The 72,089-nt window shown below is 42.1% G+C and overlaps 2 protein-coding genes and 1 pseudogene across 3 annotated transcripts; all 3 read left to right on the forward strand.

Annotated features, from left to right (window-relative positions):
- The first annotated feature begins 1,339 nt into the window (after nt 1-1,339).
- LOC100584083 (glutathione S-transferase A5) lies at nt 1,340-15,679 on the forward strand. Its single transcript, XM_003254149.1, has 7 exons — nt 1,340-1,379; nt 6,605-6,721; nt 9,835-9,886; nt 11,084-11,216; nt 13,139-13,280; nt 14,430-14,561; nt 15,451-15,679. The coding sequence occupies exons 2-7, from the start codon at nt 6,635-6,637 to the stop codon at nt 15,571-15,573; spliced, it is 669 nt and encodes a 222-aa protein (XP_003254197.1). The 5' UTR covers nt 1,340-1,379; nt 6,605-6,634; the 3' UTR covers nt 15,574-15,679.
- A 12,872-nt stretch (nt 15,680-28,551) lies between these two features.
- Nucleotides 28,552-36,928, forward strand: LOC100586535 (annotated as a pseudogene).
- Nucleotides 36,929-38,632: 1,704 nt separating this feature from the next.
- Nucleotides 38,633-51,059, forward strand: LOC100584415 (glutathione S-transferase A1). 2 transcript variants are annotated; one of them, XM_003254150.4, is made up of 7 exons: nt 38,633-38,754; nt 43,207-43,323; nt 44,871-44,922; nt 46,103-46,235; nt 48,152-48,293; nt 49,437-49,568; nt 50,447-51,059. In XM_003254150.4, exons 2-7 carry the CDS (start codon nt 43,237-43,239, stop codon nt 50,567-50,569), a joined length of 669 nt encoding a protein of 222 aa, XP_003254198.1. In that variant the 5' UTR covers nt 38,633-38,754; nt 43,207-43,236; the 3' UTR covers nt 50,570-51,059. The 2 variants fall into 2 exon arrangements, with proteins under 2 accessions (XP_003254198.1, XP_030658196.1); XM_030802336.1 differs by lacking the exon at nt 46,103-46,235 and having other exon boundaries at nt 38,723-38,754; nt 50,447-51,056.
- The last annotated feature ends 21,030 nt before the right edge of the window (nt 51,060-72,089 follow it).

The raw sequence follows: 72,089 nt of genomic DNA on the forward strand, positions 1-72,089 counted from the left end.
TCCATTTGCAAGACAACCATTCTTTCTGCTGTGGATTCCTCAGTTTTCTAGGAGGTGAGGAAATATTGAAGAGCAAACAGACCCACCCTCTGCTCTCAGGCCACCCTGCTTTCCCTTACAGTGCGTGTGCTCCTGGCTCATCCTCACTCTGCTCCTTAAGGCTCTGTGGGGCCCCGGGCATGAGCCTTCCCTCAGTTCCTTCAGTGCCACTCAGGCCTGGGCTGCCAAGATACAGATGGTATATGTGAATTACATATAAGTAACTATATGTAAAATTATTTTTCCCTGGTGTGTCGTTGTGCCAGCGTGCTTGAATTAGGAGTGATTTCCAGGAATCCTTCCCTGCGTCTTCTAGCTTCTGGGGGCTCTTGGCCTTTCTGGACTTTCATGGATCGTGACCACATCACTCTAATTTCTGCCTCTGTCTTCCTGCACCTCACCCTCTGTGTGTTGTGTCTTCTCTTCTCTCTGCAGTGAGGACAATTGTCACTGGATTCAGGGCCTTTCCAGATATACCAAGATGATCTCATCTCAAATTCTTTTACTTCATTACATCTGCAAAGAGCCTTTTTCCAAATAAGATCACGTTCATAGGATCTAGGGATTTCTGTACGCACCTATCTTTCTAGGGGGCCAACATAACCCCCTATATGGTATAGATGAAGAAAGATTATTTGCAATTGATGAATCCAGGTGATGGATACTTTCAGATTTGTTATATTATGGGCAATTTGAGTGATGCAAAGAGGAAAGCATATGCAAATAGGGTTCCCAGATTTGACAGAGAAAATACAGGATACCCACCTAAATGTGAATTTCAGATAAATGGGAAATAATATTTCAGTATAATCTGATTTCATACCATGTTTGGAACATAGCTATAACAAAAATTATTGATCGTTTGCCTGAAATTCACATTTACATGGATGTCTTATACTTTGTTTGGCAACCCAGTAAGAAAAGGGTGGCATCAGCTTGCCCTTCACGGACATCCCCTCCCAGCTATGCTCACAATAGAGATTTTTCAGTTGCCCTAGTCCTTGCGTCCAACTCACGAAAAAAAGCATCTTTAAAAAGCCAGTTTCTGCTGACTTAAAAAGAGAGCAAAATCTAGGTGAAATGTATTGTTTAAACTAATTGCCAACCTTGAAAAGGAACATATTAACCAGTTTCTTCTGATGAGCAGATCACTTGCCTCATGTCTTAGAATCCAGTAGGTGGCCCCTTGGCCATGAAATGTGTGGGAGTGGCTTTTCCCTAACTTGACCTTTCTCCTTTCAGTGGGAGGGAACTATTGAAAGGAACAAAGAGCTTATAAATACATTAAGACCTGGAATTCAGTTGCCGAGCAAGGACGGTGACAGCGTTTAACAAAGTAAGTACTGATCTTATAAATCTCTCTACGTTGCCTCACACGCTCCTGTTTAGCCTCCTAGAAAAATATGCTAATATGTGTCCTTAACACAAGGAAAAGTCTGTTTTTACTCATATCGTGCCATCTTGGTGTGTTTGGGTGACAGTTCAGGAATTGTTTATTTCTTTTCTGTTGGATACATCTTTACAGAAATGTAAAAATGAAGAATTTAGAAAACCAGGGCCTCAGAATTTAATGGTATGGGAAACAATGACATGAGGAGAAAAAAGAAATGGTAGCATTTTTAACAATCTGAGAATAATCAGTGCTGGAAGAAGTGGCAATGTATGCAAAAATTTCTTTCTCTATATAAGTAGTCAAAACACAATTGTTGTAAGTTGTGATGCTGTAATACTATATTGGCTGTGAAAATTCAAAACTAAGGTTTATTATAATTAGAATAAATTAGTTTGAATGTCAGGAGGACTAGATTCTAGTTGAGCCTCTGCCACTAATTAGCTTGACGACAAGTCATATTCTGTCTCTGGAGTACTAACAACTCATGGCCAATCTAGAGGATAGCTAAGAAAGAGGCTCTGACTGTTGATGCCCTTTGAACTGTGTAATTCTTTGAATGGAGATCTGTCCTGCCCACTCTAGGAGGTTTCTAAGCGTCCCTGCCCTCTACCTATCTGACTTGTAGCCCCCTCTCCCTCCCGGCAGATGTGACAACCCAAAATGTCTCTAGACCTTGCTCAATGTCCTCTGGAGCAGAGGAGCAAAATCCCCCTGGTTGAGAACCATGAGACTACATGACTTCATGGGGCTAAGCAAGGCTGTGTTACTGATGTGCCCCATTGCTTGGACATTCACTGAAAACTTCCTGTTAATCCAGGTGGACTGATTAGTGAATATCATTAACCTCTGTACAGGAGCTAAAAAGGAAAGAGAGAGAGAAGCAGACAGCCACCATATGACAGATTTGATACGTCTGGATTCATATAAAATCTTATTCCTACTAGAGTTCTATGGACAAAATATAGAGATCTAGAGATATGGATATATAGATAATAGATGATGAAGAGACAGACAGATTACAGACAGATAGATGCATAGAACGATGGATAGATAAAATAATACATACATGGATGGGTAGACAGATAAGGATTATAAATAGATACATATACATAGATCGTTGATAGGTAAAATAACCGATGGATAGATAGATCAAAGAAAGAGGATCCATAGGCTACTCAATGTGTCCACAGACTCATCCATCTTCCAAGCACTGGGACAAGAACAAACACCCATTGCTGAGTTCCTACTATGAATTTTTTGTACATTATCTCATTTAACTTTCTCAACAACCCTCAAAAGTAGAAATAACTACCTCTACTCTAAGAAGAGAAAATTGAGGATCAGAGACTAAACAACCTACAGCTTTTAGGAACCCTACAATGGGAGGAGTCATGGTTTATCTCATTCCCCCTTCTCTCTGATAAGAAACAGTGTCATTCGGACCACCTCAGAGACGTAACTCTTTTAATTTACTCCTGGAATTACGATAGCTTATATTCCTTTCAAATTAAGCCCATTTTTAATTGATGTAAATACAGTTATACTAGTCTTCAACTCAGTCTGGATTTTAGGTTGTCAAAGTAGAGAAAGACACACTTTTATTACTTTTTTCTTCCAAGCAAGCCCCTGAAAAGTTGCTAAGAGTAAGAACTCATGAATTAGATGTTCCCCTCTCACCCTCTCCTTCCAACATTTAGTTGGCTAATATACTCTGAATAGAAAAATATAAAACAACTTCTCACACAGGAGCAGAGAGCCAGATTATGGGGTGGAATGGAAAAGCTCTGGACCTACAATCAGAAGGAGTTCAGGCTGACCCAACACTCACCAAGTGTGCAGCATGAGACAAGTGCTTTAGCTTTCTGAAACTCAATGTGCCCATTGAATGGCTATTAGGAGCCATTTCCCAGGGTTGTTGCAGAAGGTAGACACACTCCCTAGATATTGACCATGAATGAGGAGCATGTGTGTGTGACCCATGGCAAATCCTTGAGCTCTCTGGTTCTCATTTTCTGTTGACCCAACAAAGCTCAATGGTAACCTCTGCCCCAGTCTTAGCCTGACCCTTGAAAACCTCATATTGAGAGGTGATATGTTAGTTATCAGCAGGAGTGTTGTGATAAAATGTTATGTAAGATAAAAATTCATTTCCTGTTGAAACATGATCCTCAATCAATGGCTAAGGGAGCTTAGTGTGGGGATTGGAATCATGACACTGTGAACTCTGGTCCATAACAATTAAACAAGCACACCCCACACTTTTGTGTGAACTTCACTCTCCCTTTCTTTCTGCTGAATAATGCTACTTCCATTTCCCAGGTTAGGGAAGTGCAATGTCAAAATATCTAATTACAGAACAGGTGAGTTGATCCAGTATGATTTCAAATAATTCTTTACTTTCCAAAGGCTAAAATATTGACTCCCACATTTTGAAATGTAGACATTTAAAAGATTTTGATGTCTATTTATGCAGCCAACAAACATATTAAAAAAGCTCATCACCACTGGTCATTAGAGAAATGCAAATCAAAATCACAGTGAGATACCATCTCATGCCAGTTAGAATGGCGATCATTAAAAAGTCAGGAAACAACAGATACTGGAGAGGATGTGGAGAAATAGCAACACTTTTACACTGTTGGTGGGAGTGTAAATTAGTTCAACCGTTGTGGAAGACAGTGTGGCGATTCCTCAAGGATCTAGAACTAGAAATACCATTTGACCCAGCAATCCCATTACTGGGTATATACCCAAAGGATTATAAATCATTCTACTACAGAGACACATGCACATGTATGTTTCCTGCGGCCCTGTTCACAATTGCAAAGACTTGGAACCAACCCAAATGCCCACCAATGATAGACTGGATAAAGAAAATGTGGCACATATACACCATGGAATACTATGCAGCCATAAAAAAGGATGAGTTCATGTCCTTTGCAGGGACATGGATGATGCTGGAAACCATCATTCTCAGTAAGCTATCACAAGAACAGAAAATGAAACACTTCATGTTCTCACTCATAAGTGGAAGTTGACCAAGGAGAACACATAGTCACAGGGAGGGTAACATCACACACTGGGACCTATAGTGGGGTGGGGGGCTAGGGAAGGGATAGCATTAGGAGAAATACCTAATGTAGATGACGGGTTGAAGGGTGCAGCAAACCAGCATGGCATGTGCATACCTATGTAACAAACCTGCACGTTCTGCACATGTACCCCAGAATTTAAAGTATAAAAAAAGATTTTGATGTCTAAATTTAAGTCATACATACTTTTGTAGAAGTACATTAGTTGACGGCGGGTGCAGTGGCTCACGCCTGTAATTCCAGCACTTTGGAAGGCTGAGGCAAGTGGATTTCCTGAGGTCAGGTGTTTGAGACCAGCCTGGCCAACATGCTGAAGCCCTGTCTCTACAAAATTACAAAATTAGCCAAGTGTGGTGGCATGTGCTGGTAATCCAAGCTACTTGGGAGGCTGAGGCAGGAGAATCACTTGAAACCGGGAGGCTGAGGTTGCGTGAGCTGAGATTGCGCCATAGCACTCCAGCCAGGGAACAAAACAGTGAAACCCCATCTCAAAAAAAAAAAAAAAAGGAAATACATTAGTTGTTAAAGGCAAGTATATTTTTCTTCTAAACTCAACAACCACAAAACTTTGCAAGAAGAATCTTAATGTTTAATAACAGAGCTGGGGGTTTGGAGAGAAAATGCAACTGTTCCTAAGTCCTGACACTGGAACTCCTGCTTTCAATGAGTCCTGTGTCCTTCCATTTACATTCATGATACAATTAGTTGCATCTGTCCCTGCAGCCATTGGTTTTCATTCTCTGATACCCTGCTATGTTCCACCTCCCAAACAGCCTGGGATAGAGCAAGGGCTATCAAACTTCACTGATGAGCCCAGTCAATTTATCTCTAACCATTTACAACGAGCAGGCGAGCGTGCACACATGCAAACATCCATACACACAATATACAAATAACTGAAACTAACATCTCATGAAACATTACTCACCCTTCAACATGTCATGCTCGCTGATATTTTTATTCTTTTCTATTTTATTTTTAAAAGTAGTGGGATTTCACAATCTACTGAAAGATTACCATGCATATTTGAGAAACACTAACATAGAAAATAAGACTCTGTCTTTAGTTTTTAATAGCAGTGAGTCTGCATCCCAGATCCACCACTTAATCTGGGTAAGTTACTTTAAAAACCTCAGTATCCTCAACTGTAAAATGAGAATAGCAACAGCCTTTCACCTTAGGTGATTTTTGTGGGACAAATGAGAGAAGTTTAGAAGAATGGCCAGTGTGTGACTGACGTTGAACAAATGCTAGCTCCTTCCATATCCTGCAAAGTTAATGCAGCAACATCTCTTTTGCCAGGTTATAAAACAAAATGCCCCCCACAGAGTTAGAATATAGAATGCCAAAAGAAGCAAGGGATTAGCATTCTCTGTTGAAAGAATTTGGATCTTCTAGCTACAGTAAAACAAGTCTGAAGCCTAATTTCTGGTTTTGATCAAATGCAGTCTCACAGCCAGAGAGCTGAAGAGTGACTTAGCTCCCTGCCAGTCCTCCCTGTCAGTGACATCCTTTGGTTTCACGGCCAGTTCATGGGTTCCCAGGGCCTTCACCCAGCTGGCTTCCAGGCGTGACTTCATTTTAGTCCTCGGTGTAGATATTCATGTCCATCACCAACCGGAGTGTGACTGTGAACATTGTATTTCTCTGATGTTCCATTTCATTAACTAAAAAATGGAGAAAACAACCATTTCATGGGACTATAAGGAGGGTTAAAGATATAAAATATTGAAAGGGACTAGCACTGAGGAAGGATCACTAGGAAGTTTTCAATAAATATTAGTTCTTGAATTCTTCCTCTTCCCATTAACTCCTATACATGTATTATTACCACATACTCTCACCTCTTAGGCTGCCAAGAAAAGTCACAGTTAGCCAATGAAGACTTGAGACTGGTTTGCTGGAATCTGAGGGTGGCCACTGCTGGGTAACAATTTGAGCCAAGAAAACATTCCAGGAACTCCTTGAACCCAGTCATGAAGAAGGCAGGTTCTTCTTTAGCATTGTTGGTGGTTTTCAACCACACATCCTAAAGTACATGTTTGATTCTATGGTTTCAATTATTCATTCATTCATTCAGGCTTAGAGAAACCTCCAGGAGACTGCTATCATGGCAGAGAAGCCCAAGCTCCACTACTCCAATGCACGGGGCAGAATGGAGTGCATCCGGTGGCTCCTGGCTGCAGCTGGAGTAGAGGTAGGTTCAGAGTTAGGTCATCTTAAGTTGGATTTAAAATTGCGTTATCACATACTTTTCCCACAGAAACTATGCAATGATTACTTACTGAAGCATTAGGCCTTAAATAAACATGGACTGTAATTAAGAAAGAGATGAATAGATTTAACCCAAAAATTGTTAAAATTTCTTCTCATCTAAGAGCATACATATTAAAATACAATTAAGAAACTAATCAAAAAGTGTAGAACTTAAGTGGATTAGAATTTAAACAAACTGTAAAAAATAATTTACGGCATTAGAGACATGAATATTGACTGAATATTTGATGACATGAAAGAATTATTGTTAATATTTCATGTGTGATAATGTACTATGGTTATCTTTAGAGTAGTTTCTGTGTTTTAGGAAAACACATTGAAGTATTTAAGGATTAATCATATGGATCTGGGATTTCTTTGGAATTATTACAAGAGGAGAAGTAGGTGGGCATAAATATAACATCACATTGGTTTTGGTTGATAATTATTGATTCTAGGTGAGAAGTATAAGGAGAATTTTTATGCTTTTCTGTTTATTTTTATTCATGTTCATAATTTCCACAATAAAAAAATAAAAATACATAATATTTAAAAAATGGCTGTAGTTAGAGGTAAAATGCAAACTATAAATGAGAGGTGTAAGGGAGTGGATTGTAACAAACTACCTATTAAAGATTGACTACATTCACAGCAATTATTTGCTTGAGCACTTATTAATTCCAGGTTCTGTACTTGGTCATGGAGATAGTGAACAAGACAGACACAGTCCCTGCCCTGGGGCGGCCTACATGTCTATGAGGATGCAGACAAGTAAACACATGGTTAAAATGAGGGGTGAAGGCCTCTAGAACACCCAAGCATTCCCCAGTGTCACCAGGCCATCCTCCCAGTGTTTGAGCAGGAAATGCTGGGAGGTGTCTGTGGGACTCCGCTAAGTGCTGCCCTCTAGAGGTGTCACTGAGAAAAACACTTCCCAGTCCAGACCAGAGTCCTTCAGCGACTGCCTGAGGGTTTTCCTGGGAAGTGAGTCACGGACAAACTCAGGAGATCTTGTCCCTCAGGTGGCAGCAAAAAAGGAGGGTTTCAGGTCAGGTGGCGTCCTGTGAAGGGAACTTCTAGCGCGCCCCTTCAGCCTCACAGCGCCGTGTGGACCTGAACCTTGGAACGGTACTTTGTGCATTGCTTCACGAAGGCTTGGGACTTTAGCCTCACCCCTTCTCTGTTCTATGAAGAAATAAGCACATAAGAAATCCAAACACTATCATTCTAGGTTGTTTCCTTTGTACAAATGAATACCCTGTTTCACTGTCACCCAGACATCAGCTCTGCAGCTCAAGGGTGTGTTCAGAGCCCAGGTAGGAAGAGTTCAGCAGGAGGGAGGGCGGGGCAAGGCTGGGAGGAACCCAGGTTCCCAGGTCTCCATCCAGCCTGACTGAAGGCAGGGGCAGGGCTGACTGCAGACCTTGCTAGGCTTCTGGGGTCTCAGTGCCCTAAGGCTGATGATCACAACCGAGTCCTCACATCCCACTTGCCAACCCCACCCCACCTCGGCTAACCTCCTGCCTGGACCACCCACTGTTCCTTAGGTTTGTCCTGAACTGGATGCCTTATTAATTGCTGGCACACACCCCCCATGACCTCTAGATCCTGGTCCTGTGTGATCATAGATCCACAACAAATTCTGTTCCATGGAGCAAGCCAGAAACGCCCAAATTCCTGATCTTTCACCATAAAGAACTCCATTAAAGTATAATTAGCCACTACAAACAGCACTACCATTTATTACTTGATGTATGTGGGTCAGGCCCTGTATCATGCATTTTGAAACATTACAAAATTCCATTTAAGAAAATATTATATTCCCATTTTGCAGATTAAGAATCTAAGGCTTGAAGATTTTAAGCAATAATTCCTAGATCACACAGCTATTTTGAGGCAGAGTCAAGATTGGAACCAGATCATAACAACATTGAAATCCAGAAAACCTTAATAACTTTTGCTTAGACTTTTGGTTTGATAGATTCTGCCTATTTAAGTCAACTGCATTATTATGTAATAACTGAATTTCATATCTGTATTGAATACCTGCATCCACTCATAGCTTCTGGTCAGATTGAGACGGCCTTGTTGCTGGCTGCCATTTCCACCAAAGTGACTTGTCTCAGGACAAAGTGGAATTTACTCCAAAATTTAAGTTACTGGATGTAGATCAAGAACTAAGTATAGTTTCAAAATTCTAAACATAACTATATTTAACAAGCAGTTACTATACACCTGCTACTTTTCTAAGTGCTTTGCATGACCTTGTAATTTAATCTTGATATCAACCTATGCCATAGGTACCGTAAGTATACCCATTTCGTAGTTTAGCATACTCAGACACAGAGAGTTTCGGTAACACGTCCAAAGTCAAGAAGCCAGTACATGAAAATGGTGATATTGAACCCACAAAACCACATCAGAAACCAGAGGTTTTCATGAAAAATAAGTTAGTGTGGGACTCTAATTCCTTTATTAAATTGAGAATTTTACCCTATTGGGTCCCATGTACTTCAGAAGAGAAAAGTATAGTTGCAAGTGTTAAAGCTGTGCAATAGCGGCAACCTATTTCACCCTTAGCAGGGTTCCTGAAAAGTAGGGTGATATAAATTATAGCAGAGGCTCCTTGGTGGCAGAACATTTGATGGCCATTAGCCCGTGGCATACCCCACACTGGGGACACACAAGGTTGTGGTCTGATCTCACCTGGAGATACAGGCTTTCCTAAGATATGACAACACCATAACTAGGAGAACTGCTCAGTGCCATCTCTCCAGTGATGTCCCCTCTCAAAACATGACCTCATCATAGACATTCATGAAATCAGGGTGGAGGTGAACTAAAAGATTGAGGAGCTATGTGCTGTGACCCATGCACTGTTCTCAATGAATTAGGTCTAAACTTCCAAATGGCCATGAACAGCCCCCTCTGTGTATCCTGCGAAACTCAGAAATCTTATATTCTCCAAATCATGTACCAGATAGGGGCCATTCAAGGTCACAAGTCTGTAATAGAATTAACTAAGAAGAACCCATTTACTGTTTCTGCTTCCAGTTTGAAGAGAAATTTATAGAATCTGCAGAAGATTTGGACAAGTTAAGAAATGGTAAGATCAATCTCTAAGTAATTCTGATGAGGGTATCTAGTAGAAGGTACAGAGGAACATTGAGCAGCTGGGAATGCCTGTGTGTGGGGGGGGTGATATTTGGTCATGGTGGAGAGGGAGAAAGTGGTTAAAATGGAAGGGATGTGGCTCCTTGATCAGGTCTGGCAACTCTCTCCAAGCTAAAAGGACCAGACGTCTCAGAGTATTTGTTAATGATATCCTGCCCCCGGGGAAAGCCCTTTCTTTGTTTTCATGCTTGGGGCACCGTCAGTGAGCTGTGATTATCAGCACAGGATCCCATACAGCCCTCCCCATCCAAGCACACGCAAGAACAGGCGCTAGATGAAAGGAGGAGAAATCGATGTGGCCACTGCCTTGAGGTTTTTCTTTCATTGTGGGGGGGGCGGGGGTGTGTGACAAAGTAACACTGCAGCACCATTGCAGGCTTTGAAGAGCAGAAAAAGGGACTCTTACATTAAAAACCTCTCAGAACCCGCCTTAAATGTCACAAACACAATGAGACTTACCCTGCGAACTTCCCATTTTAAATGGCACCCTGTTGCCAGTCCTATTGTAACTTGTCCCAACCTCTTCCTAAAATATCCATGAAGATAAATCAACACAAAAAATACAACAGTCCTACTATGTATCTGGAGGGGAAATAAAAACAAAAATGAAGTAACAGGACAAAAAGTAAAAGGAAGCTGCTTAAGAAAAAGAAGAACTACAGGAAACTTTTTAAAAATGTTGTTTGGGCCAGGTGTGGTGGCTCACACCTGTAATCCCAGCTCTTTGGGAGGCTGAGGTGGGTGGATCATTTGAGGTCAGGAGTTCGAGACCAGTTTGGCCAACATGATGAGATCACATCTCTACTAAAAATACAAAAATTAGCCGGGTATGTTGGCGCACGCCTGTAATCCCAGCTACTCAGGAGGCTGAGGCAGGAGAATTGCTTGAACCCAGGAGGCGGAGATTACAGTGAGCCGAGATCATCTCACTGCTCTCCAGCCTGGGCGACAGAGTGAGACTCTGTCTCAAAAAACAAAACAAGGAAAAAAGTTGTTTCAAGTGAAATCTTACCAGGCAATAATTTCTTTTTAATTTCACAAATTTAGTCATTTCCATAACCATTTTTTTCATCCTGAAAGGGTGGGTTTCATAGACATTTCATGCTCCTTTTTTTTCCTTCTTTCTAAGATGGGAGTTTGCTGTTCCAGCAAGTACCAATGGTTGAGATTGATGGGATGAAGCTGGTGCAGACCAGAGCCATTCTTAACTACATTGCCAGCAAATACAACCTTTATGGGAAAGACATGAAGGAGAGAGCCCTGTACGGTATATTTTCTGTTCTTCCATCCACAGAGAACACAGAGTGATTTAGGTCCTTCCTTGAGTGAGTGGGACCATGGCAGGGCATCATGACCAGCAGCAGGCTGGGTCTTGGGCGTGTACGCTGAGGTCCAGTATTGCAAAGTCCCATGGAGATGAAGGAACAGTGAACATGGGGAGGGTTCAGGCGAGGGTGATTCTAGAAGAGGATGCAGTCCATGGATCCTGCAACCTGACAGAGGTTTCCAAACACTCATAAACCCTATGAACTGAGGACGATGGGGAATCATGATTCAGGTACTCAGAGCTTCAGAGGCTAGACTCCAGCCAACAGCGTAGGGCAAGGTGTAGAATGTCTGAGAGTCTGTAGATGAAGGCCTGGGGAGGGAAGGCTGCAAATAAGCTGAATCTCAGGTCTCAGTAATTCCAAGAATCATGACCAGGAACCTAAATTACCAACCAATTATACGGACTAGAACACTTGAGCAGGGCTGGTAGAGGCTGGTGCCCAGGATGCTGGGGTTACCTTGACACATGGATAGAAGGCTGAAACAGCCAGATTGATTCAATACCAACAAAGCCCTGGGATCTCCTCTCTGTTATGATGAGACCACATAATTCCAAATAAATCCTGAATGGAACTGTTGGCAGCTCCACAAAAACTTTAACATAGTATTACCAGTGACCCAGCAGTTGCTCTAGTAGGCATATCCCCAAACAATCAAAAATACATCCACACTAAATCTTTTACATAAATGAACAATGCAAATAACAGTATTCATAGTATTCAAAAAGTGGAAACAATCCAAATATCCATCAATCAATCAATGGAGGAGAAAAAATACCTTAGCCATGCAATGGAAAGTTATTTGGTCATGAAAAGGAATGAAGTACCAATGCATGCTACAAGATGGTTAAACCATAAAGACATGTTACATAAAAGAAATGAGACACAGAAGGCCACGTGTTATAAGATTCTTTTTGTATGAAATGTCCAGATATTCAAATCCATAGAGGTAGAAAGCAGATTAGTGGTTGCCTGGAGGTAAAGGAGTGGGGCTTGGAGATAAATGAAGAATACCACTAATGGTACAGATGTCCTTATCAGGGTGATAAGAATAATTCTGGAATTAGACTGTAATGATTATTACAGAATTCTGTGAATCCACCAAAAACCACTCAATAGTGTAATTTAACAGGTTGCAATTACAGTATGTGAACATACGTCAATAAAGGTCTTGTTTTAAAAAGTATTGTGAAACTCTAGTTTGACACAAAAGAAGAAAAGTTTGCACTGGTTGTAACTATACAGAGAATTTCACCAGGGAAGGGGATTCTTAGGTGGGGTCTCAGGAAAGGCACACATGGCTAGAGTTAGGCAACAGCACATGGAGAGGGCTGTGGAAACGTGTTTCATGGGTGTAATTGGAAGAACAGCTAATATGGGGCACAGGAGCCCTGGGAGCTGAAAAATGATGAGAGAGGACAAGAAATATGGCTGAGATGGCTGTGCCACGGATTCTTTTAGGATTACTTAGGGGGCAGGTCTTTGGCCATTTGACTCACACTAAGTTCATGCACAGAACAAGCCACAATTGAGATGATAAATCTTGGCACAGCATCAGTGGTTACTGGCAGTGATTCCACCAATTTCTCTCATGACTATGACTACCAATGCTCTTTTTCCTGTATTAGGTCATGTGTGTACCAAAATTTAGAGATGTATCTACCTTGATAGGTTGTTTTAAGAAACAAATGTTAATATACCTGTAAAAATCAGAACATAATGACTAGAGTATAAAAGGCGCTAACTGCAGGTGAATTACTTTGCCACCATCTGACCGTCTATTCTCTTAGGTTTTTATAAGCCGATAAAATCTAAGGCAAAAGGCATTTGATGGTTTGGTTGTTTTTGTCTTTCAGGATTGATATGTACACAGAAGGTATAGTAGATTTGACTGAAATGATCCTTCCTGTGTTCATATGTCAACCTGAGGAAAGAGATGCCAAGACTGCCTTGGTCAAAGAGAAAATAAAAAATCGCTATTTCCCTGCCTTTGAAAAAGTAAGTGAAGCTGTTCAGTGTTTAGGAGAACTGAGTTTAGACACCAGTAGAACAATAGTGGCTGGGAATTCCTGGGGCCACTGACCTTTGCTTTCAGTGAGACTTCCTGAACACCAAGGCAGCACTCTGACTCTCAAGGCATCTTATGCAAATAGACTTGGAGGAACAATTGTACCACTTATACCCAAGCTATGATTTTACAGTAAAATTTTAATTTACATACCCCAGCATTAAATTCTCTGTTCAACAAAATTTCATATTCATAAGTAGAACGTGGGCTGTGGAAGGCTCTGGACCACACTGGAGGTTGCTGTTGAGTCTATGGAACCCATGGACTTTTATTGAAGATGAATATGATGAAAGTGATCCATCAGAAAATATTCTAGCACCCTGTGTAGGAAGACAGGAAACCAATTGCCCAACCAGAGAATATTGCAGTGTTTCAGGGATCAGTATTTTTTAAAAGGAGAGTGATTGTGGGATGCAGAGGAAGATTCTGTAAAATGCATTTTATAGTAAGTTGCAGACATCAGTGCAGTTCACCTCTAAACGCTTCAGCTTGCAAATTATAACAGAGTGCCGGTTAGGAACCAGAGTCGATGCTATAAGAAATATGATGAATTCAGGTTCACCCAGGTTTACTTCAGAACCCAGGGAGATAGAGCAGGGAATGAGGAGAGCAGAGAAGGAGAAATGAGGACTCTGAAATAGTCTCCTTCTGCGGGAAGAGTGTTGTCATGAAGGTGGAGTCACTGCCCAAGGGAGATTGGAGAAGGAAGGAGCAGAATGTAGAGCCATGTCCTGAATGTGAGGGCTCCACGCTGTAGGACCTGGGGCAGACAGAACATGTGGCAGCAGGTGCTAAGCCCCTGGCCCATGTGGAAGAAGCAAGCTGCGTGGGTCGTGTAGACGCCACAGTGATGTGGATGAGAAGAGAAAATGGTAGCCTGGGCTCCAACCAAGCAGTGAGTAGAGTTATAGTTCTTACTCTCTCATTCATTCAGATAATGTGGAGAAAGCTCTGGATTTCTGCACCCATGCAGTAAGGCAACAGAGGTGGGGAAAGTCAGGGTGGAGAGGCTCTGAAAGAAGCAGGGGTCCCAGCCTGGGTGGGCATGTGTTCCTGATCTCATTCCTCCCATTCTCCAGGTCTTAAAGAGCCACGGACAAGACTACCTTGTTGGCAACAAGCTGAGCCGGGCTGACATTCACCTGGTGGAACTTCTCTACTACGTGGAAGAGCTTGACTCCAGCCTTATCTCCAGCTTCCCTCTGCTGAAGGTGACCCATTTCACAGCCCTCAGAGAGGCAGCCCCACATCTCTTATATTGGGATCTCATATCTGGGCCCTGGGACTGACCATGTTTTGACCCCACCCTTCTCCAGCTCTTCAGTGCCCCCAAGGTCTCCAACATCAGCTTCCAGGCTCCAATTTTGAGGAATGAAAACATTTTTGTTCTGGAAAGGAAATTTGTGGTGCATGCTACCCCATGAAGAGTATTTTGCCTTTTATCATGGAAAGGACCCAGGGCCCAGCATCTCTCCCCATCCCTCTATTTCAATGTGGTTTCTGTTCCTGAGTTCTCTGTGATGTCCTTTATCCCACATGTGCCCTCGTCCTCCCACACTGAGTCGGTCTGAGCAGAGCCCTTTCCATCTGGTTTCCTCCCTGGGCTCTGGCTCCTTTTGTCAGACATTGTGTTCCTCTCTGCCCAGCTCACCAGCACTCTGCCCCCGACACTGTCTCTCACTGAGAAAAGGTGGTCCCATGGTTTGTGTTTAATGTTTTCGATAACATTTTCCTTTCCAACCCATTTCCCCATAGTTTTACTTCTGCTTAGAGACTGATCTATGTTAGCATCTCACAGGCACATTGATTTTTCTTGTCTTATACATGAGCCACAAATCTACAGGATTAATATGTAAGAAGAAAGATAGGGATGACTGAACTGATTAAAACTTCAAGACATCTTTGGGGAAAATAAAGTGAGCTACATGTTATTCCTCTTATCTTCATTTCTCACTGGGTGTCTGTTTCTGCCTCCATGCTGGTACTCACGGAGGGGACTCGCTTGGTCTTTGGCAGGAGGGGCTCAGATTCCCTGGGTTGTCTTAAGGGTGGTGGCAGGCCTTGGCTTCACTCTTTGAGGCTGTGCTTTGTGGATTACAGGCCCTGAAAACCAGAATCAGCAACCTGCCCACGGTGAAGAAGTTTCTGCAGCCTGGCAGCCAGAGAAAGCCTCCCATGGATGTGAAATCTTTAGAAGCAGCAAGGAAGATTTTCAAGTTTTAATAAAGCAGCCATGGAGGCCAAGAACATGCCAGACCAATATTCTAAAGTTTGCAACAATGAAGTGCTTTACCTAAGTGTGGATTGTGCCTCTTGTAAAGCTAATAAACTCTTTCCAATTACATGCTAATCAAATAATAAATAACTCTTATTTGTTGACTTAGCTAAAATTGATTTGTTTTCATTAGGATCTGATATGAATTTAGATTTCCAATCTCCTCCTAACCTGCCACTTTCTTGGAATTAAAAATTTGGTAAAAAAGAAGAAACTATAGATTATGTGGTTTGTTTGACTTTTCCAAGAATTGCCCTGTAACATTTGTCATACAATCTATTAAAATGTCAATGTAGAAATGCACTTCTGACATTTTCAGGTATGCACAGGAGAAGAGTTACCATCCTGGGTAATGGCATAAAGACATTTTCTTCTTTTCCTGAACAGTCATTTTATTTCTGATAAAAGCATTCTTTCTGATGCATTTGCAAAACAACGATTCTGTCTGCTGTGGATTCCTCAGTTTTCTAGGAGGTGAGGAAATATTGAAGAGCAAACAGACCCACCCTCTGCTCTCAGACCACCCTGTTGTCCCTTACAGTGCTTGTGCTCCTGGCTCATCCTCACTCTGCTCCGTAAGGCTCTGTGGGGGCCACCGTCCTGAACATTCCCTCAGTTTCCTCAGTGTCGCTCAGGCCTGGGCTGCCAAGATACAGACGGTATATGTGAATTACATATAAGTAACTACTGTATGCAAAATCATTTTTCCACGGTGTGGCATTGTGCCAGAGTGCTTAGATGAGCAGTGCTTTCTAGCTCCACCCACATACTGGTCTTATAATGTTAATCTCCCCTAGGACACCTGGGCTTCTGCAATTTGAGCTCCCCTGTTAGAATGAGCTTCCCCACAGTTGGCAGAGGTGGTTGAGGGAGCAGACAGACACAGGCTTCCTACCTGCAGCTTCACTTTGCTCTAGTCTCTTCTCCACTTACAACCAGCGTAGCTTTTCTAAAATACAAATTGGAAAAAAAAATCACGGAATTTTGCAGTGAGTCCTGACTGCATATAGAAGGCATCCTCACACCCGTCCTCACTCCTTGATCTCCAGCCCAATCCACCCTCTGAGCATGGTGGGGCCTCTTGCCTTCCTCCCTGGGTGCATTTGCTAGCCCTGCCTGGCAAGCTCCTTCCGAGTGGACACACTTAACACTACGTCATGGCTTCCCAGGAGCGCTGGGCTGTCCTCTGCCCTCCACAGAGCCCCAGTGAGCCTCTAATAACACCTGAGGGCCACTGTGTCTGTTCCTGTGTACTGTGAGCTCGTGGTGTGGGGCTTGGCCTGCTGGGTCCCCAGTGCTTCATCACCAAGGGACAATGACATCTGCACAGACCCATGCACAGCTCTATGCACCTCCAGAACCTGGGTATATGAGACTAGGTTTTGAGAACTCACAAATCCCCACACACTCTACCTGACTGTCTCTATTCTTTCATTAGTTTCTAAAAAAATGGACTCATATCCCTCAAATGCTTTGTAAGGACCTTGCTTGGATGCTGACCAAAATAAACAAACTGCTAAGAAATTTTTATGGGACACGTGAACCAGAATGCTGAAGCTTTGATGAAATTAGGGAATTATAGAATTTTAATATGATAAGAGATTATCATATTAAACACAATCATAGTGGGATTATGTTTAGGAAAGCAGTTCTTCCTTGCTAGAGATGAATACTAGTATTTGCAGACGAAATGATATGCTGTCTGGGATTTGCTTGAAAAGAATCCCCTGGTAGTGGAGGGAGTTTGTATCGTTTTCTTGTGGCTTTTCTCACAGATTCCCTACAAACTACAAACTGGGTGGCTTGAAACATCAGAAATGCATTTTCTTACAATTCTGAAGGCCAGAAGTCTGAAGTCAGGGTGCGAGTAGGGCCAGATTCCCCTGGAAGTTCTAGGGAAGAATCCTTCCCTGCCTCCTATAGCTTCTGGGGGCTCTTGGCATTTCTGGACTTTCATGGATCATGGCCACATCACTCTACTTTCTGCCTGGGGCTTCCAGCACCTCACCCTCTGCGTATCTGTGTCTTCTGTTCTCTGTGTTGCAGGTGAGAGGTGACAACGTGCTAGCAGCCCTCGCTTGCTCTCGGCGCCTCTTCGGCCTCGGCGTCCACTCTGGCCACGCTTGAGGAGCTCTTCAGCCTGCTGCTGCACTGTGGGAGCCCCTCCCTGGGCTGGCCAAGGTCGGAGCCGTCTCCCTCTGCTTGAGGGGAGGTGTGGAGGGGGAGGTGCAGGTGGAAACCAGGGCTGCACGCAGCACGCTCGCGGGCCAGCCCGAGTTGCAGGTGGGGGCGGGCTCAGCAGACCCCACACTCAGAGTGGCCGCCTGGCCCTGGGCAGTGAGGGGCATAGCACCCGGGCCAGCAGCTGCAGAGGGTGCACCAGGTCCCCCTACAGTGCTGGCCCGCCCATGCCACGCTCAATTTCTCACCAGGCCTCAGCCACCTAGCCGCAGGGCAGTGCTCCGGACCTGCAGCCCGCCATGCCTGAATCCCCCTCCACCCCCCGCCCCCCCACCCGTGGGCTCCCACCCCACTGGAGCCTCCCCGATGGGCACCGCCCCCTGCTCCGTGGCTCCCAGTCACATCCACCGCCCAAGGGCTGAGGAGTGTGGGCGCGGGGCACAGGACTGGCAGGCAGCTCCGCCCATGGCCCCAGTGCAGGATCCACTAGACAAAGCTAGCTGGGCTCCTGAGTCGTGTGGGGACTTGGAGAACTTTTATGTCTAGCTAGGGGATTTGGAGAACTTTTATGTCTAGCTGGAGGATTGTGTATGCACCAATCAGCACTCTGTCTAGCTCAAGGTTTGTGGATGCACCCATCAGCACTCTGGATCTAGCTAATCTGGTGGAGACTTGGAGAACTTTTATGTCTAGCTAGGGGATTGTAAATGTACCAATCAGCACTCTGTATCTAGCTAACCTGCTGGGACTTGGAGAATTTTTATGTCTAGCTAAAGGATTGTAAATGCACCAATCAGCATTCTGTGTCTAGCTCAAGGTTTGTAAACGCACCAATCAGCACCCTGTCAAAATGGACCAATCAGCTCTCTTTAAAATGGGCCAATCAGCTCTCTGTAAAATGGACCAATCAGCAGGATATGGGTGGGGTCAGATAAGGGAATAAAAGCAGGCGCCCAGCGAGGAGCGGCAACCTGCTGGGATCTCTTTCCACGGTTTGAAACCTTGGTTTTTTTGTCGTTTGCAGTTAATCTTGCTGCTGCTTATTCGTTGGGTCTGCGCTGCGTTTATGAGCTGTAACTCTCACCGCGAAGATCTGCAGCTTTACTCCTGAAGCCAGTGAGACCTTGAACCCACTGGGAGGAACGGACAACTCCAGACACGCCGCTTTGTGACACTCAACGCGAAGGTATGCAGCTTCACTCCTGAAGCCAGTGAGACCACGAACCCACCAGAAGGAAGAAACTCCAGACACATCTGAACATCTGAAGGAATACACTCGGGACACACCATCTTTAAGAGCTGTAACACTCCCACCAGGGTCTGCGGCCTCATTATTGAAGTCAGCGACACCATGAACCCACCAATTCCGGACACAGGGCCACTTGTCATTGGGCGTAGGGTGTGTCCGAATATACCAGGATGATCTCATCTCAAGTTCCTAAACTTCATCTGCAAAGAACGTTTTTCCAAATAAGGTCGCATTTAAAGGACTCAAGGATTTGGACGTGAACATACCTTTTTTGGGAGCCAACATAACTTGATCCACTACCTTGTATAGATGAAGAAATGTTGCTGGCAATTGATGAAACCAGGTCATGGATACCTTCAGACTTGTCATATTACTCTCTCTACTTTAGTATTTGCTGGAATTTTTCCATGTAAATTTTAAAACTGTCTTATTTTAGGAACCCTTACAATGTCCAGGTTTTGTCATAGACAATAAGGACTGGACTTAAATAAGAAGGCGGCTCTGCTCTCAGGAGCTCAAAGTCTAGGGAGAAATCTGATATTGAATACATCATGTTAAATTAATGTAGGGAAAGACACAATAGAGAAAATACAGTAGAAGCTGAAAGTAGGGTATTCCAATCAGGACAAATACCGTGTGCAAAGGCCCAGAGGCCAGGAACGGTGATTTTGAGCAATGCAGAGAGGAAACACTAAAAATAGGGTGGCCGGATTTGGCGGATAAGATACAGGACACCCAAATAAATGTAAATTTTTAGATAGATATTACTGTATTAGGATAAACATGTTTCCTACAGTGTTTGGGACATACTTATACTAAGAAATGACTGATCTTTTGCCTGGAATTCATATTTACCTGGGTGCCCTGTATTTTGTGTGGCAACCCAGTAAGAGAAGCCTTCCAGAGTGCCATCAGCCTGCCCTTCAGAGGCATCCCTTCCCAGCTATGCTCCCAGCAGAGGTTTCTCATCTGCCTTAGTCTTTACATCCAAGTCATTAAAAATGAGGATCTTCAAAAAGCCAGTTTCTACTGACTTACTGTAAAGAGAGCAAAATCTGTTGAAATTTTTGGTTAGACTTTTATCGCCAACCTTGAAAAGGAACATATTAACTAGTTACCTTGTGATAAGAGGATGACTTGCCATTTTTCTTAGAATCTAGTAGGCAGTCCTGTGGCCCTGAAACGTGTGGGAGTGGCTGTTTTTAACTTGACTCTATTCCTTTCAGTGGGAGGGAGCTATTGAAATGAACATGTAGTTTATACACCACATTAGGACCTTAAATTAAGTTGTTGAGCCCCAAGGGTGACAGCCTTTAACAAAGTAAATACTGATCTTAGAAATCTCCCTATATTACCTCATGACCTCGCATCTAGGTCACTAGAAAAATACTTTAAAATGTGTCCTTGGCACAAGAAAAATCTGTTTTAAACTCATATTAATGTCTTCTCTGCGTGCTTGAATGACAGTTTGAAAGTTCTGCATTCACCTGCTTTTGGATACATTGTTTCAACTTAAATAATAAACAGAGACCCTTTCAAATAAAAGATATTTATTTGAGAATTAAGTGTTGTAATGGGTATATGTTTGTCATAGTAAATTATGTATGTATTCAGGAAAGTTAAGTAAGAAAAAGTTTTTATAGGAAAAAAATAAGGATTAAATAAACGTTTTGAAATACTTATCTTTCACTACAAATATCAATAACAAGGGTAATGCCAGGCCAAGTTTAAAGAAGCAGTTGATGGGCAAATGCCCTAACAGAAGTATTCTAAGATTGCAGTGGCGTTTGTTCAAGGTTGTGTTTTTCGTAGTTTGTTTTGTTATCAGATAAAGAGTAAGAACATTCTCTTTTTTTTTTTTTTTTGTTTGAGACGGAGTCTTGCTCTCTCGCCCAGACTGGAGTGCAGTGGCGCCACCTCTGCTCATCGCAAGCTCCACCTCCCAGGTTCATGCCATTCTCTTGCCTCAGCCTCCCGAGTAGCTGGGACTACAGGCGCCCGCCACCACGTCTGGCTAATTTTTTGTATTTTTAGTAGAGACAGGGTTTCATCGTGTTAGCCAGGATGGTCTCGATCTCCTGACCTCGTGATCCACCCACCTCAGCCTCCCAAAGTGCTGGGATTATAGGCGTGAGCCACTGCGCATGTCCAGAACATTTTCTTTATGGCCTTTTTCAGCTGTGTTTGTCAGAGTTTTCCTAACGTTGTGACTCCTTTTGACTCTGACAACTCTCACAAACATTAAAGAAATGCAAAAATGAAGAATTTAGAAAACTAGACTATGAGAATTTAATGATAGTAGAAAAATTAATGTCATGAGGGGAAAAAATAGTCATGATGTCATTTTACGTAATCTAAGAATATGATCATTGCCAGAGGGAAGGTAGGTGTTTATGCTAAAGTTACATTCTCTAGACAAGTAATAAACACACAATTATTGTGAATTTACGTTTGGCAAGGTCATAGACGTGGGAATTCCCAATGATTGGTAAAAGGGACATACAACTGGACAGTTCCATGTCTGCAGTTGCTTCTCCAAACCTCCATCTCCTGCTGAGCAAAGAGACACCAACACCTGCCAAGCACAATTCTAATTTACAACTTGATGGTAGATGATCACGCATTAATGCTTCCTTCAGAAAGTGCTTTGTGATTTGTTGTCAAGTGTTGATGCCATTGGCTTTTCAATATTTCTTTAAGGTTGTTATGCTCCAAAAGGCAGGCAGAATGTTTTGAGAGCAATTTTCTAGAACTTACAGGTGAATCTAAGTCTTTAGAACTTTTGGTTCTATAAAGCAAGATGACCTAGATTAATGACAAACAAAATTAAAAACAATAATGCCCTTCTTGTGAATTTTCAGATTCCTGATTCAACAATTATCTGTTAATCCTTGTCCTTTGCCCAGTTAAACACTTACCTGATAACCTTGCTCTTTCCAAATTCCTCCTTCCTTTGTCCTTCTGGGTCTACTCAGTGAGCCACACCCATATATTTATTAATTCTGTGAAATTGTAGAAAATTGAGTCTGATAATCAGGATTGGCTGATCCATTATCTTGGATCTATTATTTAATTTTTGTATTTAATTTTTTCTGTATCATTTGATTTTCTCAAGGAAGTTCAAAAGATGAAATTATAGAAATTTCTGTGACTGCTAAAATGTCTAGCATTGCTATGTGATCTATCCAAGTATCAGTGATATTGTAATACTACTACCATGAGCAATACACTGCGCTAAAACATACTGTGAGACCTCTCTGCTCTTTGGGAACCTCACAATTTAGTGGGGACACAATGTGTATATAAGTAACTGTAATACTTTATATCTGTGAAAATTCAGAATTAAGGTTGATTTATAATAGGAATAAATTAGTTTCTGAATGTCAGGAAAACTAGAATCTGATTCAGTCTTTCCCACTAATTGGCTAGATGACAAGTCACATTCTCTATCTAGGGTTCAACCAACTCACAGGAAACCTTGAAAATGGCTAAGGAAAAGTCTCTCATCTTACCCTTGGCACCCCTTGGGATGGGTAATTCTTTGGGTGCAGGGGCTGTCCTGTTCATGATAGGCATCACCGGCCTCCACCTACCTATGTTGAAGCACTACCCACCACCTTCTGCCTTGATGTGACAACCAAGAATGTCTCCAGATATTCTGAATGTCCTCTGGGGTATGGGAGCAAAATATTTTCTGGTTTGGAATCTGCAGACTACATGACTTCTCAAGTATTAAAATTCAGAAGCTGATAGAATAACTAAATAATTACTGCAGCATATAACTAGCTTTGTTTTGCTTTGTTTTAGAGACAGGGTCTTGCTCCATGGCCCAGGCTGGAGGGCAGTGGCACAGTCATGGCTCACTGCAATCACCACCTCCTGGGTTCAATCAATCCTCCCAGCTCAGTCTACTGAGTTGCTGGGATCACAGGTGCACGCTATTGCACCTGACTAATTTGGTTTTTTTGTAGAGACATGGACTGCTAGGTTACTCATGCTGCACTCAAGCTCCTGGCTCAAGTGATCCTCCCACCGCTGTCTCCCAAAGTGCTGGGATTACAGGTGTGAGTGACCATACCCAGCCTGATATCTAGTTTTTAAAATGCACCTAAAGGAACCCAGCTAATGTGTATGGTGCTATTAGAATATAAGTCAACAATCTCCTGGAATAAATGTTTAATAGTGGGGAAAAATAGAAAGGAAAGATTAGGAGCTTCAGTGATGTCCTCCATTTGGATCCAGATGTGAGACCTGTCCAGGCTATAAAATAATTCACAGGAAAAAATATGACACCTGATACAGTTTGGCTCTGTGTTCCCATCCAAATCTCATGCTGAATTGTCATCCCCAGTGTTGGAGGTGGGGCCTGGTGGGAGGTGATTGGACCATGGGTTATTTTCTAATGGTTTCACATCATCTCCCTAGTGCTGTCTTCTGATAGAGTTTTCATGAGATATGGATGTTTGAGAGTGTGTAGCACCTTCCCGTTGACTCTCTGTCTCTCCTGCCAGCCATGTGAATATGTGCTTGCTTCCCCTTTGCCTTCCATCATGATTGTAAGTTTCCTAAGGCCTCCACAGAAGCAGAAGCCTGTACAGCCTGCAGAACTGTAAGCTGATTAAACCTCTTTTCTTTATCAATTACCCAGTTTCAGGTATGTCTTTATAGCAGTGTGAGAATGGACTAATACAAGAAACTGGTACCAGGAAAGTGGGACATTCCTATGAAGATACCTGAGAATATGGAAGCAGCTTTAAAATTGGGTAAGGAGCAGAGGCTGGAACAGTTTGGAGGGCTCAGAAGAAGGCAGGAAAATGAGGGTAAGTTTGGAACTTCCTAGAAACTAGTTGAATGGTTGTAATCAAAATGCTGATAGTGATTTGGACAGTGAAGTCCAGGCTGAGGTCTCAGATGGAGATGAGAAACTTTTTGGGAATGGGAGTGAAAGTCACTCTTGCTATGCCTTAGCAAAGAGACTGGTGGCATTGTGCCTCTGCTGTAGAGATCTGTGAGACTTTTAACTTGAGAGATGATTTAGGGTATCTGGTAGAAGAAATTTCTGAGCTGCAAAGCATTCAAGATTTAGCCTGGCTGTTTCTAACAGCACATGTTCATATGTGTTCACAAAGACATGATCTGAAATCTGTCATTGAATCTGAATGAATCAATCTGAAATTGAAACTTATATTTAAAAGGGAAGCAGAGCATAAAAGTTTGGAAAATTTGCAGTCTGATCACGTGGTAGAAAAGAAAATCCAACTTTCAGGGGATGAAATCAATCCAACAGCAGAAATTTGCAAAAGTCTTAGTTATTAACATACAGTTCCTTTTGCAAAAGTTTGGAAATTTGCAAAAGTAGCTAAATGTTAACAGCAAAGACAATGGGGAAAATGTCTCCAGGTCATGTCCAGGGCTTTGTGACAGCCCCTCCCATCACAGGCCTAGAGGCCTAGGAGAGAAAACTGTTTTTGTGAGCCAAACCCAGGGCTCTGCTGCTCTGTGCAGCCTTGAGACATGGCATCCTGTGTCCCAGCTGCTTCAGCTCCAACCATGGCTATAAAGGGCCCCAGATTCATCTCAGGCCACTGCTCCAGAGAGTGCAAGCCGTAAGAAGCCTTGGCAGCTTCCATGTGTGTTAAGCCTGCATGTGCACAGAGAGCAAGAGTTGAGGCTTGGGATCCTTTGCCTAGATTTCATAAGATTTGAGGAAACACCTGGATGGCCAGGCAGATGCCTGCTACAGGAGTGGAGCCCTCATGTAGAACTTCTACTAGGGCAGTGGGGAAGGGAAAAGTTGGAGCCCCACACAGAGTCTCCATTGGGGCACTGCCTAGTGGAGCTATGAGAAGAGGGCCATTGTACCCCAGATCCCAGAATGATAGATCCACCAACAGCTTGCACAATGCATCTGGAAAAGTTGCAGGTGCTCAACACCAGCCAGTTAAAGCAGCCTAGGGAATGTATCATGCAGAGCCACAGGTGCAGAGCTGCCCAAGGCCTTGGGAGCCCACCGCTTGCATCAGTATGGCCTGGATGTGAGACAAAGAGTCAAAGAAGTCAAAGAAGACTATTATGAAGCTTTAAGATGTAATGACTTCCCTGCTGGGTTTTGGACTTGCATGAGGCTGGCAGCTCTTTTATTTTGACTGACTTCTCCCTTTTGAAATGAGACCATTTACCCAATGCCTGTACTCCTACTGTATCTTGGAAGTAACTAACTTGTTCTTGATTTTACAGGCTTGGAGGCAGAAGGGACTTACCTAGTCTCAGATGACACTTTGGACTTGGGCTTTTGAGTTAATGCTGGAATGAGTTAAGACATTGGGGGACTATTGGGAAACCCTTTGAAGTATCTAAGCATGGAATATATGGTATTTGGGATTTCCTTACATTATTACAAGATGGGGGAAGTGGGTGGCCATGTATATGAAAACACATTGGTTTTAGATGGTGTAAACCAAATATAAAATTCTAAGCCCCCTCCTTCACTCTGACCATCTGAATGGATCTCTCTTTTCAGTAAAGCCATTCCAAAGCTAACCTGAAAAACGAATTCAGGCCGTGATGGGAAGTGGAGGGGGTTGGACAAGCCTCATTATACCTTATCTCTTTTGGAATTACTAACAGAACAAACTCTTTTAGTCTGATAAGAAACATGTACAATCATTTTCTCTGAAACTTGCTACCAGGTGGCTTCATCTGCAGGATTAAACTTTGTTCTCTACAACCCCTTATTATCCTAAACTAGACATTCCTTTCTGTTGATTCCAGGTGGTTAGATAGTAACTTAACCCTTTCAACCAATTGCCAATCAGACAAATTTTACATCTACACACAACCTGGAAACCCATACTTCCAGTTTCCCCCCTTTCCATACCAAACCAATGTACATCTATATATATGATTGATGTCTCATGTCTCCTGAAAATGTGTAAAATTAAGCTGTACCCTCACCACCTTGACCACACGGTCTCAGAATCTCCTGAGGGCTGTATCTCAGGCACTGGATACTCATATTTGGCTCAGAATAAATCTTCAAATATTTTACAGTTTGACTCTTTTCAATAACATTGGTAGTTACTGATTCTATGAGAGGAAATACAAGGAAGGTCGTGATACTTTTGTGTTATTTTTATACATGTTAGAAATTTATATAATAAGGGGATAAAATGTGTATCAGGAAGTGAACGTAAAGTTAAAATGCATACCACACATGAGAGGTGGAAGACAGTGGATTATAACAAATAACCTGTTAAAGACTGAGTATATTAATTCAATGATTATTTTGTTGTGCACCTACTAAGTGCCAGGTGCTGTGTGAGATTCTGATGGTAGACAGTGAACAAGACAGACTCAGTTCCTGCTCTTGAGTAGCCTACATACCTATAAGAATGGAGACAAGTAAACAGGTGATTAAAATCAGGAGCTTCCAGGAGAACACCCAAGCATTCCCCAGAGTTACCAGGTCATCCTTCCAGTGTTTGAGCAGGAAATGCTGGGAGGTGTCTGTGGGACTCCGCTAAGTGCTGCCGTCTAGAGGTGTCCCTGAGAAAAACACTTCCAAGTCCAGAACAGAGTCCCTCAGCGACTGCCTGAGGGTTTTCCTCGGGGTAACTCATGGACAGACTCAGGAGATCTTGTCCCTCGGGTGGCAGCTGAAAAGGAGGGTTTCAGGTGAGGTGGCATCCTGTGAAGGGAACTTCTAGCGTGCCCGTTCAGCCTCATGGCGCCGTGTGGACCTGAACCTTGGGACGGCACTTTCTTCATTGCTTCACGAGGGCCTGGGACTTTAGCCTCACCCTTTCTCAATCCTATGAAGAAATAAGCACACAAGAAATCCAAACACTGCCATTCCAGGTTGTTTTCTTTGTACAAATGAACACCCTGTCACCCAGACATCAGCTCTACAGCTCAGGGATGTGTTCAGAGCCTGGGTAGGAAGAGTTCAGCAGGAGGGAGGCAGGGGCAAGGCTGGGAGGAACCCAGGCTCCCTGGTCTCCATCCAGCCTGAATGAAGGTGGGGGCAGGGCTGACTGCAGACCGTACTCAGACTTCTGGGGTCTCAGTGCCCTAAGGCTGATGATCACAACCCAGTCCTCAGCCTCACAAGCACGTCCCACTTGCCAATCCCACCCCACCTCGGTCACCCTCCTGCCAGGACCACCCACCGTTCCTTAGGTTTGTCCTGAATTGGACGCTTTATTAATTGCTGGCACACACCCCCCATGACCTCTAGATCCTGGTCCTGTGTGATCATAGACCCACAACAAACTCTGTTGCATGGAGCAAGCTAGAAACCCCCAAATTCCTGAACTTTCACTGTAAACAACTCCATTAAACTATAAGTAACCACTGCAAACACAACTACCATTTATTACTTGATGTTGATGCATGCAGGTCAGGCCCCGTATCATGCATTTTGAAAATATTGCAATATTCTGTTTAAGAAAATGTTGTATCCCCATTTTGCGGATGAGGAAACTAAGGCTTGAAGATGTTAAGTGATGATTCCCAGATCACACAGCTATTTTGAGGCAGAGCCAAGATTGGTACCAGATCATATCAACAGTGAAATACAGGTAATCTTGATAAGTGTCTACTTTGACTTTTATTTTTATAGATTCTGCCTATTAAGTCAACTGCATTGTTATGCAATAACTGGTTTTCATATTTGTATTAAATACCTGCATCCACTCAGAGCTTCTGATCAGATTGAGACGGCCTCATTGCTGGCTGCCATTCCAACCAAAGTGACTACTCTCAGGACAAGGTGTGATTTATTTCAAAGTTTAAATCACTAATATAGATCAGCAATGGAGTATATTTTCATCAATATTAGATTGATTTAATTTTTTTAAGGAAAATATGAAATAGCAGCCATACCTCAGAATCCTAATAGTGTATGTTTCATGAGCACTTATACACTTGCTAGTTTTCTGAGTGCTTTGCATGACTTTGTAATTTAATCTTCATACCAACCTATAACATAGGTACCATAATTATACCCATTTCATAGGTTAGGATACTGAGACACAGAGAGATTTAACAATGTGTCCAAAGTCAAGAAGCCAGGACATGACAACAGTGATATTAAACCCACACAACCATGTCACAAGCCAGAGATTTTCATTAAAAATAATGTTACTGTGGGGACTTTAATTCCTTCCTGAAATTGAGAATTCTATTCTATTGTGTCCCATATACTCCAGGAGGGAAAATTATAATTGCAAGAGTTATAACTGTGCAACAGCTATGACGTATTTCAACCTTAGCAGGGCTCCTACAAACTGAGCTATGTAAATTATAGCAGAGGGCCCTTGGTGGCAGAATCTTTGGTGGCCATTGGCCCATGGCATACCCATGCTGGGGACACAAAGGTTGTGGTCTGATCTCACTCAGAGACATACACTTTCCTAAGATATGACAACATCATAATTAGAAGAACTGCATGATCTTTTAACTGCAGTGACATCCCCTGTCAAATCATGACCTAATCATGGACATGGGAGTGATCAAGGTGGAAGTAAAGTGAACTAGAAGATCGAGCAACTATGTGCTGTGATCCATGCCCTTTTCTTGATGATCTAGTGTAAATTTCAAAATGGCCACCACCAGCCTCCTCTGTGTGCTCTGCCAAGCTCAGAAATCTTATATTTTCCAAATTATGTACCAGACAGAAGCCATTCAAGGTTAAAAGTCTACAATGCTATGGAATGAATTAATAACAGCCCATTTACTGTTTCTGCTTCCAGTTTGAAGAGAAATTTCTGGAATCTGCAAAAGATTTGGAAAAGTTAAGAAATAGTAAGATCAAGTCTCTAAGTGCCTCTGAGGAGGTTATCTAGTAGAAGGTACACAGGGAGGTTTGAACAGCCAGCAATGCTTACATGTGTGTAGGATTGTAGTTGGTGATGGCGGAGAGGGAGAAAATCATAAAATGGAAACGATGGGCTCCTAGAGCAGGTCTGGCAACTCTTTCCAGGCTAAAAAGGGCCAGACTTCTTTTGTATTTGCTGGAGACCCATCTCTAGCACCCTGAGGATCCCTTTTCTTGTTTTCCTGCTTTTGGCACCATGAGTGAGCTGTGGTCATCAGCTCAGGATCTCATATAGCCCACCCCATCCAAAAACACGCAAGGACATGTTTTAGGCAAAAGGAGTTGAAATAGGTCCATTTTGAATTGTTTCTAAGTTTGACAAGGTGATATCTTTGCAATATTGTCTGCTTAGATAACAAGACAGTTTTGAATTGGTTGGAAGTCCAGGTCAGACGGTGAGGAGGGACATGAGCCAGGGTAGAAGTCATGGGGTAAGAAACACAGAGCCTGCCCTGCACACACTGTCTAATGGGTGTATTGAAGAGCACACAAAGAGCCTACATAGAAGCTTCTCTCAGAACTGTGTTTAATGTCTTCAACAGCATGAAACTTACATTGAGAAATTCCCATGTTAAATGGCATCTGGTTGGTGGCCTGTTGCAGTCTCTCCCAACTTCTTCCTAAGATATCATGAAGATAAATCAACACAGACAATAAAAGCGACCTATTTTGTAGCTGGATGGGGAATAAAAAGATAAATGAAGTAACAGTATAAAAAGTAAAAGAAAGCTTGATAAGAAAAAGCACTTCCAGAAGCTAAAAACAAATTCCTATTTAATTTAAACAGTTGCCAGGCAATTTTTTTTTCATTTTATACATTTAGTCATTTCCACAACCACTTTTTCATCCTGAAAGGGTGGAATTCATAGAAATTTCACTCTGCCTTCTTTTCCTTCTATTTTCTAAAGATCGGAGTTTGTTGTTCCAGCAAGTGCCAATGGTTGAGATTGATGGGATGAAGCTGGGACAGACCAAAGCCATTCTCAACTACATTGCCAGCAAATACAACCTCTGTGGGAAAGACATAAAGGAGAGAGCCCCATATAGTATATTTTCTGTTCTTCAATCAACAGAGAACACAGAGTGATTTAGGTCCTTCTGTGAGTGGGCGGGACCGTGGAAGGAGCATCACGACTAGCAGCAGGCTGGGCCTTGGGCATATATGTTGGTGTCCAGTATTGCAGAGTCCCATGGAGATGAGAAAACAGTGAATATGGGGAGGGTTCAGGCGAGTGTGATTCTAGAAGACAATGCAGCCTATGGATCCAGCACCCTGACAGGGGTTTCCAAACGCTGATGAACCATGAACTCAGGATGATGGGGAATCATGATTGCAGGTGCTCAGGACTTCAGAGGCTGGACTCCAGCCAACAGCTTAGGACAAGGCATAGAATGTTTGAGAGTCTGTAGATGAAGGCCTGGGGAGAGAATGCTGCAGAGGAGTTGAATCTCAGATTGCAGTAATTCCAAGAATCATGACCAGGAACGTAAGTTTCCAGCCAGTTGTATGAACTGGTCAACTTGACTAAGGTTTGAGAGGCTGGTGCCCAAGATACTACACTTACCTAAAGTGAAGCATTTGATACAGACCTAAGCAGCCAGACTGATTTCACATCAGCAAAGCTAGGAGGAGGGGTCTCCTCCTTTGCTGGCAGTTGTTTGAAAAGTCCAATATAGAGCTACCAATGACCTAGCAATTCCACTACCAGGTCTACAACCAGGAGAAAGGAAAACACAGCCTCACTAATCCATGCACAGAAATGTTCATAGGAGAATTATTCATGATATGCAAAAGGTGGAAACAACCCAAATGTCCACCATGGATGAATGGAGGAACAAGATGTGCTGTAGCAGACAATGGAATATTCTTGGACTATGAAAAGGGATGAAGTACTGATGAATGCTACAACATGGGTGAGCCTTGAAAACCTGTGCTGTAAGAGAAACCAGACACCAAAGGCCACATGTGACATGAATTCTTTCGTATGAACCATCCAGACCACTTGAGTCCAGAAAGAAAATCAGTTGTTGACAGGGGCTGGAGAAAGGGGGCAATGGGGAATGGCTGCCAAAGCATGCGCTACTGCTTTCCCAGGTGATAAAAATGTTCTGGAATTAGACAGAGATAGTATTTGCAGAATTCTGTAAATGTACTAAAAATTACTGAATAATATTCTGTTAAGGGGTGGCAATTATGGTATGTGAATACATGTCAATAAAGCTGTTATTTAAAAGTATTCGCCAGGTACGGTGGCTCACGCCTGTAATCCCAGCACTTTGGGAGGCCGAGGCAGGCAGATCACCTGAGGTTGGGAGTTCAAGACCAGCCTGGCCAACATGGCGAAACCCCATCTCTACTCAAAATACAAAAATTACCCAGGCGTAGTGGCGAGTGTCTGTAATCCCAGCTACTCGGGAGGCTGAGGCAGGAGAATCGATTGAATATGGGAGGCAGAGGTTGCAGTGAGCCAGGATCGCACCACTGCACTCCAGCCTGGGTGACAGAGCAAGACTCTGTCACAAAGAAAAATAAAATACAGGGCCAGGCACGGTGGCTCATGCCTGTAATCCCAGCACTTTGGGAGGCCGAGGTGGGTGGATCACGAGGTCAAGAGATCAAGACCCTCCTGGCTATCATGGTGAAACCCAGTCTCTACTAAAAATACAAAAATTAGCTGGGCGTGGTGGCGTGTACCTAAGGTCCCAGCTACTCAGGAGGCTGAGGCAGGAGAATCACCCGAACCCAGGAAGCAGAGGTTGCAGTGATTGCCCCATTGCAGTCCAGCCTGGTGACAGAGCAAGGCTCTGTCTCAAAAAAAAAAAAAAAAAAAACCAACCAAACAAACAAAATAGAAGTTTTGTAGGAAACACAGTTTGAAATGTGAAGAAAGAAAATGTCCTATGATATGCACTGGCTTTAACTGTATGAATAATTTTACCATGTTTACCAATTTTACCATGTAAACAATTTTCCCATGTTACCATGGGAATATTAGGTGAGGTCTTGAAACACTCATGACTAGAATTGGCCAACATCATATGGAGAAGGTAATGGAACAATGTTTTATGGAAAAAAATTGAGAGAGCTTTTTTTTTTTTGAAAATTACTAGCTTGCTTGAAAAAATACATTTTTTAGGGATATCTTTTAAAGGTATATCTTATTTCCTAGTTTTTCCTTTATTTATTTTATTTTTTTCTTTTTTAAGAACTTCTAATATTGGGCATAAAAGTGAACCTGGGATGTGTAGTATGATGATAGAGGAAAACGGACACGTTCTAGATGGCTGTGCTGGGGAGGCTGTCTTGGGATTATGTAAATGGCAGGTCTTTAGCCATACGAATCATGCTAAGCTTATGTGTAGAACAAACCACATCAGAGTGAGCAAACCCTATTTGTAGCATCAGTGGTTACTTGCAGTGATTCCACTAATTTCTCTCATGACTGTGACGCTGGACAGGTCACTGATGTTTCTTGTACCTGTATTTGGTTTCGTGTATAACAAACATTTTAGATATAGATCTACCACAGTAGAGTGTTCTGAGAAATAAATGTAAATACACAAATCATAGCCTAACGACTGGCATATAAAAGTCACCCAATGGAGCTGAATTACTTTCCTGTCACCTAATGCTCCACTGTCTCAAGTGTTTAAACATAAAATCTAAGGCAGAAGGCACTTAGCAGTTTGGTTATTTTTGTCTTACGGGGTAGATATGTATATAGAAGGTAGGGCAGGTTTGAGTGAAAAGCTTCTTCATTACTCATTGCATTCACCTGAGGAAAAAGATACAAAGATTGCCCTGATCAAAGAGGGAACAATAGGCCATTATTTTCCTGTCTTTGAAACTGTACCTGGGAGCTTCTGGATAGCTGAACACATGGAGCTTCTTGGAGGGTGGCCTGTCCAGGGAAGGCATGGAAGCTGCATGCCCCTTCCCCAGATCTTGCCCTAGGCATTTCTTCAGCTTTTTAGTGGCTACATGATTTAAGCCTCAAAACTACAATAGAGAATTATTCAGTCAGTTATATGGATTACCACTTAACAAGGATAAAGTAAATCTAAAGTCACAGTCAGTACTCTGCCCCAAGTGGAAACTGTGATGTTTCTGTCTGGATCACTGCCAAGTTTGCAGAACAACAAGAACCAAAAATCAAGAGAGAAGAAGTTCATTCGGTTTTAGGGGTGACTCACAGCAAAGTTTGACAAATGAAAAGAGGTCCAGTGAGAACCTCAAACAATGTATTGTGAAGCTATCTTGAAAAACAGGCTTCTGGGCCTCTGCTCTTATGCTGCTTCTTTTATGACAAACAACACCTTTAGATCGCACGACAAAAAAAGTAACACAAAAGACTACAAAAGAAATGAAAAGAAAGTCCTGATTCTACAAAGGATGCTAAGCAGATGAGAACCAATACCAAAACCAAGGACCAACCTGAGAATAAAAAGTGAAAGAGCTCAATGCAAAGAGAAAAGAGTTCAGGCCAGGTGCGGACTTGCCACAAGGCACAAGGAGCCTTTGTGGATACTGCACCTGGTTGACGGCTGCGGTCCATGGCAACGGGCAACATAGATCATGTCTTGTTGCAACTTCCAGAAAAACTGTGGAAGTGAAGACAATCCAAATGAGAATAAGCAAAAGGTTATTTATACAGAGCTTGCTATAGAAAGGAAGTCAGCCACCATCTCTTGCATTTGTCAGAGATTCAGGGGTAGGCAGGAAAGTCTGAGAGATTCATGGAAGAAAAAGTTACGCCCTGATTGCAGGTTGCTGGCCTAGGGATGCTATAAGCTGGCTAACTAGAAGTGTGGATTTCTATGGGATTAGTCAGAGATCCATATTTTGCTTTCTGTGGTTGGTCATAAAGTGAAAATAGAGGCAAAAATTAGGGAAGCTGGCAGTTATTGACCAAATGCTGGTGTATTTGACTGACTGTTGTAAGGGTCATGATAGAAGCTGTTTAGTCTATAAGGGCACTAAGAGTTTAGAGGGTTTCTTAGCAGTTTGGCTGCTATAATAAAATACCATAGACTGGGTAGTTTAAAGAACAGAAGTTTCTATTTCACAGCTCTGCAGGCTGGGAAGTACAAGATCAATGTGCCAGCAGATTTCATATCTGGGGAGCACCTGTTCTTTGGTTCATAGACAGCCAATCTCTGGCTGTGTCCTCACATGGCAAACATGCCAAGGGAGTTCTCTAAGATCCCTTTTATAAGGGGACTAATGTCATTCATGAGAGCTCCACCCCCAGGACTTGATCATCTCCTGAAACCCCCACCTACTAATGGCTGGAAAGAATATATTTTTTAGGAATCTCTTCTAAAGATTTGAGGGTCAGGATCTCAACATATGAATTTTTGGGAAACATAAACATTCAGTCCATAACACAAGACAACAGAAAAATAAAATAGTGCCTGTGTATTTTTGGGGCATTGACCTTCACTTCCAAAAAGCTTTCCTTGATGTTAATGGAGCACCTGACTCTCAAGGCATGGTATAAAAATAGACTGTGAATAAGAATTCTACCAGTTCTACCAAATAGCCTGTGATATGTGCATTTGAACAATGTATATTACAATATAACATTGAAGTTGTTTTGTTTGTGTACCAAGTAATTATCCATACGTTTGTATGGATACATAGTGTGAAAATGTATTGTCAAAATATTATCTTAAATCAATGTTGCCATATGTTTTCTCTTTTTATTATTTATGATGTCAGTGTCCTGAGATATTTTAATAAATATCATATATCACTCAAAAATTTTATTATTAAAAATGTATAGATCTAGTGGAGTCCAAAGAAATGTTTTATGAACATATATACACCAAGGATCTAAAGAGCAAAGTTAACCTTTTTTTTTTTGAGACGGGAGTCTCACTCTGTCACCCAGGCCCAGGCTGGAGTGCAGTGGCGCGATCTCGGCTCACTGCAAGCTCCGCCTCCCGGGTTCACGCCATTCTCCTGCCTCAGCCTCTCCGAGTAGCTGGGACTATAGGCGCCCGCCACCACGCCCGGCTAACTTTTTTTTGTATTATTTTTAGTAGAGGCGGGGTTTCACCGTGGTCTCGATCTCCTGACCTCGTGATCCGCCTGCCTCAGCCTCCCAAAGTGCTGGGATTACAAGCGTGAGCCACCGCACCCGGCCCAAAGTTAACCTTTTATCTTTGATTTATCACATGTCAGTCACTCCACCCCTGTTTGCCTCACTCAAACACATTATTATTATTATTATTATTATTATTTTTGCATTTCAAAGTAAGTTGCAGACATCTTTGCAGTTCACCCCAGGACACAGTGGCATGCAGATTATAACATAGTCAAAGCAGTAAGAACCACCATTGAAAGAAAGAGGATGAATTAAAGTTCACCCGGGCTTATTTCAGATCCCAGAGCAGGAAATGAGGATTCTGAAATAGTCTACTCCTGGGAGAAGAGTGCTGTCATGAAGGTGGAGTTGCTGCCCAAGAGAGACTGGAGAGAGAGAGTGTGTAGAGCCGCTGAACATCAGGGCTGCACACTGTAGGGCCTGGGGCAGACAGGACATGCTGCAGCAGGGGATAAGCCCCTGGCCCATGTGGAAGATGCAAGCTGGGTGGGTGCTGTGGATGCCACAGTGATGTGGAATGAGAGGAGAAAATGGGAGCCTGGGATCCAAACAAGGAGTGAGCAGAGCCACGCTTCTTACTGTCTCACTGAATCAGGTAACATGGAGAAAGGTCTGGATCTTTGCACCTGCCCAGTAAGGAAGCAGAGGTGGGAGAGGGAGAGTCAGGCTGGACAAACTCAAGGAGAAGCAGAGGCCCCAGCCTCACTGCACATGTGTTCCTGATCTGATTCCTCCGACTCTCCAGGTGTTGAAGAGCCATGAATGAGACTACCTCATTGGCAACAAGCTGAGCCGGGCTGACATTCACCTGGTCGAACTTCTCTACCACGTGGAAGAGCTTGACTCCAGCCTCATCTCCAACTTCCCTCTGGTGAAGGTGACCCATTTCCCAGTCCTCAAGAGGCAGCTCCTCATCTCCCATCTTGAGATCTAGTATCTGGGCCCTTGAACTGGCCACATTCTGACCCCAGCCTTCTCCAGGTCTTCAGGGCCCCCAAGGTCTCCAAAATGAGCTTCCAGGTCCTGATTCTGAGGCATAGAAATGCCTTCTTGTTATGCCAAGGAAATTTGATGTGCATGCTACTCCAAGAATACTTTGCTTTTTATAATGCCAAGGACCCAGGGCCCAGCATCTCTCTTCATCCCTCTACTTCACTGTGGTTTCTGTTCCTGAGTTCTCTGTGATGCCGTTTATCCCAATATGCCCTTATCTTCCCACACCAAGTGTGTCTGAGCAGGGCCCTTTCCATCTGGTTCCTTCCTTATGCTCTGGCTCCTGCTGTCAGATAACTGAGTTCCTTGTGCGCAGCTCTCCCATCACGCTGCCACCCAAAGCTATATCTCTCTATGGGAAAAAGTGGCCCCATGGTTTGTCTTTAACATTTTCTATTTTCATTTCTAACTCAATTTTCCCATATCTTCACTTCTGCTTAGAGACTGATCTGTGCTGATATCTCACAGGCACATTGTTCTTTCTCATCTTCTACAAGAGCCGTGAATCTACAAGATTCATGTGTAAGAAAGAGGCTAGGAAGACTGAACTGAATTAAGTCTTAAAGACATTGTTTGGGAAAATGCTAGTGAGCTGCATGTTCTTCCTCTTATCTTAATTTCTCACTTAGGGTCTCTTTCTGCCTCCCTACTGGTGCTGATAGAGGGAACTCAGTTGGTCTTTGTGCAGGAGGGGCGCATATTCCCCGGGTTGTGTTAATGGTGATGTCAGCCCTTGGCTTCACTCTGAGGCTGTGCTTTGTGCATTGCAGGCCCTGAAAATCAGAATCAGCAAACTCCCCATAGTGAAGAAGTTTTTGCAGCCTGGCAGCCTGAGGAATCTTCCCATAGATGCGAAAGGTTTAGAAGAAGCAACGAAGATTTTCAAGGTTTGATAAAGCAGGCATGGATGCCAAGAACATGCAATACCAATATTCTAAAGTTTTGCAACAATAAATTGCTTTATCTAAATGTTGGTTGTGGCTATTGTGAAGTTAATAAACTTTTTAAAAATTATATGCTAATTACGTAGTAAAACGCCTATGACCAGATTTAGTTAAAATTGATTTCTTTTCATTAGTATCTGATATGAAATCAGATTTCCAAACTCCCCATAAATTTTCTTGGAATTAAAAATTTAGTAAAAAAGTAAAATGTAGACTATGTGGTTTGTTTGACTTTTTCAAGAATTGTCCTGCAACATTTGTCAAATGGCCTATCAAAAAGTCAGGTACAGAAATTTACTTCTGACATTCTGCACAAGAAAACAGTTATCATTCTGGGGAATGGCAAAATGAAATTTTCTTTTTTTCCTTGACATCCATTTTATTTCTGATGAAAAAACTTTTTCTTATGTATTTTCAAACAACCATTCTGTCTGCTGTGGATTCCTCAGTTTTCTAGGAGGGGAGGAAATATTGAAGAGCAAACAGACCCACCCTCTGCTCTAAGGCCACCTTGTTGTCCCTTACAGTGCGTGTGCTCCTGGCTCATCCTCACTCTGCTCCTTAAGGCTCTGTGGGGCCCCGGGCATGAGACTTCCCTCAGTTCCTTCAGTGCTACTCAGGCCTGGGCTGCCAAGATACAGATGGTATATGCGAATTACATATAAGTAACTATATGTAAAATTATTTTTCCCTGGTGTGTCATTGTGCCAGCGTGCTTGAATTAGGAGTGATTTCCAGGAATCCTTCCCTGCGTCTTCTAGCTTCTGGGGGCTCTTGGCCTTTCTGGACTTTCACGGATCGTGACCACATCACTCTAATTTCTGCCTCTGTGTTCCAGCACCTCACCCCCTGTGTGTTGTGTCTTCTCTCTGCTGTGAGGACAATTGTCATTGGATTTGGGACCTATCCAGATATACCAAGATGATCTCATCTCAAGTTCTTTTACTTCATTACATCTGCAAAGAGCCTTTTTCCAAATAAGATCAAGTTCACAGGATCTAGGGATTTCTATATGGACCTATCTTTCTTGGGGGCTGACATAACCCCCTAGGTGGTATAGATGAAGAAATATTATTTGCAATTGATGAATCCAGGTGATGGATACTTTCAGATTTGTTATATTATGGGCAATGTGACGCAAAGAGGATAGCATATGCAAATAGGGTTCCCAGATTTGGCAGAGAAAATACAGGATACCCACCTAAATGTGAATTTCAGATAAACAATAAATAATATTTCAGTATAATCTGGTTTCATACCGTATTTGGAACATAGCTATAACTAAAAAATTATTGATCATTTGCCTGAAATTCACATTTACATGGATGTCCTAGATTTTATTTGGCAACCCAGTAAGAAAAGGGCGGCATCAGCTTGCCCTTCACAGACATCCCCTCCCAGCTATGCTCACAATAGAGATTTTTCAGTTGCCCTAGTCTTTGCGTCCAACTCATGAAAAAAAGCATCTTTAAAAAACCAGTTTCTGCTGACTCGAAAAGAGAGCAAAATCTAGGTGAAATGTATTGTTTAAACTTTAATTGCCGACCTTGAAAAGGAACATATTAACCAGTTTCTTCTGATAGGCAGATCACTTGCCTCATGTCTTAGAGTCCAGTAGGTGGCCCCTTGGCCATGAAATGTGTGGGAGTGGCTTTTCCCTAACTTGACCTTTCTCCTTCAGTGGGAGGGAACTATTGAAAGGCACAAAGAGCTTATAAATACATTAGGACCTGGAATTCAGTTGTCAAGCCAGGACGGTGACAGCGTTTAACAAAGTAAGTACTGATCTTATAAATCTCTCTACGTTGCCTCACACCCTCCTCTCTAGCCTCCTAGAAAAATATGCTAATATGTGTCCTTAGCACAAGGAAAAGTCTGGTTTTACTCATATCATGCCATCTTGGTGTGTTTGGGTGACAGTTCAAGAATTGTTTATTTCTTTTCTGTTGGATACATCTTTACAGAAATGTAAAAATGAAGAATTTAGAAAACCAGCATTTAATGGTATGGGAAACAATGACATGAGGAGAAAAAAGAAATGGTAGCATTTTAAACAATCTGAGAATAATCAGTGCTGGAAGAAGTGGCAATGTTTGCGAAAATTTATTTCTCTGTGTAAGTAGTCAACACACAATTGTAAATCGTGACACTGTAATTCTATATTGGCTGCGAAAATACAAAACTGAGGCTTATTATAATTAGAATAAATTAGTTTGAATGTCAGGACAAGTGGATTCTAGTTGAGCCTTTGCCACTAATTAGCTCAAAGACAAGTCATATTCTGTCTCTGGGGTTCTACCAACTCATAACCAATCTAGAGGATAGCTAAGAAAGAGGTTCTAACTGTTGTGTAATTCTTTGAATGGAGATCTGTCCTGCCCACTCTAGGATGTTTCTAAGCGTCCCTGCCCTCTACCTATCTGACTTGTAGCCCCCTCTCCCTCCCGGCAGATGTGACAACCCAAAATGTCTCTAGACCTTGCTCAATGTCCTCTGGAGCAGAGGAGCAAAATCCCCCTGGTTGAGAACCATGGGATTACATGACCTCATGGGGCTAAGCAAGGCTGTGTTACCGATGTGCCCCACTGCTTGGACATTCACTGAAAATTTCCTGTTAATCCAGGTGGACTGATTAGTGAATATCAATAAGCTCTGTACAGGAGCTAAAAAGGAAAGAGAGATAGAAGCAGACAGCCACCATATGACAGATTTGATATGTCTGGATTCATATAAAATCTTATTCCTACTAGAGTTCTATGGACAAAATATAGAGAACCAGAGAAATGGATACAAGATAGATAATAGATGATGAACAGACAGGCTACAGAGAGATAGATACATAGAACGATTGATAGATAAAATAATACATACATGAATGGGTAGACAGAGATTATAAATAGATACATATACATAGACTGTTGGTAGGTATAATAACTGATGGATAGATAGATCAAAGAAAGAAGATCCATGGGCCACTCAATGTGTCCAGAGACTTGCCCATCTTCCAAGCACTGGGACAAGAGCAAACACCCATTGCTGTGTTCCTACTATGAATTTTTTGTACATTATCTCATTTAACTTTCTCAACAACCCTCAGAAGTAGAAATAACTATCTCTATTCTAAGAAGAGAAAATTGCGGCTCAGAGATTAAACAACCTACTGCATTTATGAATCTCATAATGGAAGGAGTCACGGTTTATCTCATTCTCCCTTCTCTCTGATAAGAAACAGTGTCATTGGAACCACCTCAGAGATGTAAATGTAACTCCTTTAATTTACTCCTGGAATTATGAGAGTTTGCATTCCTTTCAAAACAAGCCCATTTTTTAATTGATGTAAATGCAGTTATACTAGTCCTCAACTCACTCTGGTTTTTAGGTTGTCAAATCAGAGAAAGGCACACTTTTATTAATTTTTTCTTCCAAGCAAGCCCCTGAAAAGTTGCTAACAGGAGGAACTCAGGAATTAGATGTTCCCCTCTTGCCCTCTCCTTCCAACATTTATTTGGCTAATATACATTGAATAGGAAAATATAAAACAACTTCTCAGACAGGAGCTGAGAGCCAGGTTACGAGGTGGAGTGGAAAAGCTCTGGACCTGCAATCAGAAGTTCAGGCTGACCCAACACTTACCAAGTGTGCAGCATGAGACAGGTGCTTTAGCTCTCTGAAACTCGGTGTGCCCATCTTTAATTCGGATAATAGGAGCCATTTCCCAGGGTTGTTGCAGAAGGTAGACACACTCCCTAGATATTGACTATGAATGAGGAGCATGTGTGTGTGACCCATGGCAAATCCTTGAGCTCTCTGGTTCTCATTTTCTGTTGATCCAACAAAGCTCAATGGTAACCTATGTCTCAGTCTTAGCCTGACCCTTGGAAATCTCACATAGAGAAAGTGATATGTTAGTTATCGGCAAGAGTGTTGTGATAAAATATTACGTAAGATAAAATTTCACTTCCTTTTGAAACATGATCCTCAATCAATGGCTAAGAGAGTTTTGTTTGGGGATTGGAATTACGACACTGTGAACTCTAGTCCATAACAATTAAACAAGCACACCCCACCCTTTCATGTGAACTTCACTCTCTCTTTCATTCTGCCGAATTATGCTATTTCCATTTCCCAAGTTACTTTAAATTACTCCTGGAGTTATCATAGAAAGTACGATATCAAAATATCTCATTACAAAACAGGTGAGTTGATTCAGTATGATTTCAAAGAATTCTTTACTTTCCAAAGGTTAATTATTGACTCCCATATTTTAAAATGAGACATTTAAAAGATTTTGATGCCTAATTTTAGTCATACATACCTTTTTAGAAATACATTAGTTGAGGCTGGGTGCGGTGGCTCACTCCTGTAATCCCAGCACTTTGGGAGGCCAACACAGGTGAGTGGATCACCTGAGGTCAGGCATTCAAGACCAGACTGGATAACATGCTGAAACCCTGTCTCCACTAAAAATACAAAATTACCCGGGTGTGATCGCGCGTGCCTGTAATCTCAGCTACTCAGGAGGCTGAGGGAGGAGAATCACTAGAACCTGGGAAGCTGAGGTTGCAGTGAGCCAAGATCGTGCCATTGCACTGCAGCCTGGGCTAAAACAGTGAAACTCCATTTCAAAATTAATAATAAATAAATAAATACATTAGTTGTTAAAGGCAAATATATTTTTGTTCCTCACTCAACAACCACAAAACTTTGCAAGAAGAATCTTAATGTTTAATGACAGAGCTGGGGGTTTGGAGAGAGAATGCAACTGTTCCTAAGTCCTGACACCGGAACTCCTGCCTTCAATGAGTCCTGTGTCCTTCCATTCGCATTCATCATACAATTAGTTGCATCTGTCCCTGCAGCTGCTGGTTTTCATTCTCTGATACTCTGCTATGTTCCACCTCCCAAACAGCCTGGGATAGAGCAAGGGCTATCAAACTTCATTGATGAGCCCAGTCAATTTATCTCTAACCATGTACAATGACCAAGTGAGCATGCACACATGCAAATATCCGTACACACAATATACAAATAACTGAAACTAACATCTCATGAAACATTACTTACCCTTCAACATGTCATGCTCACTGATATTTTCTATTCTTTTCTATTTTATTTTTTAAAGTAATGGGCTTTCACAATCTGCTGAAAGATTACCATGCATATTTGAGAAACACTAACATAGAAAATAAGACTCAGTCCTTCATTTTTAATAGCAATGAGTCTGCATCCCAGATCCATCATTTACTCCGAGCAAGTTACTTTAAAAACCTCAGTATCCTCAAATGTAAAATGAGAATAACAACTGCATTCATCTTAGGTGATTTTTGTGGGATAAAACAAAGAGAAGTTTAGAAGAATGACCAGTGTGTAACTGATGTTGAACAAATGCTAGCTCTTTCCATATTGCAAAATTAATGCAGCAACATCTCTTCTTTGAGGTTATAAAACAAAATGCACCCCACAGAGTTAGAATACAGAATTCCAAAAGCTGCAAGGGATTAACATTCTCTGTCTTGTGATAGATTTTGGATATTCTAGCTACAGTTAACCAAGTCTGAGGCCTAATTTCTGGTTTTGATCCAATGTAGTCTCACAGCCAAAGAGCTGAAGAGTGACTTAGCTCCCTGCCAGTCCTCCCTGTCAGTGACATCCTCTGGTTTCACGGCCAGTTCACGGGTTCCCAGGGCCTTCACCCAGCTGGCTTCCAGGCGTGACTTCATTTTAGTCCTTGGTGTAGATATTCATGTCCATCACCAACCGGAGTGTGACTGTGAACATTGTATTTCTCTGACGTTCCATTTCATTAACTAAAAAATGGAGATAACAATCATTTCACGGGACTATAAGAAGGGTTAAAGATATAAAATATTGAAAGGGACTAGCATTGAGGAAGGATCACTAGGAAGTTTTCAATAAATATTAGTTCTTGAATTCTTCCTCTTCCATTAACTCCTATACATATATTATTACCACATACTCTCACCTCTTATGCTGCCAAGAAAAGTCACAGTTAGCCAATGAAGACTTGAGACTGGTTTGCTGGAATCTGAGGGTGGCCACTGCTGGGTAACAATTTGAGCCAAGAAAACATTCCAGGAACTCCTTCAACCCAGTCATGAAGAAGGCAGGTTCTTCTTCAGTATTGTTGGTGGTTTTCAACTACACATCCTAAAGTACATTTTTGATTCTATGATTTCAATTATTCATTCATTCATTCATTCATTCAGGCTTAGAGAAACCTCCAGGAGACTGCTATCATGGCAGAGAAGCCCAAACTCCACTACTTCAATGCACGGGGCAGAATGGAGTCCACCCGGTGGCTCCTGGCTGCAGCTGGAGTAGAGGTAGGTTCTGAGTTAGGACACCTTAAGTTGGGTTTAAAATTGCGTTATCACATACTTTTCCCACAGAAACTATGAGATGATTGCTTACTGAAGCATTGTGCCTTAAATAAAAATGGACTATAATTAAGAAAAAGATGAACAGATTTGACCTAGTAATTCTTAAAATTTCTTCTCATCTGAAAGCAAACATATTAAAATACAATTAAGACACTAATCACAAAGTGCAGAACTTAAGTGGATTAGAATTTAAACAAACTATAAAAAATAATTTATGGCATTTATACAACTAGAAACATGAATATCGATTGAATATTTGAGGACATGAAATAATTATTGTTAATATTTCATGTGTGGTAATGTACTATGGTTATCTTTAGAATAGTTTATGTGTTTTAGGAAAACACATTGAAGTATTTAAGGATGAATCATATAGATCTGGGATTTTCTTGGAATTATTACAAGAGGAGAAGTAGGTGGGCATATAGATGAAACCATATTGGTTTTGATTGATAATTATTGATTCTAGGTGAGAAGTACAAGGAGAATCATTATGCTTTCCTGTTTATATTTATTCATGTTCATAATTTCCACAATAAAAAAATAAAAATGCATAATATTAAAAAATGGTTGTAATTAGAGGTAAAATGCAAACTACAAATGAGAGATGGAAGGGAGTGGATTATAACAAACCACCTATTAAAGATTGACTACATTCACAGCAATTATTTGCTTGAGCACTTATTAATTCCAGGTTCTGTACTTGGTCATGGAGATAGTGAAGAAGACAGACACAGTCCCTGCCCTGGGGCAGCCTACGTGTCTATGAGGATGCAGAGAAATAAACACGTGGTTTAAATGATGGGAGGAGGCTTCTAGAACACACAAACATTCCCCAGTGCCACAAAACCACATCAGAAACCAGAGATTTTCCTTAAAAATAATGTTAGTGTGGGACTCTAATTCCTTTATTAAATTGAGAATTTTACCCTATTGTGTCTCACGTACTTCAGAAGAGAAAATTATAGTTGCAAGTGTGAAAGCTGTGCAACAGCTGCAACCTATTTCACCCTTAGCAGGGTTCCTGAGAAGTAGGGTGATATAAATTATAGCAGAGGCTCCTTGGTGGCAGAATATTTGATGGCCATTAGCCCATGGCATGCCTCATGCTGGGGACACACAAGTTGTGGTCTGATCTCACTTGGAGGCACAGGCTTTCCTAAGATATGACAACACCATAACTAGGAGAGCTGCTCAGTGCCTTCTCTCCAGTGATGTCACCTCTCAAAACATGACCTCATCATAGACATTCATATCAGGGTGGAGGTGAAGTGAACTAGAAGATTGAGCAGCTATGTGCTGTGACCCATGCACTTTTCTCAATGAATTAGGTCTAAATTTCCAAATGGCCATGACCAGCCCCCTCTGTGTACCCTGCCAAACTCAGAAATCTTATATTCTCCAAATGATGCACCAGATGGGGCCATTCAAGGCCACAAGTCTATAATAGAGTGAACTAACAAGAACGTATTTACTGTTTCTGATTCCAGTTTGAAGAGAAACTTCTAAAATCTGCAGAAGATTTGGACAAGTTAAGAAATGGTAAGATCAATCTCTAAGTTCCTCTTATGAGGGTATCTAGAAGGTACATGGGGAGGTTTGCGCAGCCGGCAATGTCTATGTGTGTGGGGCATGGTATTTGTACATGGTGCAGAGGGAGAAAGTGGTTAAAATGGAAGGGATGTGGCTCCTTGATCAAGTCTGGCAACTCTCTCCAGGCTAAAAGGACCAGACCTCTCAGAGTATTTGCTAGAGGAACAATCTCCCGCCCCTGAGAAGCCCTTTCTTTGTTTTCATGCTTCGGGCACCGTGAATGAGTGGTGGTCATCAGCACAGGATCCCATACAGCCCTCCCCAACCAAGCACATGCAAGAACATGCATTAGACGAAAGGAGGATATATAGATGTGGCCACTGTCTCGAGTTTTTTCTTTCATGGGCAGGCGGGGGGACAAGGTAACACTGTAGCAATATCGCAGACTTTGAAGAGCATAGAAAGGGACCCTTACATAAAAACCTCTCAGAACCTGCCTTAAATGTCACAAACACCATGAGACTTACTCTGGGAATGTCCTGTTTTAAATTGCATCTTGTCGCCAGTCCTATTGTAACTTGTCCCAACCTCTTCCTAAAATATCCATGAAGATAAATCAACACAAAAAATTCAAGAGTCCCACTATGTATCTGGAGGCGCAATAAAAACATATATGAAATAAATGGATAAAAAGTAAAAGGAAGCTTCTTAAGAAAAAGAAGAACTACAGGAAGCTTTTTAAAACTGTTGTTTGGACTGGGTGCGGTGGCTCACACCTGTAATACCAATTGGGGAGGCTGAGGCGGGTAGATCATTTCAGTTCAGGAACTTGAGACCACTTTGGCCAACATGGTGAGACCCTATCGCTTGTAAAAATACAAAAATTAGCCATGTGCAGTGGTGCATGGCTGTAATCCCAGCTATTGGGAGGCTGAGGTAGGAGGATCGCTTGAACCTGGGAGGCAGAGGTTACAGTGAGCCAAGATCATGCCACTCTACTCCAGCCTGGGTGACAGAATGATACTCTGCCAAAAAAAAAAAAAAAAAGTTTTTGTTTCAAGTGAAATCTTACCAGGCAATAATTTCTTTTTCATTTTACAAATTTAGTCATTTCCACAACCATTTTCTTCATCCCAAAAGGGTGGGTTTCATAGACACTTCACTCTCCTTTTTTTTCTTCCTTCTAAAGATGGATATTTGATGTTCCAGCAAGTACCAATGGTTGAGATTGATGGGATGAAGCTGGTGCAGACCAGAGCCATTCTCAACTACATTGCCAGCAAATACAACCTCTACGGGAAAGACATAAAGGAGAGAGCCCTGTACGGTATATTTTCTGTTCTTCCATCCACAGAGAACACAGAGTGATTTAGGTCCTTCCTTGAGTGGGTGGGACCATGGCACGGCATCAAGACCAGCAGCAGGCTGGGCCTTGGGCGTGTACGCCGAGGTCCAGTATTGCAGAGTCCCATGGAGATGAGGGAACAGTGAACATGGGGAGGGTTCAGGCGAGGGTGATTCTAGAAGAGGATGCAGTCCATGGATCCAGCACCTCATGGTGATTTCCAAACACGGATGAACCATGAACTGAGGAGGATGGGGAATCATGATTCCAGGTGCTCAGGACTTCAGAGGCTGGACTCTGGCCAACAGTTTAGGACAGACATAGAATATGTGAGAGTCTGTAGATGAAGGACTGGGGAGGGAAAGCTGCAAAGAAGCCGAATCTAAGGTCCCAGTAATTCCAAGAATGATGACCAGGAACATAAATTACCAACCAATTATACCAACTGGAATACTTGAGCAGGGTTAGTAGAGGCTGGCACCAGGGATGCTGGGGTTACCTTGACACATGAATAGAAGGCTGCAACAGCCAGATTGATTCAATACCAGCAAAGCCAAGGGGTCTCCTTGCTGTTGTGATGAGACTGCATGATTCCAAATAAATCCTGAATGAAACTGCTGGCAGCTCCTCAAAAACTTTAATATAGTATTACCAATGACCCAGCAGTTCCTCTAACAGGTATACCCCCAAACAATCGAAAATACATCCACACTATATATTTTACATAAATGAATAATGCAAATAACAATATTCATAGAATTCAAAAAGTGGAAACAACCCAAATATCCATCCATCAATAAATGGAGGAGAAAAATGTGCTGTAGCCATGCAATGGAAAGATATTTGGTCATGAAAAGGAATGAAGTATCAATCCATGCTACAAGATAGTTAAACCATAAGACATGTTACATAAAAGAAGACACAGAAGGCCACATATTATAGGATTCTTTTTGTATGAAATGTCCAGATATTCAAATCCATAGAGGTAGGGTAGATTAGTGGTTGCCTGGGGCTAAAGGAGTGGGGCTTGGAGAAAAATGAAGAATACTGCTAATGGTACAGATGTCCTTATCAGGGTGACAAAAATAATTCTGGAACTAGACTGTGGTAATTTTTACAGATTTCTGTGAGTGCACTAAAAACCACTCAGTAGTATAATATAACAGGTGGCAATTATAGTATGTGAATATGCATCAATAAAGCTCTTGTTTTAAAAACTATTGTGAAACTCCAGTTTGACACAAAAGAAGAAAAGTTTGCACTGGTTGTAACTGTATAGAGAATTTCACCATGGAAGGGGATTCTTAGGTGGGGTCTCAGGAAAGGCACACATGGCTAGAGTTGGGCAACAGCACATGGAGAGGGTGTGGAAATGTTTTTCATGGGTGTAATTGGAAGAACTGCAAATATGGGTCATAGAAGCAGCCCTGGGAGGTGTAAAATGATGAGAGAGGATGAGGAATATGGCTGAGATGGCTGTGCCAGGGACTCTCTTAGGATTACTTAGGAAGCAGGTCTTTGGCCATTTGACTCACACTAAGTTCATGCACAGAACAAACCACAATGGAGATGATAAATCTTGGCACAGCATCAGTGGGTACTGGCAGTGATTCCACCAATTTCTCTCATGACTGTGACCACCAATGCTCTTTTTACCTGTATTAGGTCATGCGTGTAACAAAATTTAGAGATCTATCTACCTTGATAGGTTGTTTTAAGAGACAAATGTTAATATACCTGTAAAACGCAGAGCATAATGACTAGACTATAAAAGGCACTCACTGGAGGTGAATTATTTTGCCATCACCTGATACTCTACTCCCTTAGGTTTTTATAAACCTATAAAATCTAAGGCAAAAGGTATTTGACCATTTGGTTGTTTCTGTCTTTCAGGATTGATATGTATATAGAAGGTGTAGCAGATTTGGGCGAAATGATCCTCCTTCTGCCCATATGTCCACCTGAGGAAAAAGATGCCAAACTTGCCTCCATCAAAGAGAAAATAAAAAATCGCTACTTCCCTGCCTTTGAAAAAGTAAGTGAAGCTGTTCAGTGTTTTGGGGAACTGAGTTTAGAGGCCAGTAGAAAAGTAGTGGCTGGGCATTCCTGGGGCACTGACCTTCACTTTCAGTGAGATTTCCTAAACACCAATGCAGCACTCTGACTCTCAAGGCATTTTAATGAAAATAGACTTGGAGAAACAATTGTATCACTTATACCCAAGCTATGATTTTCCAGTAAAATTTTAATTTACTGGACCCCAACATGGAATTACCTGTTCAACAAAATTTCATGTTCATAAGTAGAATGTGGGCTCTGGACCACACTGGAGGTTGCTGTTGAGTCTATGGAACCCCATGGACTTTGACTGAACAGGGGCATGATGAAAGCGATCCATCAGAAAACATTCTGGCACCATATGCAGGAAGACAAGGAGACCAATTGCCCAACCAGAGAATACTGTAGTGTTTCAGGGATGGGTATTTTTTAAAAGGAGAGTGATTGTGGGATGCAGAGGAAGATTTTGTAAAATGGATTTTATAGTAAGTTGCAGACATCAGTGCAGTTCACCTCGAAATGCTTCAGCTTGCAGATTATAACATAGTGCCAGTTGGGAGTGAGAGTCGATGCTGTAAGAAAGATGATGAATTCAGGTTCACCCAGGTTTCCTACAGATCCCAGGGAGATAGAGCAGGGAATGAGGAGAGCAGAGAAGGAGAAATGAGGACTCTGAAATAGTCTCCTCCTGGGGGAAGAGTGTTGTCATGAAGGTAGAGTCGCTGCCCAAGGGAGATTGGAGAGGGAGAGAGCAGAATGTAGAGCCACGTCCTGAATGTGAGGGCTCCACGCTGTAGGGCTTGGGGCAGACAGAACACATGGCGGCAGGTGCTAAGCCCCTGGCCCATGTGGAAGAAGCAAGCTGCGTGGGTGGTGCAGATGCCACGGTGATGTAGATTGAGAAGAGAAAATGGGAGCCTGAGCTACAACTGAGGAGTGAGTAGAGTTACACTTCTTACTCTCTTATTCATTCAGATAATGTGGAGAAAGCTCTGGATTTCTTCACCCATGCAGTAAGGCAACAGAGGTAGGGAAAGTCAGGGTGGAGAGGTTCTGAAAGAAGCAGGGGTCCTAGCCTGGGTGGGCATGTGTTCCTGATCTCATTCCTCCCATTCTCCAGGTCTTAAAGAGCCACGGACAAGACTACCTTGTTGGCAACAAGCTGAGCCGGGCTGACATTCATCTGGTGGAAGTTCTCTACTACGTCGAGGAGCTTGACTCCAGTCTTATCTCCAGCTTCCCTCTGCTGAAGGTGACCCATTTCACAGCCCAGAGAGGCAGCCCCATATCTCCCATCTTGGGATCTTGTATCTGGGCCCTGCAACTGACCAAGTTTTGACCCCAGCCTTCTCCAGGCCTTCAGTGCCCCAAGGTCTCCAAAATGAGCTTCCAGGCTCCAATTTTGAGGAATGAAAACACTTTTGTTATGGAAAGGAAATTTGTGGTGCATGCCACCCCACAAAGAGTATTTTGCCCTTTATTATGGAAAGAACCCAGGGCCCAGCATCTCTCCCCATCCCTCTATTTCAATGTGGTTTCTGTTCCTGAGTTCTCTGTAATGTCCTTTATCCCATACGTGCCCCCATTGAGTCGGTCTGAGCGGAGCCCTTTCCATCTGGTTTCCTCCCTGGGCTCCGGCTCCTGCTGTCTGACATTGTGTTCCTCTCTGCACAGCTCTCCAGCACACTGGCCCCCCACACTGTATCTCTCACTGAGAAAAGGTGGTCCCATTGGTTGTCTTTAATAATTTCTATAACTATTCCCTTCCCAACTAATTTCCCCATATTTTCACTTCTGCTTAGAGACTCATCTGTGTTGATATCTGACTCACAGGCACATTATTTTTTCTTGTCTTATACAAGAGTCACTAATCTATAGGATTGGTGTAAGGAGAAAGATAGAGATGACTGAACTGATTAAAACTTCAAGACACCTTTTGGGAAAATAAAGTGAGCTACATGTTCTTCCTCTTATCTTCATTTCTCACTGGGTGTCTGTTTCTGCCTCCATGCTTGTGCTGATGGAGCGGACTTGCTTGGTCTTTGCAGGAGGGGCTCAGATTCCCTGGGTTGTGTTAATGGTGGTGTCAGCCATTGGCTTCACTCTGAGGCTGTGCTTTATGAATTACAGGCCCTGAAAACCAGAATCAGCAACCTGCCCACGGTGAAGAAGTTTCTGCAGCCTGGCAGCCCAAGGAAGCCTCCCATGGATGCGAAATCTTTAGAAGAAGCAAGGAAGATTTTCAGGTTTTAATAACACAGTCATGGAGGCCAAGAACTTGCAAGACCAATATTCTAAAGTTTTGTGACAATAAATTGCTTTACCTTAGTGTTGATTGTGCCTGTTGTGAAGCTAATGAACTCTTTCAAATTATTTGCTAATTAAATAATACAACTCCTATTCGCTGACTTAGTTAAAATTGATTTGTTTTCATTAGGATCTGATGTGAATTCAGATTCCCAATCTCCTCCTAGCCAACCATTTTCTTGGAATTACAAATTCAGTAAAAATGGAAACTATAAATTATGTGGCTTGTTTGACTTTTCCAAGAATGCTCCTATAACGTACAGTTTGTCATACAATCTATTAAAATGTCAATGTAGAAATGCACTTCTGACATTTTCAGGTATGCACAGGAGAAGAGTTACCATCCTGGGTAATGGCATAAAGACATTTTCTTCTTTTCCTGGACAGTCATTTTATTTCTGATAAAAGCATTCTTTCTTATGCATTTGCAAAACAACGATTCTGTCTGCTGTGGATTCCTCAGTTTTCTAGGAGGTGAGGAAATATTGAAGAGCAAACAGACCCACCCTCTGCTCTCAGGCCACCTTGTTGTCCCTTACAGTGTGTCTGCTCCTGGCTCATCTTCACTCTGCTCCGTAAGGCTCTGTGGGGTCCCAGGCATGAGCCTTCTCTTAGTTCCTTCAGTGCCACTCAGGCCTAGGCTGCCAAGATATAGATGGTATATGTGAATTACAAATAACTATATGCAAAATCATTTTTCCGTGGTGTGTCATTGTGCCAGAATGCTTAGATTAGGAGTGCTTTCTAGCTCCACCCACATACTGGTCCTGTAATGCTAATCTCTCCCAGGTCACCTGGGCTTCTGCAATTTGCACTCTCCTCCTCTTAGAGGGAGCTTCCCCACAGTTGGCAGAGGTGGTTGAGGGAGCAGACAGAGGCACAGGCTTCCTACCTGCAGCTTCACTTTGCTCTAGTCTCTTCTCCACTTACAACCATAGTAGTTTTTCTAAAATGCAAATTGGAAAAAAAATCACAGAATTCTGCAGTGAGTCCTGACTGCATATAGAATGCATCCTCACACCCGTCCTCACTCCTTGATCTTGAGCCCAGTCAACTCTCTGAGCATGGTGGGGCCTCTTGCCTTCCTCCCTGGGTGCATTTGCTAGCCCTGCCTGGCAAGCTCCTTCCCGGTGGACACACTTAACACTACGTCATGGCTTCCCAGGAGCGCTGGGCTGTCCTCTGCCCTCCACAGAGCCCCAGTGAGCCTCTAATAACACCTGAGGGCCACTGTGTTTGCTCCCCTGTACTGTGAGCTTGTGGTGTGGGGCTTGGCCTGCTGGATCCCCAGTGCTTCATCACCAGCGGACAATGACATCTGCACAGGCCGGGCGCGGTGGCTCACGCCTGTAATCCCAGGACTTTGGGAGGCTGAGGCGGCGGGCGGATCACAAGGTCAGGAGATTGAGACCATCCTGGCTAACACAGTGAAACCCTGTCTCTACTAAAAATAGAAAAAATTAGCCGGGCATGGTGGCGGGCGCCTGTAGTCCCAGCTACTCAGGAGGCTGAGGCAGGAGAATGGCATGAACCCGCGAGGCAGAGCTTGCAGTGAGCCGAGATCATACCACTGCACTCCAGCCTGGGCGACACAGCGAGACTCTGCCAAAAAAAAAAAAAAAAAAAAAATGACATCTGCACAGACCCGTGCACAGCTCTATGCACCTCCAGAACCTGGGTATATGATACTGGGCTTTGATAACTCACAAACCTCCACACACTCTACTTGTCTGTATTCATTCATTAATTTCTAAAAAAAATTGGCTCATATCCCTCAAATGCTTTGTAAGGACCTTGCTTGCATGCTGACCAAAATAAACAAACTGCTAAGAAATTTTTATGGGACACTTACATGAACCAGAATGCTGAAGCTCTGATGAAATTAGGGAATTATAGAATTTTAATATGATAACAGATTATCATGTTAAACACAATCATAATGTGATTGTGTTTAGAAAAGAAGTTCTTCCTTTCTAGAGATGAATACTAGTATTTACAGATGAAATGACTTGCTGTCTGGGATTTGTATCATTTTCTTGTGGCTCCTGTCACAGATTCTTATAAACTGGGTGGCTTGAAACATCAGAAATGCATTTTCTTAGAATTCTGAAGGCCAGAAGTCTGAAGTCAGGGTGTGAGTAGGGCCACATTCCCCTGGAAGTTCTAGGGAAGAATCCTTCCCTGCCTCCTATAACTTCTGGGGGCTCTTGGCATTTCTGGACTTTCATGGATCGTGGCCACATCACTCTACTTTCCGCCTGGGGCTTCCAGCACCTCACCCTCTGTGTGACTGTGTCTTCTATTCTCTATGTTGCAGGGACATTTGTCATTGGATTTAGGGCCTATCTGGATATATCAGGATGATCTCATCTGAAGTTCCTTAACCTCATCTGCAAAGAGCCTTTTTCCAAATAAGGTCACATTTACAGGACTCAAGGATTTGGACATGGACCTCTCTTTCTTGGGAGCCAACATAACTTAATCCACTGCCTGGTATAGACAAAGAAATGTTGCTGGCAATTGATGAATCCAGGTCATGGGTACCTTCAAGCTTGTTATATTATTCCCTCTATTTTGTACTTGCTAGAATTTTTCCATGTAAATTGTAAAACTATCTTATTTTAGGAGATCCTATGATGTCCATGTTTTGTCCCAGACAATAAGGACTGGACTCAAACAAGAAGAAGGCTCTGCTGTCAAGAACTCAAGGTCTAAGGGGAAATCTGATATTGAATACATCATGTCAAATTAATGTAGGGAAAGACACAATAGAGAACATACAGTAGGAGGTGAAAGTAGAGTATTCCAGTCAGGACAAATGCCATGTGCAAAGGCCCAGAGGCCAGGAAGGGTGATTTGAGCAATGCAGAGAGGAAAGAACATAAAAATAGGGTGGCCAGATTTGGCGGATAAGATACAGAACAGCAAAATAAATGAGAATTTTAGATAAACAAGTAATACTTTTTTAGTATAAACATGTTTCCTACAGTGTTTGGGACATACTTATACTAAAAAGTGACTGATCCTTTGCCTGGAATTCACATTTACCTGGGTGCCCTGTATTTTATGTGGCAACCCAGTGTCTTCCAGAGTGCCATCAGCCTGCCCTTCACAGACATGCCCTCCCAGCTCTGCTCCCAGCAGAGGTTTCTCATCTGCCTTAGTCCTGACATCCAAGTCACAAAAAGTGAGTTTCTTCAAAAAGCCAGTTTCTACTGACTTATAAAGAGAGCAAAATCTGCTGTAATTTTTGGTTAAACTTTTATTGCCAATCTTGAAAAGGAACATATTAACCAGTTACCTTGTGATAAGAGGATGACTTGCCATTTTTCTTAGAATCTAGTAGGCAGTCCTGCAGCCCTGAAACATGTGGGAGTGGCTGTTTTTAACTTGACTCTATTCCTTTCAATGGGAGGGAGCTACTGAAATGAACGTGTAGTTTATAAACCACATTAGGACCTTAAATTAAGTTGTTGAGCCACGAGGGTGACAACCTTTAACAAAGTAAGTACTGATCTTATAAATCTTTCTACACTGCCTCACATCATCTTATCTAGGTCACCAGAAAAATATTTTTAAATGTCTCCTTAGTACAATTTAAAAAAACTGTTTAATACTCACATCAATGCCTTCTTTGTGTGCTTGGATGGCAGTTTGAGTTGTGCATTCAGCTGCTTTTGGATATATTGTGTCAACTCAATAAACAGAAAGAGACTCTTTATATGGGAACAAAGTTTTGTAATGGGTATGTGTGTACCATAGTAAACCATGTATGTCCTTAGGGAGATAAAGGAAGAAAAAGGTTTTTAAAGCAAAGAAGGATTAAGTAAATGTTTTGAAATACTTATCATTCACTACAAACATCAATAACAAGGGTGACACCAGGCCAAGTTTGAACAGGCAGTTGCTGGACAGATGCCCTTTCAGGAGTATTTTTTGTAAAAGGTTTTGATGACCTTTGTGAAAGGTTGTGTAACAACTGATTTTCCTATTTATATTAAATACCTGCATCCACTCCGAGCGTCTGATCAAATTGAGACAGCCTTGTTGCTGGCTCATTCCAACCGATGTCCCTTGTCTCAGGACAAGGTGTAATTTACTCCAAGGCAAAGAATAGTTTCATCAATATTAGATTGATTTAGATTTTTTTAAAGGATGACATGCTGAAATAACAGCTATCTCTCAAATTTCTAATGATTAGTTATATTTAATGAGCACTTACTAAAGACCTGCTACTTTTCTAAGCGCTTTGCATGACTTTGCAATTTAATCTTCATACTAACCTACCAATCTGTACCATAGGTACCACAAGTATATCCATTTCATAGATTAGAATAGTCAGACACAGAGAGATTCAGTAATGTGCCCAAAGTCAAGAAGCCAATGTATGAAAATGGTGATATTGAACCCACAAAACCAGTTCAGAAACCAGAGATTTTGGTTAAAAATAGTGTTAGTGTGGGGACTCTAATTCCTTTCTTAAATTGAGATTCTACCCTATGGTGTCCCACTTACTCCAAAAAAAGGAAATTATAGTTGCAAGAGTTAAAGCTTTGCAATAGCTGTGACCTATTTCACCCTTAGCAGGATTCCTAAAAAGTGGGGTGAGGTAAATTACAGAAGAGGCCTCTTGGTGGCAGAATCTTTGATGGCCATTAGCCCATGGCATACCCCATGCTGGGGACACACAAAGTTGTGGTCTGATCTCACTTGGAGACACAGGCTTTCCTAAGATATGACAACACCGTAAGTAGAAGAACTGCTCAGTGCCGTCTCTCCATTGACATGCCCTCTCAAAACATGACTTAATCATAGACAGTCATGAGATCAGGGTGGAGATGAACTGAACTAGAAGACTGAGAAGCTATGTGCTGTGACCCATGCCATTCCCCCAATGAATCTAGTCTAAATTTACGAATGGCCACAACAAGTCCCTCTGTGTGCACTGCCAAACTCAGAAATCTTATATTCTCCAAATGATGCACCAGATAGGGGCTATTCAAAGCCAGAAGTTTATAATGCTATGGAATGAACTAACAAAAAATCATTTACTGTTTCTGTCTCCAGTTTGACAAGAAATTTCTAGAATCTGCAGAAGAATTGGACAAGTTAAGAAATGGTAAGATGAAGTCTCTAAGTACCTCTGATGTGGGTATCTAATAGAAGGCACACAAGGAATTTTGAACAGCAGGCAATGCCTATTCGTGTGGGGGGTGGCATTTGGGCATGGTGGAGAGGGAGAAAGTGGTTAAAATGGAAGGGATGTGGCTCCTTGATCAGGTCTGGCAACTCTCTCCAGGCTAAAAGAACTCGACTTCTCAGAGTAATTGCTAGAGGAACCATCCCCAGCACCCTGAGAATGCCCTATCCTTATTTTCATGCTTTGGGCACGATGAATGAGCTGCGTTGATCAGCTCAGGATCCCATACAGGCCTCCCCATCCAAGGACACTCAAAGACATAGATTAGATGAAAGGAGGAGAAATAGATGTGACCGTTGTCTTGAGTCTTTGTTCTTTCATGGGGGGTGTGACAAGGTAATATTGTAGCAATATTGCAGGCTTTGAAGAGCACAGAAAGGGACCCTTACATAAAAACCTCTCAGAACCTGCCTTAAATGTCACAAATATGCGACTTATTCTGGGAACTTCTCATTTTAAATGGCATCGTGTTGGCAGTCCTGTTGTAACCTATCCCAACATCTTCCTGAAATATCCATGAACATAAATCAACACAAAAAAAGACAAGAGTTCTACTATGTATCTGGAGGAGAAATAAAAACAAAAATGAAACAACATGATAAAAAGTAAAAGGAAGCTTATTAACAAAAAGAAGGACTACAGGAAGCTTTTTAAAAATGCACTTTCAAGTGAAATCTTACCAGGCAATAATTTCTTTTTCATGTACAAATTTAGTCATTTTCACAACCATTTTTTTCATCCTGTAAGAGTAGGATTCATAGTCATTTCACTCTCCTTTTTTTTCCTTCTTTGTAAAGATGGGAGTTTGATGTTCCAGCTAGTGTCAATGGTTGAGATTGACAGGATGAAGCTGGTGCAGACCAGAGCCATTCTCAACTACATTGCCAGCAAATACAACCTTTATGGGAAAGACACAAAGGAGAGAGCCCTGTATGGTATAGTTTCTGTTCTTCCATCAACAGATTTAACACAGGAGTGATTTAGGTCCTTCCTTGAGTGGGTGGGACATGGTAGGGGCCTTTGGCATGTACGTTAAGGTCTAGCATTGCAGAGTCTCATGGAGATGAGGGAACAGTGAACATGGGGTGGGCTCAGGTGAGAGGGATTCTAAAAGAGGATCCAGTCCATGGATCCAGCACCCTGACAGAGGTTTCCAAACACGGATGAACCATGAACTCAGGAGGATGGGGAATCATGATTCCAGGTGCTCAGGTATTCAGAGGCTGGACTGCAGCCAACAGCTTAGGACAAGGCATAGAATGTTTGACAGTCTGTAGGTGAAGGCCTGGGGAGAGAATGCTGCAGAGGAGTTGAATCTCAGGTTCCAGTAAATCCAAGAATGATGACCAGGAACCTAAGTTACCAGCCAATTATATGGACTGCAACACCAGAGCAGGGCTAGTAGAGGCTGGCACCAAGGATGCTGGGGTTATCTTGACACATGGATACAAGGCTGAAACAGCCAGATTGATTCAATACCAGCAAAGCCAAAGGGTTTCCTCACTATTGTGATAAAACTGCATGATTCCAAGTAAATCCTGAATGGAACTGTTGGCAGCCCCTCCAAAATTTTCCTGCAGTATTACCAATGACCCAGCAATTCCTCAACTAGATATATTCCCAAAAGAATAAAAAATACAACCACACTAAATATTGAACATAAATGTACAATGCAAATAACAATATTCATAGTATTCAAAAAGTGGAAGCAAGGCAAATATCCATCAATCAATAAATGGAGGGGCAAAATGTGCTTTAGCCATGTGATGGAACGATATTGTCATGAAACGGAATGAAGTACTGATGCATGCTACAAGATGGTTAAACCATAAAGACATGTTACATAAAAGAAACAAGACACAGAAAGCCACATATTATAGGATTATTTTCATATGAAACGTCCAGAATATGCAAATCCATAGAGGCAGAAAGTAGATTAGTGTTGCCTGGGGCTAAAGGAGTGGGGCTTGGAGAAAAATGAAGAATACTGCTAATGGTACAGATGTCCTTATCAGGGTCATAAAAAATATTCTGGAATTAGAATGTGATGATTTTTGCAGAGTTCTGTGAATGTGCTAAAAAGCACTGAATGTGGCTGTATGTCAATAAGCTGTTGTTTTAAAAAGTATTGTGAAACCTGAGTTTGACACAAAAGAAAAAGTTTGCACTGGTTGTAACTGTATAAATAATTTCACCAAGGAAGGGGATCTTTTAGGTGGGGTCTCAAGTAAGGCACACGTGGCTAGAATCAGGCAAGAGCACATGGAGAGAGCCGTAGAATTATGTTTCATGAGAGTAACTGGAAAAACAGCTAATATTGGGCATAGAAGTGGGCCTGGGAGATATAAAATGATGAGACAGAACAAGGAACTGACTGAGATGGCTGTGCCAGGGACTCTCTTGGGATTACTTAGGAGGCAGGTTTTTGGCAATTTGACTCACACTAAGTTCATGCACAGAACAAACCACCATCTCCCAGATGGTCAATCCTGGCACAGCACCAGTGGTTACTGGCAGTGATTCCACCAGTTTCTGTCATGACTGTGACCACCAAGGCTCTTTTTACCTGTATTAGGTCATGAGTGTAACAAAATTTGTATCTGGGGTTAGGACTTGAACATACTCAGCATACTCTTCTTGGGGAACAAAATTTAACCTACGACTCCGTGCTAAGGGATGAGATAATGCTGGGGGTGCACCTGGTCAGGCCACCTCAGCTGGACTCCATGGGTCAGAGGTGGATTCTCAGGGAGGGCAGTCATATCTGACTTGAGATTCGCAGGCAAGACAAGTTGCAGTTATGAGGTAGAGCTATAGTTGGGCAGCAGGGGTGGAATCCTGATGGAGGCTCAGCAAGGTTAATGGTGTAAAAGAGAGAGACTGAGCAAGGTGTATTCAAAGAAAGAGAAGACACTCAGTCTGAGTGAAGCATTAAAGCGCGAGGTAGCAGGAGTGATGATGAGGTAGGATCCGGGAACAAGGCCCGCACGCCAAAGGACTTTGAAGGCCATGACAAGAAGTTTGGATTTTGTCCTGAGAAAAGAGGGAGCTGTGGAAGTATACACCTTGCTTTGCCAAACTGGCATCAATAAAATAAAATCGCAGCTTTTAAATATTCATTTTCAGTCACTTAAGCATCCATCTCAGGATAGCAAGAACGTTCTTTCCCTCTGGGAGTCTCTTTCCTATATTAAAAGATAAACTTGGGCACATTAAAATTTTAAAGAGTTTATTTTGAGCAGACAGACATTCATGAATTGGGCAGTGCCAAACCACAAGCAATTTGGACTTCACTGAGGGGGTGTGAGGGGAGAATTTTGATAAGGTGTTTACGGAAGCAAAACAAAGAAAATATTTGTTGTTTAAGGTGAAAAGTCACTAGTTAGAAGTTAGTTGGCAGTTTCTGATAGGTTAAGTTTAAGTTTCTTGTTTTCTTAGGATATGACCTTCATGCTGAGTTGAGCTTTAGCTTGCTTACATAAGACTCAAGGCACTGGGGACATCTCAGCCTCCTGGCCTCCTAATTAATTAATGCCCACATTAAACCCAACAACCTAGGGGCTTATTCCATTCAAGGAGTCAAGTAGCCCTGAGACCAGTAGAAAATTCTATCAGTCTCTGCTGCTATCTGCCACATGGAGTTCCTGTTGTTCCATAGACTTCATGATCTGAGGGGATTTGGTTGAAACACTGGCGACAATTTGTCCACATGAGTCCCAGAATCTTCATTCTCTGTCCCTTCACAAGAAGAAAGAGGAAGTCGCCCTCCCTGCTATCCCTCAGGCCTGGGATCTCAAAATGTAGGTGGATATATGGAGTCATTTTTCTCTGGCATGCCACTGTCCAGGAGAGATGAGGATGGAGCAATTTCTAGCTTCAGCCATGTACTAAGCCCATAACTTATGCTTCCCCAGAAAATCTAAGATCTAGGGGGTTAGACCCAGGGCACTGGTCCCGATTGCACATTTTCATAATGTAAGCTTTGCCACAGTTGGGTGTGTTAGGGCAGACAGAGACACGGGACTCACGGCTCATGTCTTTTACGTCTACTAAGGGTTAGGTCAATTCAGCCCAACCAAGATATTCCAAGATATCTTCCTAAGAGGTTCCCAGTTCCCTTTGCACATTTACCTGCTCCCTCTTCAGCAGATAAATATCCCAACGGTAGACTCTTATACTCTTACTCTGCAATAGAGTTTTCAACCTGATCATACGCAGCCTTCCCCAGTTTACAACAGATATTTTATAATTTATTATTATCATCCTGAAGAGAACTTTACAAGATTTACCTCACAATGGTTGCTGCTGGGAATACAAGATGAATAAGGTATAATAATCTTAGCCTTTGAGGGGTGCATAATTAACCCCAAGGAAAAAGATTTGCATATAAAGAATTACGAGTCAATATGTAAATTTATATTAAAGAAGGTTCCTGCAGGTGGCAAAATGACCACTCAAAAAGAGTGGCTGAAGAGGCCAGGTGCAGTAGCTCACGCCTGTAATCCCAGCACTTTGGGAGGCCAAGGCGAGTGGATAAGTTGAGGTTAGGAATTTGAGATCAGCCTGACCAACATGGCAAAACCCTGTCTCTACCAAAAATACAAAAATTACCTGGCATGGTGCCGCACACCTCTAGTCTCAGCTATTCTAGAGGCTGAGGCAAGAGAATCACTTGAGCCAGGAGGTGGAGGTTGCAATGAACCAAGATCGTGCCACTGCACTCCAGCGTGGGTGACAGAGCGAGACTCCATCTCAAAAAAAAAACAACCAAACAAACAAAAAGAGTGGCTAAAGAAAGTTTAATGAAATACCTATTGTATTAGTCTGTCCTCATGCTGCTATGAAGAAATACCCAAGACTAGGTAAGTTATAAAGGAAAGAGGTTTAATTGACTCACAGTTTCACATGGCTGGAGAGGCCTCAGGAAACTTACAATCATGGTAGAAGGCACCTCTTTACAGGGCGGCAAGGGAGAGAATGAATGCCCAGAGAATGGGGAAGCCCTTTATAAAACCATCAGATCTCGTGAGAACTAACTCACTATCATGAGAACAGAATGGGGGAAACCGCCCCCATGATCCAATTATCTCCACATGGTCCCTCCTATGACACATGGGGATTATGAGAACTACAAGTCAAGCTGAGATTTGGGTGGGGACACAGCCAAACCATATCACCTATTTACAAACTGGGGAAGGGTTAAGCTAATACAAAGGATGATGAAGCACTCTGGGGCTCTCCTTCCCCTGGCCCTCATTGAGACAAGAGCAGAAAGCAGTACAGGGATCTAGGAAAACACTGAAAGTCACAGCTGCAGGAAAAGTCTGCACCAACAGGAGCTAATGGCTTTCATAGAGAGAGATCCACTGTCAACCTAAGTAGCCCTGAAGACACGGTCAGTTTATAAATGACTGGACATTATGACAATAATTTATTACTGATTTGCTGTAAAGTGTTATCCATTTTATGCTATATACAGTTTAGCATAGCTAGAAAATAAAGGGAAATTTATTTTTAATTTTGGGTATATATACAGATTTATATATTATATTTACCACACCAGATGTTAAACATTCTGACTATCACTCCTGGGTAGTCTGTGACATAAAAGTATGAAGATTTTTGTTAAGAAGTAATTAACAATTGGTATTTAATACTTACACCATCCACCATTTTCACAGTGAGTTTATATATATATGTGTGTGTGTGTGTGTGTGTGTGTGTAACTGAAGTGGGTATTAATTTCTCTGCACTGGGGGAATTGGGTCAATATTTGAGCCATTAGGTATATTGACTTGCCAGTTTTCTGGGATATTCTTGAAGAACAAATGTGTTTTAGCAACATTCTGCCAATTAGAGCTGCTTAGATGAGGCAGCTGTGAGTCAGCACAAATTTAACCTGTGTTGACTTTGCTCTGCCTTGCCTCCTATCTTTCTCCAATCTTTACTCACTTTCCCTCTGCACTCAGCAGCTATGTTTCAATATATTTGTCCTTTGAAGCTTTGAATACAGTTGCGACATTCTAAGTCAACAGGGCAGCTAAGCATACCTAGCAGAAAAAAAAAATTCAGACTTTAACCTCAGAAATTGACAAAATCTTCTCAAGGATTATGGTTCCAATACATACTGTTCAAAGTATTTTATTCATAGTTCTATTCAATAAAAGTTTATAGAGCACCTACTTTGTTCCCTGAATTGTTTTAGGCACAGAGGATGCCAGGAAAGACTAAGTGCTGAATGACAGGAACCAGAAGATCCAGTGTGAGAGGGTCTTAGTCAGAGGGAACAATGAGACGGGGTGTTGGTCAGGAACAAGTTGGGTGTGTTTTAGGTAGTGTTGTGGGAGCATGGTGAGGAAGTATTGAAAGATGAGGCCAGCATGGGTGCATTCGTTATCAATTGTTGTATACCAACTCACCCCGAAGTTTAGGGACTTAAAGCAACAAATATTTATTATCTCACACAATTTCTGAAGGTCAGGAATCTGGGAGCAGCTTAGCGGGGTGGTTCTGAATCAGCATTTCTCAGGACGCCGCAATCAAGTTACTAACATGCTGCATCAGCTGAGGGCTTGACTGGGATCTATTTCCAAGATGGCTCACTCACATGGCTGTTGGCAGAGGCCTCAGTTCCTCTCTGAAAGTTGGCAATACATCTCACTTCTTTGGCATGTCTGCTTCTGTGTAGGACTGCTTTAGTGTCCTCAGGACGTGGCAGCTAACTTCCCCTGGAGTATGTAAGCAAGAGGGAAACTATAATGTCTTTTATGACAGTATTGGAAGTTACACCTCTGATGATAGAGAAGGGCTGAGGGCATCACCTCGGGGGAGAGAGCAGTTGGAGAAGAGAAGGCTGGGTGGAGCCAGCCAAGGCGTCTGAGGAGGAGGGGTCAGTGAAGTAGAAGGAAATCCAAGAAAGTGTGGCATCGTGAGGCCAACAGTCCTGCAAGAGGACGGAAGAGTAGACATTGAATTTGGTACCACGGAGGCTACTGCTGACCCGAGGAGAGAAGATGGGGACACAAGCCTGACTGGAGTGGGTTGAGTAGAAAATGGGACGTGAGGTAGTGGAGACAGCAGCTGCCGACAGCCGTTTGGAGAAGTTTTGCTCCGAAAAAGGGCATATGGTTGGGACAGCAGACTTTCTCAGTGATCTAAAAGAGGAAGGGAAGGTTGAGTAGGCTGGGCTCAGTTTCATTTGCAATTGTGAAAAGTCACCTAAGAGTGGCTGAGGCTGTGCACTGAACTCTTTACAGCCGCCAGGGAGGTCCCTCGGCTCTGGGCAGTGCGCCATCTGGTGCTCAGTCATGGAGTCACCGTGAGACTGACAGTAGGTTAGGCAATCCCTTTGCTGGAACAGAGATTTTTTTTCTCATAAATTTTAAATCCAACTTGGAGTAAATTGCCAAAAGAACAACTAAAAAATGCTGACTGAAAGGCAGAGGTGCAAAGTTCTCCTCACTTCCTTTTAACCTCTTCCGATTTATTCCATTTTGTCTTTCTTATTCCCTCATCCTCTTCACCTTAATCCATGAGTCTGTCTGTGTTTCCTTTTCCACTGTCCATTTCTATGATGCAGAATCTAACGATGCAGCTACAAGCCAAGAAACACCAAAGATTGCTGGCAGCCGCCAGAAACCAGGAGAGATGCTGGGAACAGATTCTCCCTTAGAGCTTCCAGAAAGAACCAGCTTTGCTGACATCTGGATTCTGGACTTCTAGCCTCTAGACTTGTGTAAGAATAATTTCTGCTGTCTAAGCCACCCAGTTTGTGGTAATTTGTTAGAGTGGCCACAGGAAAAGAATTCAACTACTTTGCAATAAAAAAGGAATGAATACATACAAAAGCATAGATGAATTTCAAAATAATTGTGCTGTGTGAAAGACACCAAACAAACAAAATACCTGTTGTATGCTTCTAATTATATACACTTCTAGAAAATGCAAACTAACTAATTGTGATGAAAAGCAGATGAGTGGTATGGGGCCAGGCAGGAGAAAGGGATTTCCAAAGGGCATGAGGATGCGAATAAGTTCATTATCATGGTTATGATGATAGTCTCATAGGCCTGTATGTATGTTAAAACTTATCCAATTGAGGCTGGGCGTGGTGGCTCACTCTTGTAATCCTAGAACTTTGGGAAGCCAAAGCAGACGGATCACTTGAGGCCAGGAGTTCAAGACCAGCCTGGCCAACATGGCAAAACCCCATTTCTACTAAAAATACAAAAATTAGCTGGGTGTGGTGGCACACTCCTGTAGTCCCAGCTGCTTGGGAGGCTGAGACATGAGAATCACTTGAACTCAGTAGGTGGAAGTTGTAGTGAGCCAAGGTCCCACCACTGCATTCCAGCCTAGGGGCGACAGAGCGATTCTCGTCTCAAAAACAAAAACAAAACTGAAAAACTTATCCAGTTGTACACCTAACTCTGTACACTTTGTTTTTTTTTTGAGACAGTGTCTCGCTCTTGTTGCCCAGACTGGAGTGCAGTGGCCTGATCTCAGCTCACTGCAACCTCCCTCTCCCAGGTTCAAGTGATTCTCCTGCCTCAGCCTCCCAAGTAGCTGGGATTATAGGCGCCCACCACCACACCCAGCTAATTTCTTGTATTTTTAGTAGAGATGGGGTTTTGCCATGTTGGCCAGGCTGGTCTCAATATTTCATATATATATAATATATTGTATATAATACATTATATAAAATACACATGTATTTTAAAGTGTCAATTATATCCCCAATACAGTAATAAAACTAATAGATGCAAATAAACAACCACAAATCTATTGTGTACATGAGCAAGCTGTACAATCCCTCTGCTCTCCAGCTGGTCTCCTCAGCTGCCTCTGTCCTTTGGAAGGCTTCCTTCTGCTTAGAAACAGGCCCAGGTCTCCACTGTCCTAACCTTCTTAGCCATGCACCCACACTCCTCAGAAGAAACCAAGAAACACTCCACAACAAATTTTTAAAATTCTTTATCCTTGGCTAGTTTTCCCTTTTGCTATTTCCTTCTTTCTTTTCACATCCAAAACTTGAGTAGTCTATATTCTAGCTCACTTCTTCTCTCAAAGTCTTGAATTTTAATTTCTTTCTTTTTTTTTTTTTTTTTTTTTTTGAGACGGAGTCTCGCTCTGTCGCCCAGGCTGGAGTGCAGTGGCACGATCTGGACTCACTGCAAGCTCCGCCTCCCAGGTTCTCGCCATTCTCCTGCCTCAGCCTCCAGAGTAGCTGGGACTACAGGCGCCTGCTACCACGCCCGGCTAATTTTTTGTATTTTTAGTAGAGACAGGGTTTCACCGTGTTAGCCAGGATGGTCTCGATCTCCTGACCTCATGATCCTCCAGCCTCGGCCTCCCAAAGTGCTGGGATTGCAGGCGTGAGCCACCACGCCCAGCCGAATTTTAATTTCTTAATTAATGAACTAATCATCTTAGTTCTATGAGTTTCAAGGTCTTTTCTCAGTCTATCTTTAACTTTAATACTGCAAATACCAGGCCAACCTCCCTTTCCATCAGCAACTTTCTGCCAGTCTCCCACCCTTCGCCAAGCACTAGCGCTCAGATTTTCTGTGGCTCATTTTTTCTTAGTTTCACAATTTATATATCTTCTTTGCCAACATGTTGTCACATGGATCCCACCCAGTCCTGCTTCATGTCAAAAGGCCAGGATTTTCTTGAAATAAATAACAAGTTATTAAGGACAGCCTTCCTGCCTCCATAGCACAGTCCTGTGAAGAAAGCTATGAAAAGATTACCGAGGCTGACATGGGGCAGTGAACACAGCATTTAGTAGGGCAACTTGGATGTGCCTCCAAAATGGCATGACCACTATTCCACTCATTGCACTCCACTCCTTGTCTTGAAATGTTCTCCCCACTGCTCTCTGGCAGTCTGTATCAGCTTCTTCTCCATCATGACACCTTCACAAATACTGGACATTCCAACAAGGGGTCTTTCTAGATCTGTGTTTCTTTCCATGCTGCTCCCACGTCCTCAAGTGATAGTTTTGTCATTCTAATATTGGGGAAGATATGGAAGAGGATGGCAGTAGAGGTGGAGAAGCAGCTCTCACACAGTAGGAAGGTGGCTATTACGTATTGTAGGTGAAAGCCAGGACTCATGCATCTGAGATGAGGATGCATTGAAGCCGGTTAAAATTCTGTTATTATACATCCTCAGCCTATTGTTCTACCTCAAGACCCATGCATGCTTTCTTCTAAGGTTGCCCTCAATACTGGTTGTTCTGGTATCGTAAGGAAACAAAGAAGGAAGAATCAAGCATCAAAACTCAACACATCTAGTGCTCCCCTTTAGTTTACAGATGAAAGCACTGGGGTTCAGAGAGGTTGAGATTTATCTAAGGACACAAAGCTGATCAATGGTAGAATCAGCCTGGAACCCAGGTCTTCAGCCTTTTCCATTTATCCATTGATTCAGCAAATAATTTTTTTAGTTCTAATCTATAAAATGTTGCACTAGGACGCAGATACAGTGCTGAACAAGATGGGACAAAGACCTTTGACCTCAAGGAATTCACACTGTAGTGGGAAGAGACAGACTACAAACAAAAAAGAAAAAGTGATAAATATCTCAATAATTATAGCCTATGATTGGGATGTGAAGAAAATTAAGCAGGGACTATGTATTAGACTGTTCTCAGGCTGCTAATTAAAAGACATACCCAAGCCTGGATAATTTACAGAGGAAAAAGGTTTAATAGACTCACAGTTCCACATGCCTGGGGAGGCCTCACAATCAGGGAGGAAGGCTAAAGGCATGTCTTACACTGCAGCAGGCAAGAGAGAATGAGAACCAAGTGAAAGGGGTTTCTCTTTATAAAACCATCAGATCTCCTGAGACGTATTCACTACCACAAAAACAGTATGAGAAAAAATGCTCCCGTGATTCAGTTATCTCCCACCGGGTCCTTCCCACAACATGTGGGAATTATGGGAGCTACAATTTGAGATTTGGGTGGGGACAGAGCTAAACCATATCAGACTATAATAGAGAGTAGTTGGGGAGAGCTTTACTTTAGATGGATGGTGAGGGAAACATAAAAATTGAGAGAAAACTAGACATGCAAAGAGATGGAAGGGAGGTTTGGGGGCAAAGGAACCAGCATTTTCACGGGTTTGAAGAGAGAAAGTGCTCAGTGTTTTTGTGTACCCCAAGCCCCTGGAGCTTGGCTGAAGAGTAGAGGGCAGAGGTGTGGCTTGAGGAGGAGGGTGGGAGGTGGCAGATGACTCACTCCTGTAAGTCCTGTCAAGGAGTTTGGATTTTATTCTAGGTGAAATGGGAATCCAAAGGCTGGCCCTCTTCCATACAGATTTTGCCCAGAAGACACAGTATTTTGGGAGGTATGGTTCCACACTACAGCTATTTGAATGCATAACTGAAACTTATGAGGAAAAATCCATCTGCTTCTGTACCAAAAAAAGAATGAAGATAAAACTGAAAATCAGTCATAGTGTGTGGATTTGCCAAACTAAATTAAATTACTTTTCTGGAGTCTAGTGGATAAGTGTCTTAGTCCATTCAGCGGCTGGAATAAAATGCCATAAACTGAGGTGTTTATAAACAACAGAAATTAATTTCTCACAGTTCTGGATGCTGAGAAGTCTGAGGTCAAGGCTCAGGCAGATTTGGTGTCTGTTGAGGGCCTGTTTCTTCATAGACGGTGTATTAGTCCGTTCTCACACCACTATAAAAATACTGCCCAAGACTGGGTAATTTATATAGGAAAGAGGTTTAATTGACTCACCGTTTCACGTGGCTGGGGAGGCCTCAGGAAACTTACAATCATGGCAGAAGGCAAAAGGGAAGCAAGGACCTTCTTCACACAGTGGCAGGAGAGAGAAGTGCAAGCAGAGGAAATACCAAACACATAAAACCATCAGATATCATGAGAACTCACTCACTATCATGAGAAGAGCAGGGGGGAAACTTCCCATGATCAGATCACTTCCCTCCCTTGACACATGGGGATTACAATTCAAGATGAGATTTGGGTGAGGACACAGAGCCAAACCATATCAGACAGTGCCTTCTTACTGAGTCTTCACACGGTAGAAGGGGCAAGCAAACTCCCTTGGGCCTCATTTATAATGGCCCTAAAGGCACTAATTCCATTCATGAGGTCTCTGTCCTCATGACCTAGGCATCTCCCAAAGGCCCCACTTCTTAATGGCACCACCCTGGAGATTAGGTTTTAACATATGAATTTTAGGGGGACACAAACATTCAGACCATAGCAATAAGTATGTTGGTAAAATTTCTAAAATAAATGAATTAGGCTGACACAAACAGGGCAGCTACTAACTCATAACTATAACTGAGACTGTTATTTGCCAGGTACAGCTCACAGAGAAGGTAAATGTCAATCAAAACATTTTAACAGAACAATTTAAATATACTCAAAGGGCATCCCCCTTAAACTCATCAAATCATTTCAAAACTAAAAACAGACCTGTGAATGTGGTTAATTGCCTCTAATATCATGTTTTATAAGTTAGTATTTTTATGTTAAGTTTTCTTAAAATGAAGCTTCCAGTGTAACGATGCATGTTTGCACTTAAACATATGGTCCACACACATACACATACATGAAGAAAACATGTGCCAAATGTTTAAGGGCCAAATTGCACTGAATTACGAAGTTCCATGATTTAAGATTCACAATTTTAAAACATTGGATTAATATGTAACATGTCATTGGGACTTCTTACAAAAAGAATTGATTTTGCTTAATTTTTTTCAATACAGTTTAAATAAACTAACTTCTTTGCTTATCTAGCTATCTCTGATTATTTTACAAAGTTTTATTTTCCACTGTTAGTAACAATTTAGTTACTAGTGTCAAGCAATGCCCTGCAAGGAGAGTGAAGTGCAGACCTTTCTAGGTGAAACCAGTGTGTGCCGAGGCACCATCTTCATGGGAGCCAAAAAATCCCACTTTATATCACAAGCAGGATATAAAGATTTTCTATAAGCCAGAAAATATGTATTCAATATTCAAGGAACCATGAGCTTGTACTGTGTGCTAGCTTACTGGATTGACTTTTTAATATAATGGAAAATCTTTATTCTTCCTCTGAAATTGCCCAAGAATCCTCATTACTAAAACCCAGTTTGAGTAGACCAAGCAGGATGGAGGCATAATGCCAAGATGACTGATGATACATTTCCAGAATCCTAGGCTGAGGATAAACATAATTTTAAAAGGCATGTAGTTACTGGTCTATTTAATTCCTTTTATTCTTACACACGTTAAAGATGGAATTATTGCCTTTGATTTTTTACTTTAGAGGCACACTTGAAAGCTGTGAAATTACCTACTTAGCAGCGTTGCCTGCCTGCTAAAGTTCTTCTGGCTAGAAGGAGGTAAATGCAGAGTAATTGCTTCTCATCTCTCCTTTTCTGCAAATAGGTAGAGGGAAATGATTGATGTTCGTAGTGTATTGAGTCTTTTTTTTAATAATTTCCCTTAAATAAAAGATAGATTTGGAAATAGTTACAAAAGGAAAGAAAGAGCTAGAGAAAGCTGGTGTAAGATGATATTCTATTAATATCCATTGCTTGGAGTTCTGTTTGATGCCATTTGACTGAGGAAGTCACCACTTTCTCTCAAGCAAAAAGTTCAGTTGTTAAAAATGCAGGAAATATTCTAGAATGTGCTTACTATATGCTTAAAACTTAAGTCACAGATACTGAGAATTATTTTCAATTTATCCTAAGCTTAAAATAAAGCGAGAGCTTAAAGCCAAAATCACAACTAAAATGATTTAAAATGAATTAACCTTATTTATTCAGTTATAGGTAAATACTCTCATTATTCTCTCACCTCAAATCAATAATAGATACTAATTTGAATGAATAGGCTAGAGATTTACCATTCTATTCTAGATGTATAAATAATTTTTAGAATAATAGACATATGAACACACACTATGAAAAATATATTTCTAAATAAGTCAGCAGTCTGTTTCTCATGTTTCAAAGTTTCATTTTGAGTTTATTTGAATTTTTTTTTGGGGGGGGGATAGGGTCTCACTCAGACACTCAGACTAGAGTACCGTGGTGTGATTATGGCTTACTGCAGCCTCTGCCGTAAGAGATCCTCCTGTGCTCAAGTGATCCACCCCAGCCTCCCTAGTAGCTGGGACTGCTGGCACTCACCACCACACCTGGCCAATTTTTGTATTTTTTTGTAGAGACAGGGTTTGACCATGTTGGCCAGGCTGGTCTCGAAGTCCTGGGCTCAAGTGATCTGCCCGCGTTGGCCTTCCAAAGTGCTGGGATTACAGGCCTGAGACATTGCACTTGGCTTATTTGAATTCTTTGTAGGTCTTTTTTGGTTACATGGTTAATTGAAGTCGTTTCATATAAATTACTTAGTTTTGATTTGTACTTTTATATAATTGTATGTTCTTCAAATTATCAGAATGATAATACATCTTTTTGAAGATGACCCACTCATAACCTAGCTTCATTTTATTTTAGGAGATAAACACCCAATAAAAGCACCCAAAAGTCAGGACATTTTGACTTGAAATATTTAATCCAGGCAATAAAGCTAGAAACTTGGATTTAGAATTTGAGATTTAGAAAAGCTTCAAACATTGTCAGTCTTTCTTTTTCAAAATAAATCTTATTCAGCCCATCTTTCTGGGATTCTAAAACTCAGATCTCTCAGAGCCTCAGATATTGTTGTGAAGAACAGACTTTTTAACACAAAACAAGATAATATTCCCTCTGCTCCCTGTAATATAAATGCATTTGTTGTGTGGCTTATTTTCTTTTATAATCAATATTGTACAGATTGTTAAAATTGATTATAAGCAATGTCTACTCTGGAAAGGAAACGTTGTGTTATATATGGGGAGAGAGATGAATTGGTTCACAAATTCAAGTGTGCAAGACTGTATTTCTAAAACTGAGTTTTGTTGTGAAGAACAGACTTTTGAATACAAAACAAGACAATATTCCCTCTGCTCCCTGTGATATAAATGCATTTGTTGTGTGGCTTATTTTCTTTTTTTAATTGATATTGTACAGATTATTAAAATTGATTCTAAGCAATGTCCACTCTGAAAGCAAAACATTGTGTTCTATGTGGAGAGAGAGATGAATCAGTTCACAAATATATTTTGAAAACTGAGTTTAATTTCTATTTTGAGTCCCATTTCATTAGGGAACATAAACCAAATTTAACCCAACTAAATCTGTTGCGTCTCTTCCCCAACACACACGCTCAATTTTTTCTAGGGTTCCATCTAAGTTCCCATCCTGTCCTCAACAGACATCTGTCCACACAGGAGTTTGCCAAGACATTCTCATCCGCATCTAGTCTCTAGGTGATAGTCTTTGCAGATGACTGCAATACCCACTTCATTAACACCACCAGGTCTGTTTCATTTGGAACTGTGCATTGCTGGAACAAGGAGAGCTCTGAGGCTGTCTCAAGCCTGTCGGCCTAGGCACAGCACCCAGGCATTTCTACGTAATGCTAGTGAGTCATCTGGGGTAGAGCCCCACTCTACTCTGCAGAGGGTACTTGTTATTTTGTCCAGGATTCCCCTTGTGTCCACACCTCCCTGAAAAAGAAATAACTGGTAACTATACCTCTTCCCTTGCCATCCTAGTAGTTCCCGCAGGAATTGCAATGTTCCACTACAACACTATTCCTCCCTCTCTTCACAGGCAATGGGTATCTGAGTAGGCTCTAGATATCAGCTGAGGTGATCAGCTGCTTGTCCTGCACTTTTGGAATTGGGGTCAAGAGATGCAACAAGTTCTCTCTCCAGTTGCTGTAGCTCTAATATGTAAAACTTAGGAGCTTCCAATGTACATTTGCCACGTGCAAGGAAATGAACAGAGAGGAGCAGAGATGAGGAACAGAGATAGGCAGAGTTCTGTGGAGGGCTAGCCCCTGGTCCTGGTTATCATACAATTATGTGACTGCAGACTGACACACAGTAGGCCACCAGGCTGTCAACTTCATGAGAGCAAGGATCACTCTGGTTTTGATTATTATTGTACCTCTAGTGCCTAGCATTGGTTCCTGCTGGCACACAGCAAATTGTTGTTGAATGAGTGAATGACACATTCTATTAATGTCTCCTATTTTTCTCCCTTCTTTCCTTACATAGGGAGACCCTTGGTCTCAGGAAGTTTTATGAAATCTAGTATCCAAACAGTCCTTGTTATTAACAACATTGTTCATTATTCACCCATCCAGCATTCAATCACAGAGAACCTCCAGTGAGC

Source organism: Nomascus leucogenys, chromosome 22a, assembly GCF_006542625.1.
Source record: "Nomascus leucogenys isolate Asia chromosome 22a, Asia_NLE_v1, whole genome shotgun sequence".
Lineage (NCBI taxonomy): Eukaryota > Metazoa > Chordata > Mammalia > Primates > Hylobatidae > Nomascus > Nomascus leucogenys.

What these genes read in the sequence shown, in the direction of transcription:
- LOC100584083 (XM_003254149.1), top strand. Translation starts at nt 6,635, where the DNA reads ATGGCAGAGAAGCCCAAGCTCCACTACTCCAATGCACGGGGCAGAATG. An exon ending in TGGCTGCAGCTGGAGTAGAG is followed by an intron (nt 6,722 to 9,834) that starts GTAGGTTCAGAG and finishes TTCTGCTTCCAG; the next exon opens with TTTGAAGAGAAATTTATAGA. An exon ending in GACATGAAGGAGAGAGCCCT is followed by an intron (nt 11,217 to 13,138) that starts GTACGGTATATT and finishes TTTGTCTTTCAG; the next exon opens with GATTGATATGTACACAGAAG.
- LOC100584415 (XM_003254150.4), top strand. Translation starts at nt 43,237, where the DNA reads ATGGCAGAGAAGCCCAAACTCCACTACTTCAATGCACGGGGCAGAATG. An exon ending in TTTGGACAAGTTAAGAAATG is followed by an intron (nt 44,923 to 46,102) that starts GTAAGATCAATC and finishes TTCCTTCTAAAG; the next exon opens with ATGGATATTTGATGTTCCAG. An exon ending in GACATAAAGGAGAGAGCCCT is followed by an intron (nt 46,236 to 48,151) that starts GTACGGTATATT and finishes TCTGTCTTTCAG; the next exon opens with GATTGATATGTATATAGAAG.